The 71543-nt window shown below is 52.1% G+C and overlaps 1 protein-coding gene and 1 non-coding gene across 9 annotated transcripts; both read right to left on the reverse strand.

The window, feature by feature from the left end:
- Nucleotides 1–11899: 11899 nt before the first annotated feature.
- Trnam-cau (transfer RNA methionine (anticodon CAU)) lies at nucleotides 11900–11972 on the reverse strand. The gene has a single exon. It is a non-coding gene; the product is annotated as a tRNA-Met (tRNA).
- Nucleotides 11973–31354: 19382 nt separating this feature from the next.
- On the reverse strand, nucleotides 31355–60383 carry LOC114104875 (zinc finger protein 623). 8 transcript variants are annotated; one of them, XM_027951152.3, is made up of 5 exons: nucleotides 40409–40477; nucleotides 37089–37153; nucleotides 36090–36249; nucleotides 35399–35512; nucleotides 31355–34000 (listed from the first exon to the last, which is right to left on the reverse strand). In XM_027951152.3, the coding sequence occupies exons 2-5, from the start codon at nucleotides 37140–37142 to the stop codon at nucleotides 33144–33146; spliced, it is 1185 nt and encodes a 394-aa protein (XP_027806953.3). In that variant the 5' UTR covers nucleotides 37143–37153; nucleotides 40409–40477; the 3' UTR covers nucleotides 31355–33143. The 8 variants fall into 8 exon arrangements, with proteins under 8 accessions (XP_027806953.3, XP_071458171.1, XP_027806962.3 ...); XM_071602070.1 differs by lacking the exon at nucleotides 40409–40477 and adding an exon at nucleotides 38905–39305 and having other exon boundaries at nucleotides 37089–38748; XM_027951161.3 differs by lacking the exon at nucleotides 37089–37153 and having other exon boundaries at nucleotides 40409–40655.
- Between the last annotated feature and the right edge of the window lie 11160 nt (nucleotides 60384–71543).

Here is a 71543-nt window from a genome sequence, read left to right on the forward strand (position 1 = left end):
GGCATAACAGAGGGCATAACAGAGGGGGCATAACAGAGAGGGCATAAACAGAAGGGGCATAACAGAGGGGGCATAACAGAGAGGGCATACAGAGGGGGCATAACAGAGGGCATAACAGAGGGCATAACAGAGGGCATAACAGAGGGCATAACAGAGGGGCATAACAGAGGGGCATAACAGAGGGCATAACAGAGGGCATAACAGAGGGCATAACAGAGGGGCATAACAGAGGGCATAACAGAGGGCATAACAGAGGGCATAACAGAGGGGGCATAACAGAGGGGCATAACAGAGGGCATAACAGAGGGCATAACAGAGGGGCATAACAGAGGGGCATAACAGAGGGGGCATAACAGAGGCATAACAGAGGGCATAACAGAGGGGGCATAACAGAGGGGGCATAACAGAGGGGCATAACAGAGGGGCATAACAGAGGGCATAACAGAGGGGCATAACAGAGGGGGCATAACAGAGGGGCATAACAGAGGGGCATAACAGAGGGCATAACAGAGGGCATAACAGAGGGCATAACAGAGGGCATAACAGAGGGCATAACAGAGGGGCATAACAGAGGGCATAACAGAGAGGCATAACAGAGGGGCATAACAGAGGGGCATAACAGAGGGGCATAACAGAGGGGCATAACAGAGGGGCATAACAGAGGGGCATAACAGAGGGCATAACAGAGGGCATAACAGAGGGCATAACAGAGGGGGCATAACAGAGGGGCATAACAGAGGGCATAACAGAGGGGGCATAACAGAGGGGCATAACAGAGGGGGCATAACAGAGGGGCATAACAGAGGGGGCATAACAGAGGGGGCATAACAGAGGGGCATAACAGAGGGCATAACAGAGGGGGCATAACAGAGGGCATAACAGAGGGGGCATAACAGAGGGCATAACAGAGGGCATAACAGAGGGGCATAACAGAGGGGCATAACAGAGGGGGCATAACAGAGGGGGCATAACAGAGGGCATAACAGAGGGCATAACAGAGGGGCATAACAGAGGGGGCATAACAGAGGGGGCATAACAGAGGGGCATAACAGAGGGCATAACAGAGGGCATAACAGAGGGCATAACAGAGGGGCATAACAGAGGGGCATAACAGAGGGCATAACAGAGGGCATAACAGAGGGCATAACAGAGGGGCATAACAGAGGGGGCATAACAGAGGGCATAACAGAGGGCATAACAGAGGGCATAACAGAGGGGCATAACAGAGGGGCATAACAGAGGGGGCATAACAGAGGGCATAACAGAGGGGCATAACAGAGGGGCATAACAGAGGGCATAACAGAGGGCATAACAGAGGGGCATAACAGAGGGCATAACAGAGGGGCATAACAGAGGGCATAACAGAGGGGCATAACAGAGGGCATAACAGAGGGCATAACAGAGGGCATAACAGAGGGCATAACAGAGGGCATAACAGAGGGGCATAACAGAGGGGCATAACAGAGGGCATAACAGAGGGCATAACAGAGGGCATAACAGAGGGCATAACAGAGGGGGCATAACAGAGGGCATAACAGAGGGCATAACAGAGGGCATAACAGAGGGGCATAACAGAGGGGCATAACAGAGGGGCATAACAGAGGGCATAACAGAGGGCATAACAGAGGGCATAACAGAGGGGGCATAACAGAGGGCATAACAGAGGGCATAACAGAGGGGCATAACAGAGGGCATAACAGAGGGCATAACAGAGGGGCATAACAGAGGGGCATAACAGAGGGGCATAACAGAGGGGCATAACAGAGGGCATAACAGAGGGGCATAACAGAGGGCATAACAGAGGGGCATAACAGAGGGCATAACAGAGGGCATAACAGAGGGCATAACAGAGGGGCATAACAGAGGGCATAACAGAGGGGGCATAACAGAGGGGCATAACAGAGGGCATAACAGAGGGGCATAACAGAGGGCATAACAGAGGGCATAACAGAGGGCATAACAGAGGGGGCATAACAGAGGGCATAACAGAGGGCATACAGAGGGCATAACAGAGGGGCATAACAGAGGGCATAACAGAGGGGCATAACAGAGGGGCATAACAGAGGGGCATAACAGAGGGCATAACAGAGGGCATAACAGAGGGGCATAACAGAGGGCATAACAGAGGGGCATAACAGAGGGCATAACAGAGGGCATAACAGAGGGGCATAACAGAGGGCATAACAGAGGGCATAACAGAGGGGCATAACAGAGGGCATAACAGAGGGGCATAACAGAGGGGCATAACAGAGGGCATAACAGAGGGCATAACAGAGGGGCATAACAGAGGGCATAACAGAGGGGGCATAACAGAGGGCATAACAGAGGGCATAACAGAGGGGGCATAACAGAGAGGGCATAACAGAGGGCATAACAGAGGGCATAACAGAGGGCATAACAGAGGGCATAACAGAGGGGGCATAACAGAGAGGGCATAACAGAGGGCATAACAGAGGGCATAACAGAGGGCATAACAGAGGGGCATAACAGAGGGCATAACAGAGGGCATAACAGAGGGGGCATAACAGAGGGATGGGGATAACAGAGGGCATAACAGAGGGGGCATAACAGAGGGCATAACAGAGGGCATAACAGAGGGGCATAACAGAGAGGGCATAACAGAGGGCATAACAGAGGGGCATAACAGAGGGGGCATAACAGAGGGGCATAACAGAGGGCATAACAGAGGGGCATAACAGAGGGCATAACAGAGGGGCATAACAGAGGGGCATAACAGAGGGGCATAACAGAGGGCATAACAGAGGGGGCATAACAGAGGGGCATAACAGAGGGCATAACAGAGGGGGCATAACAGAGGGGGCATAACAGAGGGCATAACAGAGGGCATAACAGAGGGCATAACAGAAGGGCATAACAGAGGGGGCATAACAGAGGGCATAACAGAGGGCATAACAGAGGGGCATAACAGAGAGGGCATAACAGAGGGCATAACAGAGGGCATAACAGAGGGGGCATAACAGAGAGGGCATAACAGAGGGCATAACAGAGGGGGCATAACAGAGAGGGGCATAACAGAGGGGCATAACAGAGGGCATAACAGAGGGGCATAACAGAGAGGGCATAACAGAGGGGCATAACAGAGGGGCATAACAGAGAGGGCATAACAGAGGGGGCATAACAGAGGGGGCATAACAGAGGGCATAACAGAGGGCATAACAGAGGGGCATAACAGAGGGCATAACAGAGGGCATAACAGAGGGGGCATAACAGAGGGCATAACAGAGGGCATAACAGAGGGCATAACAGAGGGCATAACAGAGGGGGCATAACAGAGGGCATAACAGAGGGCATAACAGAGGGCATAACAGAGGGCATAACAGAGGGGGCATAACAGAGGGCATAACAGAGGGGGCATAACAGAGAGGGCATAACAGAGGGGCATAACAGAGGGCATAACAGAGGGGCATAACAGAGGGGGCATAACAGAGGGCATAACAGAGGGCATAACAGAGGGCATAACAGAGGGCATAACAGAGGGGGCATAACAGAGGGCATAACAGAGGGCATAACAGAGGGGCATAACAGAGAGGGCATAACAGAGGGCATAACAGAGGGGCATAACAGAGGGGCATAACAGAGGGCATAACAGAGGGCATAACAGAGGGCATAACAGAGGGGCATAACAGAGGGGGCATAACAGAGGGCATAACAGAGGGCATAACAGAGGGGCATAACAGAGGGGGCATAACAGAGGGCATAACAGAGGGCATAACAGAGGGGGCATAACAGAGGGCATAACAGAGGGCATAACAGAGGGGGCATAACAGAGAGGGCATAACAGAGGGGCATAACAGAGGGGCATAACAGAGGGCATAACAGAGGGCATAACAGAGGGGGCATAACAGAGGGCATAACAGAGGGCATAACAGAGGGCATAACAGAGGGCATAACAGAGGGGGCATAACAGAGGGCATAACAGAGGGCATAACAGAGGGCATAACAGAGGGCATAACAGAGGGGGCATAACAGAGGGGCATAACAGAGGGCATAACAGAGGGCATAACAGAGGGCATAACAGAGGGGGCATAACAGAGGGCATAACAGAGGGCATAACAGAGAGGGCATAACAGAGGGCATAACAGAGGGGCATAACAGAGGGCATAACAGAGGGGCATAACAGAGGGGCATAACAGAGGGGCATAACAGAGGGGCATAACAGAGGGGCATAACAGAGGGGGCATAACAGAGAGGGCATAACAGAGGGCATAACAGAGGGGGCATAACAGAGGGGCATAACAGAGGGGGCATAACAGAGAGGGCATAACAGAGGGGGCATAACAGAGGGGCATAACAGAGGGGGCATAACAGAGGGCATAACAGAGGGCATAACAGAGGGGGCATAACAGAGGGGGCATAACAGAGGGGGCATAACAGAGAGGGCATAACAGAGGGCATAACAGAGGGGCATAACAGAGGGCATAACAGAGGGGGCATAACAGAGGGGGCATAACAGAGGGGGCATAACAGAGGGGGCATAACAGAGGGCATAACAGAGGGCATAACAGAGGGCATAACAGAGGGGGCATAACAGAGGGCATAACAGAGAGGGCATAACAGAGGGGGCATAACAGAGGGGGCATAACAGAGAGGGCATAACAGAGGGGGCATAACAGAGGGGGCATAACAGGAGGGCATAACAGAGGGCATAACAGAGGGGCATAACAGAGGGGGCATAACAGAGGGGGCATAACAGAGAGGGCATAACAGAGGGCATAACAGAGGGCATAACAGAGGGGGCATAACAGAGGGGCATAACAGAGGGGCATAACAGAGGGGGCATAACAGAGGGGGCATAACAGAGGGCATAACAGAGGGCATAACAGAGGGGGCATAACAGAGAGGGCATAACAGAGGGGCATAACAGAGGGGGCATAACAGAGGGGGCATAACAGAGGGGCATAACAGAGGGCATAACAGAGGGGCATAACAGAGAGGGCATAACAGAGGGCATAACAGAGGGGGCATAACAGAGGGCATAACAGAGGGGGCATAACAGAGAGGGCATAACAGAGAGGGCATAACAGAGGGGGCATAACAGAGAGGGCATAACAGAGAGGGCATAACAGAGGGGCATAACAGAGAGGGCATAACAGAGGGGGCATAACAGAGGGGGCATAACAGAGGGCATAACAGAGGGGGCATAACAGAGGGCATAACAGAGGGGGCATAACAGAGAGGGCATAACAGAGAGGGCATAACAGAGGGGCATAACAGAGAGGGCATAACAGAGGGGGCATAACAGAGGGGGCATAACAGAGGGCATAACAGAGGGGGCATAACAGAGGGCATAACAGAGGGGCATAACAGAGAGGGCATAACAGAGGGCATAACAGAGGGGGCATAACAGAGGGCATAACAGAGGGGCATAACAGAGAGGGCATAACAGAGAGGGCATAACAGAGGGGGCATAACAGAGAGGGCATAACAGAGAGGGCATAACAGAGGGGGCATAACAGAGAGGGCATAACAGAGGGGGCATAACAGAGGGGGCATAACAGAGGGCATAACAGAGGGGCATAACAGAGGGCATAACAGAGGGGGCATAACAGAGAGGGCATAACAGAGGGCATAACAGAGGGGGCATAACAGAGGGCATAACAGAGGGCATAACAGAGGGGGCATAACAGAGGGGGCATAACAGAGGGCATAACAGAGGGGGCATAACAGAGAGGGCATAACAGAGGGCATAACAGAGGGGGCATAACAGAGGGCATAACAGAGGGCATAACAGAGGGGCATAACAGAGGGGGCATAACAGAGGGCATAACAGAGAGGGCATAACAGAGGGGGCATAACAGAGGGCATAACAGAGGGCATAACAGAGGGGCATAACAGAGGGGGCATAACAGAGGGCATAACAGAGAGGGCATAACAGAGGGCATAACAGAGGGCATAACAGAGGGGGCATAACAGAGGGGGCATAACAGAGGGGGCATAACAGAGGGGGCATAACAGAGGGCATAACAGAGGGCATAACAGAGGGGGCATAACAGAGGGGGCATAACAGAGGGCATAACAGAGGGGGCATAACAGAGGGCATAACAGAGGGGGCATAACAGAGGGCATAACAGAGGGGGCATAACAGAGGGCATAACAGAGGGGGCATAACAGAGGGGGCATAACAGAGGGCATAACAGAGGGCATAACAGAGGGGGCATAACAGAGGGCATAACAGAGGGGGCATAACAGAGGGCATAACAGAGGGGGCATAACAGAGGGCATAACAGAGGGCATAACAGAGGGCATAACAGAGGGCATAACAGAGGGCATAACAGAGAGGGCATAACAGAGGGGGCATAACAGAGGGCATAACAGAGGGCATAACAGAGGGCATAACAGAGGGCATAACAGAGGGGGCATAACAGAGGGCATAACAGAGGGCATAACAGAGGGCATAACAGAGGGGGCATAACAGAGGGCATAACAGAGGGGGCATAACAGAGGGCATAACAGAGGGCATAACAGAGGGCATAACAGAGGGGGCATAACAGAGGCATAACAGAGGGCATAACAGAGGGCATAACAGAGGGCATAACAGAGGGCATAACAGAGGGGGCATAACAGAGGGGCATAACAGAGGGCATAACAGAGGGCATAACAGAGGGCATAACAGAGGGGGCATAACAGAGGGCATAACAGAGGGCATAACAGAGGGCATAACAGAGGGCATAACAGAGGGCATAACAGAGGGGGCATAACAGAGGGCATAACAGAGGGGGCATAACAGAGGGGGCATAACAGAGAGGGCATAACAGAGAGGGCATAACAGAGGGCATAACAGAGGGCATAACAGAGGGCATAACAGAGGGGGCATAACAGAGGGCATAACAGAGGGCATAACAGAGGGGGCATAACAGAGGGGGCATAACAGAGGGCATAACAGAGGGCATAACAGAGGGGGCATAACAGAGAGGGCATAACAGAGGGCATAACAGAGGGCATAACAGAGGGGGCATAACAGAGGGCATAACAGAGGGGGCATAACAGAGGGCATAACAGAGGGCATAACAGAGGGGGCATAACAGAGAGGGCATAACAGAGGGCATAACAGAGGGCATAACAGAGGGCATAACAGAGAGGGCATAACAGAGGGGGCATAACAGAGGCATAACAGAGGGCATAACAGAGGGGGCATAACAGAGAGGGCATAACAGAGGGGGCATAACAGAGGGCATAACAGAGGGCATAACAGAGGGGGCATAACAGAGAGGGCATAACAGAGGGCATAACAGAGGGCATAACAGAGGGGGCATAACAGAGGGCATAACAGAGGGGGCATAACAGAGAGGGCATAACAGAGGGCATAACAGAGGGCATAACAGAGGGGGCATAACAGAGGGCATAACAGAGGGCATAACAGAGGGCATAACAGAGGGGGCATAACAGAGGGGGCATAACAGAGGGCATAACAGAGGGGGCATAACAGAGGGCATAACAGAGGGCATAACAGAGGGCATAACAGAGAGGGCATAACAGAGGGCATAACAGAGGGGGCATAACAGAGGGGGCATAACAGAGGGCATAACAGAGGGCATAACAGAGGGCATAACAGAGGGCATAACAGAGGGGGCATAACAGAGGGGGCATAACAGAGAGGGCATAACAGAGGGGGCATAACAGAGGGGGCATAACAGAGAGGGCATAACAGAGGGCATAACAGAGGGGGCATAACAGAGGGGGCATAACAGAGGGCATAACAGAGGGCATAACAGAGGGCATAACAGAGAGGGCATAACAGAGGGGGCATAACAGAGGGCATAACAGAGGGCATAACAGAGGGGGCATAACAGAGAGGGCATAACAGAGGGCATAACAGAGGGCATAACAGAGGGGGCATAACAGAGAGGGCATAACAGAGGGCATAACAGAGGGGCATAACAGAGAGGGCATAACAGAGGGGGCATAACAGAGGGCATAACAGAGGGGGCATAACAGAGAGGGCATAACAGAGGGCATAACAGAGGGGGCATAACAGAGAGGGCATAACAGAGGGGGCATAACAGAGGGGGCATAACAGAGGGCATAACAGAGGGCATAACAGAGGGCATAACAGAGGGCATAACAGAGGGCATAACAGAGGGGGCATAACAGAGGGCATAACAGAGGGCATAACAGAGGGGGCATAACAGAGGGCATAACAGAGGGGGCATAACAGAGGGCATAACAGAGGGCATAACAGAGGGCATAACAGAGGGCATAACAGAGGGGGCATAACAGAGGGCATAACAGAGGGGGCATAACAGAGAGGGCATAACAGAGGGGGCATAACAGAGGGCATAACAGAGGGGGCATAACAGAGGGGGCATAACAGAGGGCATAACAGAGGGCATAACAGAGGGCATAACAGAGGGCATAACAGAGGGGGCATAACAGAGGGCATAACAGAGGGCATAACAGAGGGGGCATAACAGAGAGGGCATAACAGAGGGCATAACAGAGGGGGCATAACAGAGGGGGCATAACAGAGGGCATAACAGAGGGCATAACAGAGGGCATAACAGAGGGGGCATAACAGGGGGGGCATAACAGAGGGCATAACAGAGGGCATAACAGAGGGGGCATAACAGAGGGGGCATAACAGAGGGCATAACAGAGGGCATAACAGAGGGGGCATAACAGAGAGGGCATAACAGAGGGCATAACAGAGGGGGCATAACAGAGAGGGCATAACAGAGGGCATAACAGAGGGGGCATAACAGAGGGCATAACAGAGGGCATAACAGAGGGGGCATAACAGAGGGCATAACAGAGGGCATAACAGAGGGCATAACAGAGGGCATAACAGAGGGGGCATAACAGAGGGCATAACAGAGGGCATAACAGAGGGCATAACAGAGGGCATAACAGAGGGGGCATAACAGAGGGCATAACAGAGGGCATAACAGAGGGCATAACAGAGGGCATAACAGAGGGGGCATAACAGAGGGCATAACAGAGGGCATAACAGAGAGGGCATAACAGAGGGCATAACAGAGGGGGCATAACAGAGGGCATAACAGAGGGGGCATAACAGAGGGGGCATAACAGAGGGCATAACAGAGGGGGCATAACAGAGGGGGCATAACAGAGGGGGCATAACAGAGAGGGCATAACAGAGGGCATAACAGAGGGGGCATAACAGAGGGGGCATAACAGAGGGGGCATAACAGAGAGGGCATAACAGAGGGGGCATAACAGAGGGGGCATAACAGAGGGGGCATAACAGAGGGCATAACAGAGGGCATAACAGAGGGGGCATAACAGAGGGGGCATAACAGAGGGGGCATAACAGAGAGGGCATAACAGAGGGCATAACAGAGGGGGCATAACAGAGGGCATAACAGAGGGGGCATAACAGAGGGGGCATAACAGAGGGGGCATAACAGAGGGGGCATAACAGAGGGCATAACAGAGGGCATAACAGAGGGCATAACAGAGGGGGCATAACAGAGGGCATAACAGAGAGGGCATAACAGAGGGGGCATAACAGAGGGGGCATAACAGAGAGGGCATAACAGAGGGGGCATAACAGAGGGGGCATAACAGAGAGGGCATAACAGAGGGCATAACAGAGGGGGCATAACAGAGGGGGCATAACAGAGGGGGCATAACAGAGAGGGCATAACAGAGGGCATAACAGAGGGCATAACAGAGGGGGCATAACAGAGAGGGCATAACAGAGGGGGCATAACAGAGGGGGCATAACAGAGGGGGCATAACAGAGGGCATAACAGAGGGCATAACAGAGGGGGCATAACAGAGAGGGCATAACAGAGGGGGCATAACAGAGGGGGCATAACAGAGGGGGCATAACAGAGGGCATAACAGAGGGCATAACAGAGGGGGCATAACAGAGAGGGCATAACAGAGGGCATAACAGAGGGGGCATAACAGAGGGCATAACAGAGGGGGCATAACAGAGAGGGCATAACAGAGAGGGCATAACAGAGGGGGCATAACAGAGAGGGCATAACAGAGAGGGCATAACAGAGGGGGCATAACAGAGAGGGCATAACAGAGGGGCATAACAGAGGGGGCATAACAGAGGGCATAACAGAGGGGGCATAACAGAGGGCATAACAGAGGGGGCATAACAGAGAGGGCATAACAGAGAGGGCATAACAGAGGGGGCATAACAGAGAGGGCATAACAGAGGGGGCATAACAGAGGGGGCATAACAGAGGGCATAACAGAGGGGGCATAACAGAGGGCATAACAGAGGGGGCATAACAGAGAGGGCATAACAGAGGGCATAACAGAGGGGGCATAACAGAGGGCATAACAGAGGGGGCATAACAGAGAGGGCATAACAGAGAGGGCATAACAGAGGGGGCATAACAGAGAGGGCATAACAGAGAGGGCATAACAGAGGGGGCATAACAGAGAGGGCATAACAGAGGGGGCATAACAGAGGGGGCATAACAGAGGGCATAACAGAGGGGGCATAACAGAGGGCATAACAGAGGGGGCATAACAGAGAGGGCATAACAGAGGGCATAACAGAGGGGGCATAACAGAGGGCATAACAGAGGGCATAACAGAGGGGGCATAACAGAGGGGGCATAACAGAGGGCATAACAGAGGGGGCATAACAGAGAGGGCATAACAGAGGGCATAACAGAGGGGGCATAACAGAGGGCATAACAGAGGGCATAACAGAGGGGGCATAACAGAGGGGGCATAACAGAGGGCATAACAGAGAGGGCATAACAGAGGGGGCATAACAGAGGGCATAACAGAGGGCATAACAGAGGGGGCATAACAGAGGGGGCATAACAGAGGGCATAACAGAGAGGGCATAACAGAGGGCATAACAGAGGGCATAACAGAGGGGGCATAACAGAGGGGGCATAACAGAGGGGGCATAACAGAGGGGGCATAACAGAGGGCATAACAGAGGGCATAACAGAGGGGGCATAACAGAGGGGGCATAACAGAGGGCATAACAGAGGGGGCATAACAGAGGGCATAACAGAGGGGGCATAACAGAGGGCATAACAGAGGGGGCATAACAGAGGGGGCATAACAGAGGGCATAACAGAGGGCATAACAGAGGGCATAACAGAGGGCATAACAGAGGGGGCATAACAGAGGGGGCATAACAGAGGGCATAACAGAGGGGGCATAACAGAGGGCATAACAGAGGGCATAACAGAGGGGGCATAACAGAGGGGGCATAACAGAGGGCATAACAGAGGGGGCATAACAGAGGGGGCATAACAGAGGGGGCATAACAGAGGGCATAACAGAGGGCATAACAGAGGGGGCATAACAGAGGGGGCATAACAGAGGGCATAACAGAGGGGGCATAACAGAGGGCATAACAGAGGGGGCATAACAGAGGGCATAACAGAGGGGGCATAACAGAGGGGGCATAACAGAGGGCATAACAGAGGGCATAACAGAGGGCATAACAGAGGGCATAACAGAGGGCATAACAGAGGGCATAACAGAGGGCATAACAGAGGGCATAACAGAGGGGGCATAACAGAGAGGGTAGAAAGACCGGTGGTGGCCAGCGAGGGTCAGGGAGGGTGAGAGGCCGAGCCCTGACTGTTCCATGTGACACTGTGCAGGTGGTGGCCCCCCTAGACCATGACATGGAGAGCAGCCTAGAACTTCAGTTGCAGTTGGTGATGGGTCCTCGCTGCCCACTAGTGTAACAAGTGAACTGCCCCCAGGCAGGACGCCCCTAGTGCTGGGAACTGGGCTTCCTGATCCGTTTCCCAGTAAACCTAGACTTCTGAAAACACACAGTGTACTACAAGTCGTGAAGTATTTAAGGTAAAAACATTGAATTATTAAGAAGCAAATGCAAATTCTCTAATTTTGAGGAGGGGGAAGCATGTTTTAGCAGAAAACCTAAAGGCATAAGAGATTGTTTATTTATTTACTTTTTTGGTGGTCCTGGGGATTGAACCCAGGACGTTGTGCATATGAAGCAAACACTCTACCAACTGAGTTATATCCCCAGCCCATAAGAGATTTTTTTTCTGGGAAGACAGAAAAGTTAATGTGAAAATTTTTATACTATAAATTAGAAAACATGACCAATCTTGGAGGAAAAAAAAAAAAATATATATATATATATATATATATATATATTAATTACCAGGATTTAACCCAGGGGTGCTTATCACTAAGCCACATCCACAGCCCTTTTTATTTTATTATTTAATTTTATTTTTTTTTAAGAGAGAGGGGGAATTTTTTAATATTTATTTTTTACTTTTCAGTGGCCACAACATCTTCATTTTATTTCTTTTTTTGTGGTGCTGAGGATTGAACCCAGCGCCCTGCGCATGCCAGGCAAGCGTGCTACCACTTGAGCCACATCCCCAGCACAACCTTTTAATTTTTTATTTTAACATAGGGTCTTGCTAAGTTCCTTAGGGCCTTGCTAAGTTGCTGAAGCTGGCTTTGAACTTGCTATCCTCCTGCCTCAGCCTCCTGAGCCACTGGGATTACAGGTGTGCCCACTGTACCTGGTGGCAAAAATATTTACAACAATAAAATAGACAAAGCATGACTTTCCTGTACTGGTGCTGGGGTTCAGTGGTAGAGCATTTGCCTAGCATGTGTGAGGCACTGGGTTCAATCCTCAGCACTGCATATAAGTAATACATAAAATAAAGGTTCATCAACAACTAAAAAAGATTATAAAAAAAAATTTTAAAAGGGTACCTTTCGGGGCTGGGGCTTAGCAGTAGTGCACTTGCCTGGCATGTGTGAGGTCCTGGGTTTGATTCTCAGCACCACAAATAAATAAATAAAATAAAGGTCCATCAACAACTAAAAGCTTAAAAAAAAATGTTTTTAAAGGATAACTCCTTATAATGGGAGGAAAAAAAGACCAAACAACTTGCCAGAAAAGGCAGGTAGACCCGTGAGTGCAGAAGACATAGGAATGTGGCCGCACAGCCAAGAAGTCCAGTGCTGCTCAGGAAGGAGGAGGGCAGGGCAGGGCATGGCAGGGCAGAGCAAGCCTGCCCTTGACTCTGCTGAGCCTGACCTGAGGTGGTGTCCACATCTGCAGGCCGACAGCTTCTCCTGAGCCTGCTGCAGCAGTTCCCGGGGCCTCTGACGCCAGTGTCTGGTGGAGCTGTGTGTTCAAGCCTGACCTGTTGCCTCCGAGTGCTTGTGTCTGCAGGGGGCTGTTGCAGATGTGTTAGAGCAGGCCAGGCCAGCGGGATGGGTGTCCTTTGCCGCTCCGACCTGGTGGGCAGCTGAACTTAAGGTTGCTCATGTGAATTTCCTGGGACACCAAATAAAACACAGACACACACTTTTCCTTTAAATCAAGCTTCAGGACGGCTCCTCCACTCTCGACCTCAAGCTCCCCAAATGGGAGAGCGAGGAAAGTCACAAGAGGCTGGCAAGAGAGAGAGGGCACGTTCGGAAGTGAGCTTTTATTGGGGGGACCCTCATTCTTAGAAAGTCCCATCCAAAAAAGGTCAGGAGGGGCAGGGTCACAAGGACAGGTGAGTGTAATTCGACCCAAGGGGCTGCAGGACGGCACACCTACACCTGAAGGCACATCCTCTACCTCCAAGATGGGGGCACGTCCAGGTCATGGACAGAGCCATGTCCTCCCACGGGGAGGAGAATGCCAGTCTTTCAGCGAGACAGCCTCCCGCAGTCCTTGTTACAGAACTCTGGTTCCTGGGTCCAGAGTTGAAGAAACCAACACTGCACCAGAGCGAATCTCAACACTTCAGACCCCATGGAGGGTGGGAGGTCCCTCTCAAGCCAGAAGGAGACAGCACGTGGAGGGCCAGGATCCCAGACTGGCCCAAGCAAAGAAGAAAGGGGACTGGCTCATGTGGCACCTGAGGGTGGGCAGGAGCGCTGTCTCTTGATGCCATTGCATGTGGAGGTGGGGCCGGTCCAGCCTGTGCTGTCCATCAGAGCCTGGCGTGTCTCTGCCATCTGGGCATGTGCTCTACTGTGGTGCAGGGCAGCTGTGCCTCTTGCCCCGCCTGTTCCTCACCCTGGCATCGCCCGTATTATCTGGCTGGGCCTCTCGTGGCATTACTTTCAGAACAGTACAGGCCCTGCCTGTCTGGTGGTTGGCGCTCCCACTGACCACGAGTCTGGGAAGGCTGAGCTCGTCGCCCCGTCCCCTGGCGTGCTGCCCCACTCCCACAGCCTCAGAGATCAGTGCACTTTTCTCTCCTGGTGTTCCATGGGGTTGTCAACCCTGTGCCGCTGAGAGCTGTCCTGAGAGGTGTTCTTCCCTCCGTCCCGAGGGAGCTGTGTGGGGACGGAGAGTTAGGGTTAGGGTACACCTGCAGATGAGGAGCTCAGGGTGCCAGAGGGACACGCCGTGCTGCTGACCTCCTGACTTCAGGCCTCAGCCCCCAGAGCTGGGAGAGAACCCAGGCGATTTGAAGCCACCTGGTCGTGACCCTGTGCTGCAGCAGCTGCAGGAGGAAGCTGCAGCAGGAGTGCTCGGGGCAGGAACAGCGTGTCTACCGCAGCTGGATTTTGGACACCAAAAACCTGGAATCCCAGGAAGTGTGCTGCAGCGCGTTCCACGACTAAACACTCAAGTCACTCCAGGGAACCGGGCTGCGCGATGATCACACAGACAGAGCTACCTTTTTTCTTTGGGTTCTATGACAGCTCCTCTGACCTTAGGGGTCCAGAAAGAGAGAGGGCGCACGTGCTGAACCCTTTTACTGGGGAGAAGCCATTCAAATGAGGCCAGGGGTAGGATGACAAGGGAACTGGTGAGTGTGGCTCAACCCCTCCGGGTGCCGCCTGCTCCTGGGGCCACGCCGTGTTGTGGAGGTAGTGCCATAACGGGTTGTGGCATGACGGGGCCAGACTACGGGGTCTTTCCCATCCCCTGGTGCATCAGGACATAGGGTGCCTGCATTTGGAGTTATGATAATGGGGACAGAAGAGTACGGAGACTGAAGGACAAGCCCACGTAGGGTCTCCGGGAGGAGGGCACATGCAGGAGAAGGAACACGGGGTCTGATGGATGTCATTGACTCAGGCATTGACTCATGTGGACACTCGGCTCAGGGAAGAGTAGAGCCTGGAGGGAGGTGGGGGGAGCAGGCATCCCTGGGTGCCGGCAGCCAGGGGGAGGCCTCTCTCCATGTCTCTGGTTCCTCCTCCAAGTCTTTGGGAAGCAGTGGGTATTTCTTTGAGGATCAGATCAGGGGCCATGGCCATTTTAAATCAGCATTCCCAGGAGCTTGAGTTGGGCGTCTGGTGTTTCCCACTGACTGGAGGTGTCCACCTCCTTGGAGATGGCCTTCTCTTACCTCAGGGTGGACATTCTAGTCTCAGGTTGATTTGACGGTCTACTGCCCATTCCTGGAATCAGCTCAAAAACAAGAGGCTCATGGAAGTAGAGTGAAAGCCATCTGCAGGAATAGAAAGGGGACCAGAACAAAGCAGGATGGGAGCACTGGTGGCCAGAGCCTGCCCCACCTCGGGCACTGGCACACCTTCGGGCGGAGGGAGAGGCCTGACCTTTAGCTATTTCTCAAGGACATATTTTACTTAGTAGAAGGCTGTTCCAGAACAACTCAGCCCAGTGCATGGGACGAGCCCCCAAGGTGTGTAAGGGAGAGAAAGAGGCAGACAGAGCCAGGTTCACAGAGCGAGGTTGACCGGGGACTCACGGACAGAAGCAGCCAGACCTCTGGATCTCCGTGCTTTGGGTCAGAAGGAGGGGTGTGTGTCGGGCAGGACAAAGGTGGCTGTGAGCGGGGATGGGCCTGGTCTGTCTCCAGCTGGTGTGGAGGATGCCGGGCAGTGCCTGGTGCCAGGGTCGTGGTAGAGCTCCACGTGCCACCTGTGATTTGGGTTGTTTGTATGTGCTGGGAAACGGGTGGAGGGACAGACCGGGGTGGCCTGGCAGTTGCTGAGTCCCTGGGATGCTGGACACAGGACTTGACTTGGTGACAGTAGGAGGGAAAAGGAGTCAGGTGAGAGAACAAACAGGCTTCTCTGAGGGCCTCTCCTGAGAGAAGGGGCTGGGCACCGGGCTGGAGAGTCAGGCGGCTCCCAGCGGGGGAGTTGGGCCTACGCAAGAGCGCAGCTGTTTGGGGCTAGGAGTGTGCAATGTCTTCAGGGGCGGCTCACGGGTGTGTGCCCCTGGGCAGGTCCAGTGGGCCATCCTGGATCCAGAGCCAGAGTTCCCCACCACAGCCATCTCCTCCATAAACATGACCCTGCGTCGAGGACCAAGTGCTGCAGCTGTTGAGGGACACATGGCTGGGAGCGCGAGTCACGGGAGTGGCAAGGCCAGCGCCTGGGAGTCTGCTGCGGGGTGGCTGCTCACACCTTGTGGTCTCTGAGGGGGTCTGAGAGGGGTGAGGTGCTCGCTGCACCCGCGCTGGAGCCCGCGCCCGAGTAAGTGTCAAGTGCTGGGTCAGGTGGAGGGGGCAGGAGAAGAAGGCTCAGGCTGCCTGTCTCTAGTTCCATTCATTCACCTGCAAATGCATGATTTCATTCTTCTTTAAAGCTGTGTTATATTCCATTATGAATACGTACCACTTTTTCTTTATCCATTCATCTGTTGTAGGGTATCTAGGATGGTTCCATAGTTTAGCTATTGTGAATTGAGCTGCTATAATTAAGTTTATATTTTGAAACAATCTTTATATATTTTAATTCAGACAGAACTGTCGTGTTCTTCACGACTAAAACACTCAGGGTCACTCCAGGGGAACTGGGCTGCACAAAATAACCACACAAGAGACAGAGACACCTTTTTCTTTGGGTCCTGTGACGGCTCCTCTGACCTTAAGGGTCCACAGAAAGAGAGCAAGCGCGAGCCAAACCCTTTTATTGGGGAGAAGCCATTAAAAGAAGCAAGGGGTCAGGTGTCAGGGGGCTGAGTCTAGCTTCCTGATGTCTGCTGTCAGCAGGTTGACTGACATCTAGGGAGGCCACACCCAAAGGCAGAGCAAGAAGAGGCACACAGAGGGCATTTCCATGGAACATTCTATCCGAAACAGGGCAAAGGGGTAGGATCACAAAGGAACAGGTGAGCATAGCTCAATCCACGGGGCAACATGCCTACGTCTGAAGACACATTCTGCTACTTCAAGGATTGGGGCAATATCCAGGTCACTACAAAAGTGACCGACAGACCCTCTCCGATCTCAGGAAGGAGTAGGTGAATTCATTCAGACTGGCTGCCCACCCAGAACTATTCTTTTCTCAATAAAATACTTTCTGCCTTTTTATAATTAAGAATAAAAACACAGCTTAACTTCTTTGCATGTATAATTGCACATTAATTAATCCCTCCTGCTGGGAGCCATTAGCCAAGTAGGTATGACAATTTCCTTGCCAGCGTACCCCATGTTGCTTAGTGGAAGGGCTCGTGGAAATAGGACATTTTGCAGTGACATTGCATGTAGGTGACCTTGCTCAAGGACCAGGGCGGATCCGGGTTTAGGGTGTTCCTGGTTTAGGATAATCGGGTTTAGGGCGTTCCAGGTTTAGGTTCCAGGTTTAAGGTTTAAGATTATTCCTGCTGGGAATAGGGCGTATCCTGCTGCCTGAGTTCCCCTTGAGTTCTCACGGGATTCAGACAGTATTTTTTGGGAGACAGAAGCCCAGTGGGTGTGAATTTGGGCAGAGAACTTGGATTTCCCCAGAACGTGATTGTAGACGGCTGGTGTGAGTTCGGGAATAAAGAGTTGCTGTTTGAATCTACAAGCTGTGTGGTGGCTCGTGATTTTGTGCCCAGCCAGACTGCGGCACCCTCCAATTATCAATAACCTAGTTACGAAATTGGAGTTTGAGATGAACTCTGGCCCATGGGGTTTGTGCAGGCTGCAGGCCTCGCCAGTTTCCTTCTGGGTTCTTGTCTCATCGATTTGAAAAATGAAATCCATGGGCAATAATGAAAGGGAAATGTGAAGAAGTGGGGTTGATTGAAGTGAGAGGAGATAGAGCTCCGCAGGGTGGGAGGGGTCTTCTAGGGAGCTGACACGTGATCCACCCCTGCCAAACCCCAGTTCTTGCAGTCAAGTCAGAAAGGTTTCAGACCTGTCCCTCAGAGTTCCAGGCATGAGTTTATTGAAGGGATAGGAAAGGGGAAAGGGGACACCCCCAAGGGAGAGAGTGGGTCCCCTCAGAGAGGAGAGGACGGCATGCCTCTCCTGCATGCCAGTTTTACTGGGGTCCCAGGAAGTGTCCAGAGAGTCCTGCCCAGATCCATCTCTTGATGGTTCACTGAGAGAAGGATGACAACTTTCAGATCCCCACTGCCATGGCAACTCTAGGTCACTTTGTCCCATGCTGACAGTTCTAATTAGATTATTTTTAAAAATATTTTTTAATTGTAGCTGGACACAATACCTGTATTTATTTATCTTTATGTGGTGCTGAGTATCAAACCCAGGGCTCTACCACTGAGCCATAACTCCAGTCCTCTAATTGGGTTCTTTTAACCATAAATTCTTAGAGATTTTATGGTTAGGAGGAATTATCCTTTTCTCCCTGAGTTTCAGGATTTGGTCTGTAAAAAGTTCTCAAAGTTCTCCCCCTTCAGGTAACTTAGGTACCTCTTAACATTACTTTGGGCCTGCATTTCTCCAGCCGATAACAGGTAGTTTGCTGAGGAATGTGACATATCCTGTCCACGTAGGCCAGACAGGGCTGCAGGTAAATTGCTTCTTGGAAAAGAAAGCACATGGGGGTCAGCACATGGGGGTCAGCTCAGTGGGGGTCAGCACATGGGGGTCAGCACATGGTGGTCAGCACAGTGGGGGTCAGCACAGTGGGGGTCAGCACAGTGGGCCCAGTGCATGGAATTACCCCCAACATTGCATTTCCACCACTCACTTCTGTCTGTCCCCTATCAGCTACACCTGTTAACTAACCACTCCAACCCTCAGTAACCTAGTTACAGGTGTTAACTAGCCCATCTGACTTTCAGTAACATTGTTTTTCAGTGAAGACCCAGGAAGAAAACAATCTTGAGCTGTTTTTCAGTATACCAATGATTTATGCAAACATATTTAATAGACCAGAATGTTATTTTCTGTAGATTTTAATAAGCCAAAAGTACATGAATATATGTTTAGCAACTGATGTTTAGTATTTTATTATTTAAATGTTACTCAAATGTTTTATCTCTATCATATAGCTTTTAGACTTTATATAAATAAAAGAGCAGTCTTATAAGCATTTATCTTATTTACACTTACCTAATTTATTTTAACAGTTATTTTTATTATTTTATTTTATTTTTATTTTTAAAATATTTATTCTCAAGTCTTAGGTGGACACAATATCTTTATTTTACATTTTTGTGGAGCTGAGGATCGAACCTAGTGCTCATGCATGCTAGGCAAGCGCTCTACCTCTGAGCCATAACCCCAGCCCTATTTTTTATTTTTTTAAAATACTTTTTAGATATTGATGGACCTTTATTTTATTATTTATATGCAGTGCTGAGAATCTAACCCAGTACTTCACACATGCTAGGCAAACACTCTACCACTGAGCCACAACCCTGGCCCAGTTATTTTTAGAATATGCATGAAAATCAAGATCTCAGACAAACATAGTCATCATTTTAAGTTCTTTCTGTCAAAACCCCATGCTGCACCTGAATCACAGCAATACACAGTGCATCTCAAACCCCTGGCAGAGACAAGCTGCTCCTGGCTGGCCGGCCACCTGGGCAAAACTGTGGTCAGGATGCTGAGGACGCCTTAGCATCATGGATCCGCAAACTGAAACCAACTTACTTGTAGATTCACTTGGGTTGTGTGAACTTAAAGTGACCTAGGTCAGTTCAACACTTGTGATTTATGTGAGCGCTCACCTGTTCAAGTTCAAACAGAACTTTGGAGGGTCTCATCAGATAGACACGTGGTGCCTGCCCATGTGGCACATGGAAACACACACACTGGATCATATGAGCTTCATGTCAAAATCCAGAGCCTAAGTCAGAGCAATGTACTGGTGTGACCACGGGGTCAGTAAGCTGCTGATCCAGATCAGAGATGCCTGCTTTCATCTTTGACCAGATTCTTCAGGTGAGGGAGGAGCTTTCAGAAGCCATTCCCCTTACTCTTCTTTTGATCCAGTCCCACTGAGTTGGAGAGTGATCTTGGAGCACCTGCTTCTCAGTCAGGATGGTTGGACTGAATAATTGTTTTTTGAGTAAAGACAATAAGAAACTGACAGACACTCCAATTAGACAAAACAAAGCAGAGAAATGTACTAAGTTAAGCCTGTCGACCAAACGTGAACCCACAGAAAGGCATGAGCTCAAAGGCAGAGGTTCCTTCTTTTTTTAATTAATTAATTTTTCAAAAATATTTTTTAGTTGTAGATGGACACAGTATCTGTATTTGTTTATTTATTTTATATGGTGCTGAGGATCGAGCCAGGGCCTCACCGCCTGGGGAAGCGCTCTGCACGCGCCCCCCACCCAGGCCCAAGGCAGAGTTCTTGACAGAAATGCACATCACTCTAGAGAGGGACGCACAGAGAGCACACGTCCAGCTGCAGTGGGCAGACCAGGCCCCAGTGTGAGGGCCAGGGGCCAGCGGGGAACTCAGAGGCCTCCAGCGACACCTGCCGTGGGCTTGTGCCCCACAGATGACCACCGACCACACTCTGGCCCCTCCTTAAGAGAGGGGTGAAGGCGAGAGCCCTGGAATCTGCCAACTGGCTGCCCAGAGTGAGAGCAAAGGGACAGGGCACTCTGGGCAGACCCTCGCCCGGGGTGAGAGGAAGAGCGCTCTCAGGCCACCACAGACATGGCAGCTGAGGAGGGACACCGTGGGGAGCCACTCCAAATGCAGACACCCTTAAGTCCTGATGCACCAGGGGATCTGAAAGGTCACCGCAGTCTGGTACAGTAGTGTCATGACTTGTGACTTGGGCTTCTTCCTCACTTGGATAACAAGGTGTGGCCCTAGGAGCAGGAGGCACCCAGAGGGGGTGAGCCACACTCACCTGTTCCTTCGTAACCCTACCCTTTGCCCTTTTGGGGATAGAATGTTCCATATAAGAATAAAGAATTCCCGCGGCTCTCTCTCTTTCCAAGGACCTGAAGGTCGCAGATTTGTGAGCCCAGCATTAGGTCGCCAGTGGGGACAGATGGCAGTAGGACATGTGGACCACGCCCAGCTCCAGGAGATCCTCAAAAACACTGCTCCCCATTTCCCATTAGAAGCTCTCAGCTCAGAACCAGTGAGGGAGGGGTCAGGCTTGACCAAGAGCTGAGAACGGCGGGGAGCCTGACCCTCTCCCGGGAAGCAGAGGAGAGAGTGGAAGGAGAGGGAATGGACTCTTGAGGGGACTGAGGCTGGCAGCTTCTCCAGGCTCAGTCCTGCTTTCCCTGGGCCACTCCAGGGCCGTCAGCCCTGGGTGGGGCTCCCATAAATTTCCCTAGAAAAGACAAGGGAGGGCGGGCAGGGAGGCAGAGACTGGCCGAAAGCCTCCACAGGTGCCCCGTAGTGGCCACATGAGAACCACGTCACAGGTATTCGCCTGGAACAGCAGAACGGGCTTGGTCCCCTGCTGGAACCAAGTCTCTCACAGCCACCAGGTACCAGGGAGACGAGAGAATGGGAGGAAGGGGGCGACCCTGAGCCAGAGGGGCTGCCGAGCTCCCCCAGATTTGTGCAGGTTTCAGGAACAGGAATCACATTTGTAGACCCGATGGTCAGCCAGGTCAGGAGGAGGACATCCCGACATGGAGAGGCATGACAGGGCAGCATGGTCTCCTGTGAGTGAGCAGACAGCAGCTGTAGGTCTTCGGGGCCCCAGGGTGTAAGGGTGGCCTTAGGCCTTAGCCTAAGTGACTCTGTTTTAAAAACCCGCAGTCTCCCCGGGCACAAGCCTACAGGGCCCTCCAAAGTCATCAAGCATAGCCTGGCACACAGGTCACTTTCACCACCCTTGTAAGAGTCAGAGTGAAGTCATTTGGTACAAACATGTCACTCGCCTTACCCCTGATGAGAGTCAAGAGTGTAAAGATCAAGGCGGAAGCCAAACCATATGGCTTGGCTCTAAAATGTAAGATGGTAACAGCTGACAGGGTCCCAAAGGGCCAGCAGAAGCTCCAAAAACTAGTATAAATAATAGAGCAAAAGGACAGACACTCAGCCAGCTGACACTGATGCCCACATGCCGGAGAGCCTGGTGAGGACCTGGGCTGACGTCCCAGCTCTTCTCATCTGCCTGGTCCTCTGTGTTGTCCTCTACCGCAGCCTCCTGACCCTGGTGAGAACATCGACGTCTCCTTACAACCATCTCCTTAGCCAGCCGTCAGCTCCACCCCAGGAGCAGACTCCACTGGGTCCTGACCTGATCACTGCGGTCTGGGTGACTGCGCATCTGCTGGACTGAAGGCCTGAGACCGGAGACTCCAGACCTGGCACTGGGCTTGGCTGTCATGAGCCTGTCATGATGAGGTGTGTCTGCAGGGCTTAGAGTTGACGTAGGGCTGTCTGCTTGGCACTGATCATGTCTACTGCAGAGCCCAGCATTAAGATTGCCATTTCTTTTTTTTTTTTAAAGAATTTTAATATTTATTTTTTAGTTTTCGGCGGACACAACATCTTTGTTTGTATGTGGTGCTGAGGATCGAACCCGGGCAGCACGCATGCCAGGCGAGCGCGCTACCGCTTGAGCCACATCCCCAGCCCCGCCATTTCTTGATTAAGAACCTATAGAGTGAATTGTATTAAGTGATTGGACTAGGGCAGAAGCACGTGGACATTCTTTATTTCTCCCCTCGTCTACATAAGTCGCACCTTTGCCCCCCGGGACACATGGCCAGCAGCAGGACGGGAGCACCAGCCAGCCAGAGGCTACTTCCACCTCCAAACTGGCAGGAAAGGAGCAAACAGAGAGAAAGCAGTGAGAGCCATGACGGAAGGACAAAGGGAGAGGACAGACTGTTCCCCAGGCAGGACCACAGCCAGGACAGCCCAGTCCAGCAACGAGAACCCACACTCGGAGACAAAGGCTCAGGTGGCTTCCCTCCATCACCAGGCAGGTCCATGACAACTGTGTCTGTTAGGTAGGAGTTCAGGGACACCAAGATGGAGGGACAGGATGTAAGGAAGATGCTGCTGGAGGGCAAGACAGGAGCCCAGTACCATGGCCTCTCAGCCAGGGAGGACTTATCACCATGGCAACTTCCTCAGAGGGTCAACATTTTAACATGACCAGTGGGGGTGGAGTGGGCGGCATTCTAATCAGGTAACCAGTGGGGGGAACTGGACACTATTCTAACCAGGTGTCGGAAGGTAATATGTGGTGGTCCATTTTCAAAATACAGTCCTAATTGGATCCAGTCATAGGCATTTCATTTATGGCCCTTCCCATTTGCCTGCCCCAATTTGAAACTTAGCTGATGGCATGGACTGTACCCCCAGCTCCTCCAACCAGGGTGAAAGGCAGGCTGCGCCGGGGCTGGAAGCAGCCTGCCGCCCGCCCGGGCACTTGCTAGCCAGGTTCCTGCAGCACCTTGGTACTTCTAACAGGTCACCAATGGGAGGAAGTGGGGTAAGGTCTTCAGTCGGGTCCACACGGGGAGAAAAGCCCACATCTCGGCATACATGACACAGATTTCCAGACATGGGGCCTTGAGCTCTCTTCCCCTCGACCCACTTTGCTTCACCTTATGTGGTGCTACATCACCCTCACTTTCAATAAATCTGCACTTTGCCTGTTCCTTGGTGTGTCTTGCTCAGTTCTTTGTTTGGAACACCAAGGATCTGGACTCTAACTGGTGCCCCCACAAGAACACCTTGGCAAGCCACCCAGGAGGTAAGCCCCTCTTCAGGGACACCCCCTGTTGTACCCACCTAAATCCACGCTCCTTTCTATCAGGCTCTCCCACAGCACCACGTGCAGACTGAGGACTGCAGTTCCCAGGGCGATCAGAAGGATGGAGGCCCTGGGAGTCCCCTGGACTCAGGGGCGGCCCAGCCTCCTGCTGTGTGCTTGACCTGGCTTGCTGGGGGTTTGGTTTCATTGTTTTTTTGTTTTTTTTTTTAATCTCCTCCATGAGCCTGGGTGCCCTCCCTTCACTTCTCAACCACTTTCCTTGCTCATAATGTACTGTCAGAACTCCTGGTTCTTTGCCACACTCTCAGACGCACATTCAGGCAATTTGAAGCCACCAGGGAGCCCTGCTTGAAGACTCCCGTGACAATCCTGACCCAGAAGTGAGCAGTAGTTAGTCTGTGCCAGACACAAGACAAAGCTCACCAACGCAGGCAGGCACGCTGTGCAGTCATCCAACTACTCCAGCCCTGCACTCCTCCCAAAGGACTTGCTGAGTCAGAGCCTGGCTTGGCGCTGGGGTGCCGGTCGCCTCCACTCCCTCCCCAGCCTTCTCCCGCCTCCTGTGCACTCCTGCTCCTTCTGGCAAGCGCGTCTTCCTGCGTGGGCGTCATGTCCTCAAAACACCTATTACCTTTTCTTTAAATGTTGATCTGAAATTACCAATGAGGGATGGGGCTACTGATTGTGGGTGTTACAGATCAATCACTTGTGGTTGATCTTCATTGAAAGAACACAGGCAAGAAAATCTGTGCCCCCCACACCTTTCTCTGGGCTTAATAAGACCACAACAGGCAGGAGAGGAACAACTGGGGCGCCATTCAGTGACACTGCGCACATAGGACTGTGTGGGTTCCTTGGTCCTAAGAGCAGGGAGACTAAACTCTGCTGGTAAGAGAATGATGATTTTTAAACAGGGAAAGAAAAGTTACCAAGATGCTAGGAGCAGAAGACGACCTCAGGGAGTCACAGGGTCAGAGCAGAGGGCGTCTATACTCAAAAGGGAAAGAAGAAATTGTGTCCCAAAATTGTTAGACAGGAAGCTCATGGTTCTGGTCATAGGGACTCAAAGGAAATGTGTGCGCACCTAACACAAGGCCAGACTCTCATCTGATTACAAGTTTTTTGAGGGATTTCTATGGGAACAAGTGGGAAACACCAAAACCCAAGGTCCCTAATTCCGAAGAGAGTTGCCTTGGGTGGGATTGAGAGGCCTAGTTACAGGACCTAAGAACTCTCCTCTCTTCCAGAATAGCCGACGTGGGAGGGCCCACCTCCATTCCACAGCCCTTGCCACCTGGATGAACCCTGACGATCTGATAAAACAACTTCTCTTCACTGTAATAATGCTTGGCCCCAGTACAGCTAGGGGATCTGAAGAGGTGGCCCCTGAGCCGAAGCCCAACTGTAATACCATCCTGCAACAGGAGATAAAGCAAGTGGTTAAAAGTCCCCTATGTCCAGGGCTGGGGATGTGGCTCAAGCGGTAGCGCGCTCGCCTGGCATGCGTGCGGCCCGGGTTCGATCCTCAGCACCACATACAAAACAGAGATGTTGTGTCCGCCGATAACTAAAAAAAAATAAATATTAAAAAAAATTAAAAAAAAAAAAAAAAAAGTCCCCTATGTCCAGACCTTCATGGCCCTTTACCAAATCCCACTCCTACGTGATGACAAGATCCCACAAGGAACCCTAAGAAAACTGCCCCAAATCCCCATATCCTGGACCCATTGTTAAGCTGCCCGCTATGGCAACTCCTCCGTATGACCCGTCCAGGGAGGAACCACGGACCGCCTCCTTCCCCAAAGCTTCTGAGCCATCAGCACCCCAGAAGTGGGACTCATCCTGGTCCCTCATGTTACCTCAGGGAGGTGGCTGGGGCAGAGGACATGGTGAGGGGGCAAGGCCCCTGGATGTGAGGGCCATCCATCAGCACAAGGGAAGACGGGGAAGGCGCCCAGCAGACCCAGGCGGGCTTGCTGGTTCCAGACCCTGGCCAGGGCTTGTGGTTTGTGCTGGAGACGCAGTGCATCTTGACAGTAGGCTGCGCCCACGGGAGAGGGAGAGAGTCCCTGAGGCAGCGGTAGGGAAGCTGAGCTCTTTGCCTGAACTCCAGAGGAGAACCACCCCAGACAGAGGCAGTCCCAACAGAGGACCCCCTGGGGATCATAACACCCTGCAGGAATGACAAGGAGAGCCCAGGAGACAGGCGCGCTCTTGGCAGGGATGAAAAAGGGCATACAAAACCCAATAAATGGTGACAGATTAAAAGTTCCCTGTGTCCAAACCTTCATGGCCCTTTACCAAAAGGAAAAGATGGAAACGTGCAGCATTCCATGACGGCTAGAAGAGGCCTTCCGCGTGTGTACCAGTACAGCCCTCCTCTAGAGCGGGCCTCGCCCATGGGGAAGACATCTCATTAGCCAGTCAGCTCCAGACAGCAGGAGAAAATGACAGAAACCCCAGAGGGGGCCTCCACCAAGCAAAACCAGGACTAGACTCTGCCTTCATGGTCTTCAACAACGGGGATGTGGAGGAAAGTAGAAAGGATCGGAGTAAAGACAGACCAAAATTGGCAATGCCCTTGAGACCCGTAAATCATCCCGAGGAAATGTAAGAGGACCTCAGGAGAAGACTTCCTGCTTCCAGTGCAAAAACACCAGGCACTGGGCAAGAGCCTGCCAAAGGCCACCGTCAGATCCCTTCACATGGGAAGGGACCATTTGCCAGAGGACCCTGGTGCTGGGGAATTGACTGCCCCTGTTCTAAAAGAGGGGCTGTCAGTCGAGACTGACTGAGGATGTCCCAGGTGCCCGGAAGCCCCCTGTGACATCACCACCTCTCCTGAGGAGCCTCGGGGAACCTTGGATATTATGGGTGAAAAAAAATCTAATTCCTGGTTGAAACGGGAGCTACTTGCTCTGCCCTAACTGCTTTTGGGGGAAGCCTTCTTCTAGGTCCGCTTTTGTGGTAGGCCTTGAAGGGAGAAACAAAAAAGGACACTTTACCTTTCCCATACCTTGCCAGTTTGATGATTTGCTTTTCACTCATGTATTTCTAATAATACCCTGCTCTCCTCTCCCACTACTAGGACAAGAAATAATGGCAAAACTGAGGGCATTGCTTCACAGAGGGTACAACCCCCAAACACTCCTGGTGGCCATTTGTGATCCTGTAGATTGATTCTCAAGTATATCCTTGCAGCTTGGTTTGCTCCAAGGCCAGAGAAAGCTGTTTATACTCACCTAGCACATATGATCCAGAAGGATCCTGAGCATTACCCAAATAGAAGCAATATCCTTTAAAAGAAGAAGCAAAAAGGGATTATGACCTACTATAGATGAGCTAGTTAATATGGACTTCTTAAATCTTGCCAGTCTCCCCTATAATAAGTCAGTTTGCCTGTTCTACAACCTGGCAGGGAACACTGGCCAGTGCAAGACCTGAGACCGGTCCCGGTGCACCCTGTAGGTGCAGACCCTTGTACCTTGCTCTTCAAATACCAGAGACCCTACTTGGTTTACGGTGCTGGGTCTCAAGGGTGCATTTCCAATCCCTCTGCCTCTGTCATCCCAGTATCTCTGTTTTTTGAACGGGAAAACCCTGTCCTTCCCCAGGGGGGTTAGGGACAGCCCTCATGTCTTTGCTTGGGCCCTAGTAAAGTACTTGAGGGACCTCAAGCTCAAGTGGGGATGGATTATGTGGATGACCTGCTAATATGTAGTCCAACCAAGGAGGTCTCCAAGCAAAACACCATACACTCAATTGCTTAGCAGAAAGAGGATACCAGGTACCTAAAAAGAAGGTCCAGATCTCCCAAAAGAGGGTGTAATATTTGGGATATATGTTAATTGTAGGGACCAAACAAATCTCCCTGGACAGGATAAGGGCCATTTGTGAGTTGAGTCCACTGGCCAATAAGCAACAGCTCCACTCCTTTGGGGGAATGGCAGGTGTTATGGTTTGGATGTGAGGTGTTCCCCAAAAGCTTATGTGTGAGACCATGCAAGAGGGTGTAGAGGAGAAATGACTGGGTTGTGAGAGCCTTAGCCCCGTCCGTGACTTAGTCACCTCCTGGGAATCAACAGTGGAAGCTGGAGTGGGTGGGTGTGGCTGGTCACAGGAGGCCTGGCTGGGGTGGGTATTGGTGTCGAGTGGATCTTTCTGCCTCCTGATCATCACGTGGGCTGCCTCTCTCCACCACACTCTCCTGCCATGTTGCCCTGCCTCACCTTGAGCCCCAAGGAATGGAGCCGGCCTTCTATGGACCGAGACCTCTGAAAACATGAGCCCCCAAATAAACTCTCCCTCCTCTGCAACTGCTGCTCAGGTCTTGTAGGCACAGTGGCACGAAAAGCTGAGGCAGCAGGTTTCTGTAGAAGCTGGACCCCAGCTTTGGCCTTACTCTACAACCCCTCTGTGAAAGCACAGGAGGCTAGCCCCGGAGCCTCCAGAGTGAAGAGGAAGAGGGGCTTTGGGGCACTAGAGCAGGCCCTCAGCCAGGCCCCGGCTCAGGAGCAGCTGACCTCAGCACACCCTTCACCCCTTACGTGGCAGAAGGGGAACAGCCACAGGGGTCCTGACCCAGACCTGGAGGAACTACAGGGTGGCCAGAATGCATGCGAGTGGTTGTGCTACAGCCCTCCTGGTAACAGAGGCCACTAAGATGACTTTGAGGTCCTCACCCCACACCAGGTCAAAGCCACCTTGGAAACGAAAGGGCATGTACGGATGATGAGACTCACAAAGTACCAAGCGGTTCTCTTGGATGACCCTGAATTTGGTATCAGACATGATGCTCTCAGTGAGCCTCCCCGATGCCCTCTGCCCTCCAGCTGAACACTCACGTGAGGAAGTGACCTTCCAGGCCCGTCGGTTGCCCAGACCTATCGGCACAACGCTGCCTAACGTGGAGGAGGAACGGTTCACGACAGAGTAGTTGTGTCTCCAAGGGTCAGAGGAAGGCTGGGTCTGCAGTATTTAACCTAGAAAAAACGACAGCTCAACCTTGCCCCTGGGGACCTCAGCTCAGAAGGCTGAGCTAACTGCTCTAACTAGAGCACTAGCGAAACGGGGAGGGCAGGTGCTCAGTCTAGACACAGACTTCAAGTGCGCTGGGTGGAGCACGGGGGGCGGGGGGGGAGGCATCTCTTCTTACCACCCCCTGCGTCAGGGACACCTCTGGGCCTGACTGTGGGACCTGGTAATCTCCATGCTGCCACTCATGGCAGATTCCACCAGGACAAGCCCCTCAGAACACTCTCCTAAATCCTAGTGGAGAGGTTGGCTTGCTAACCCGTGCTTGGCCTGAGCTGCAGTGCTATCCCATGCACTGCAACTGACATAAGCATCCCAACTCACAGGTGTGCACCTGGGAAGGGGGCATGGAGAGAGGGAAGGGCTCAACAAGCTATGGTCTGGAGGGGGCTCTGGCCTCCATGTCCCGAGTTGCCACATGATTGTCTGGATCCCAGGTTTCCATGCCAGCTCTGTTCTGACCAGGGGTTGGCATGGTGATAAAGATGCTTCTGCAAGTTCAAATCCAATATGGCTCCACCCTAGGCTCACCTGGGGAGCTGGCTTTTAATGCTGTTTTCAGAATCTATACATTTCAAATCCCCCATAGCATTTCACTTGATGGGCCCACTATTTAGGTCCCAGATACAAACACTGCAAAGCAAACTGTTGGGGCTAGACTTGCACTAAGAAGCAGCTGTCCACCCTTGCAGGGTTCCCATGGATCTGAGAACCTCCAGGACTGGCATGATAAGAGCGTGGGGAGCCACTCTGAATGACTCGCGCCTTCCACTCTGAAGGAGAGGATGTGACCATCACTACATTTCGTAGTGATCTGGGTGCTGTCCTGGTTCAGGAAGTTGAGGGCGTCTTCAGATGTAGGCGATGCCCCTTGGGTTGAATTACACTCACCTGTCCCTTGTAACCTTGCCCCTCTGGTCTTTTTTGGATGGAACTTTCTAAGAATGAGGGTCCCCCCACTAAAAGCTCACTTCTGAATGTGCTCGCTCTCTCTTGCCAGTCTCGTGACTTTCTCTTGCTCTCCCATTTGGGGAGCTTGAGGCTGAGAACAACTGAGCTTGTTTAAAGGTCAAGTGTGTGTGTTTTATTTGGTGTCCCTGAAAATTCACACGAGCGTGTGGGTCAGGGGCAGCAACAGAGGGCTCCATGGCCCCTAGAACCGCAGAGTTGATGATTCACTGCAAAAACAGTGAGCCCAGACATCAACCTACCTGCATCCAGTCCAGGGAACACTGGAAGCCACAGCCTTGGGGTGCAGGGAGAGCCAGCCCACCTGAGTCAAGGCCACCAGGGAATGCCACATGGCCCTGGTGACCCCCGAGCTCCGGGTGCACCTCAGGTGGGCACACGTGTAGAACATGGCAGGCAGATCGGTGAGCCAGTACAGACCAGGGATGGGTGGATGCCTGGCATGGTGATCATAGGCATGGCTCTTCCACCTGTTGGCCCCACTGGGACGTGACTCCAGGCCACAAAGTGGCCTCACACATTCCCCATTTCCATTAAGCAAAGAGAAAAGGCATGTGGGGCTGGGGGACGTGGGCTGCTGGCCAGCGACACCTGCCTGGAGACATCGCCCACCCAGGAAGGCTCAGCCTGCGGGAAGTGGGCTAAGGTGGAGACACAGGCCACCCTACCTGTTCGCCACTTCCTGGCCACCAGTCTCCACCCAAGACTGTCTGCTCAAGCAACTGGAAACTCCAGGAACATCGCAGGGCAGCAACCTTAAGTCAGTGGGGAATACAGTGTCCTGTTCAGAAGAAATGCCAGAAGCGCACAGCACCAGAGCCTGCCAGGTGGGGCAGGGCGGCAGACTGGTCATGCCACAGCTGTCCACAAGTGCTAGTGGCCTCAGGGAGCACAGCTCTCTGCCAACCCTGAATGCTCAAGCTTAACCCTTCACAGCTGCACCACACAGGCTTCAGCATCTGGCAGTGACCTGGACACGGCCAGCTGGCTCCCCAGGACATTGAAACTCAAGGATCAGGGTCAGTCTCAGCATCCACTGCCTGCCCACTGACACCTCTCTCCACTCGTGAACAGCCTTCACTTCACTCACCATCCCAAGGCCTTCCAGACTCAGGAGCGTGGACCCAGGGCACCCGCCCAGCAGCCCTCAGGGAGGAAAAGCCGTATTTACCGTGTCCCCACATCCCAAGGGGTGGGCTCTGACCCCTGCTGCAGGATGACCTGTGCCTCCCACCAGGTTTGCATGTTGGGGCTCTAAGCCACAGCTTGGTGTTGGGAGGTGGGGGTCGGGGGGGAGGCCCCTCAGCGGGGTCAGTGCCTACTGAGAGGAGACAGCTGGACCTCTGGCTCCTTCTCCACACATGCACGCGCTCTGCACGGAGGGGCCCGCCAGGCAGGGCTGTCTGGCCCCATGCTCTGTGGTCTGCAGTGCTTCCTCCTGGCCCGCAGCAGAGACGGGAGCCACAGTTCATGGCTGCTCAGAGCAAGCTTCAGTATGCATTGATGACCTCGAGTTTTCAAACACCTCCTAGCTTCAACTCAACCACCAATGTTTTGCCAGGCTTTTCTCCCTTTTTATTAGAACTTAAAGGCAAATCCCTAACATCATGTCATTTCTCCCACAAATGTCAGAATTCACCTCAAAACCATGTCATCACAGCAAATTCCTTAATGCCACCAATGCCCAGCCTGTTCACATGATTGTCTCAAAAATGGCTTCTTACAGTTGATTTGCTCCCAGCACCGCAGCCCCATGTCTCTGGGCCTCTGGGTGCTTGGAAAAGGTGCTGTCTGACAGCGTCCCTCAGGGCTCTGGCGCCACGCTTCTTCTTGGTGGCTGAGCTGGTCCTCTTCACCCTGCTTCCTGTGACCTCATTTCCAAGTCTAGGTGCATGTTATCTGGGAATTACTTTTTGGTACCAGGGATTAGGCACAAGAACTCCACCATTAAGGTGCACCCCCAACTTTTTAATTTTTTCAGACAAGATCTCACTAAGTTGCTGAGACTGGCCCTGAACTTGTGATCCTCCTGCCTCAGCCTCCCGAGTTGCTGGGGTTATAGGCGTGCACCACTGCGCCTGTCCATTAATTGCAGAACTCTCATCGGATATCAGGATAACCTGATACAGCAGTGACAGTGCGGGTCCCTGCTCAGCTCTCACAGTATGGAGTTGCCCTGGAAGCTCTGCCTGGCAGGCTGTTTCTGCCTGGGCAAGCAGAGGCACCCCAAGCTGAGAACCAAGAAGACAACCTGCAGCAAGCCTGGCCACCACATTCTGCTCTCAGACCCAGCCACACTCGCCAGCTCCAGGGGCGTGACCAGCTCTGAGCACCAACCAACGGGGAGGGCATGGGCAGAGGAAGCTCCTGTTGCCCAGTAGGCAGGCAGGCGGGCAGCCGCTATACAGCCAGCTTCTGGGCACCACCCAGCACCAGGCATGTGCACAGAGCTGCCCAGCAGCCAAGGCCCATGACACAGGGCAGTGCAGTGGAGTCATTAAGCAGCCTGAAAGCCAAGGGCCAGAGCTGAGCAGCCCAGTCCCAGGTTGGCAGCATCTCTGTAACTCGTGGTCCCACATGTGGATGCAGAGCTGGGCAGACACGTCCAGTTGTCACCCATATACCATGGCCTTCCTGGGCACCTTCTATGAACTCAATGAACAGAAACGAGACACGATGCCATTGTGCCAAAGAGCTGACGCCCAGGTCAGTCTCAGAACAAGAAGCTGCAAGGACAAGAGCTGAGGGTGCAGCTTTGACCCACACAGACAGCCCACCCGTCCTGTGCTGCCACGGAGCAGGCGCAGTCCCACATGTGCCGTGCCAACCAGACCCTGGCTTTGAATTCAGGTCTGGCCTTTTAACTGGCTCCTAATGACACAAAGGTGCTCGTTTGTAAGTTCCCACATAGTGAGGTCGCAAAAGAGGCTTTGCTTCTCTGAAAAATGTAACACTATCTTGCAGAGATGGAAGAAAGACGGATGAGCAAAGAGGGAGAGAAAGAGCCAGGACAAAAGGTTAAAGTGCACACGAGTGACAGCGGGGACAGGGGTCAAGTTCATGGGGTGAGACAGCCATGGGCACATCTCCAGGGCGGGTACACGGGGTGTGTGTGTGTGTGTGTGTGTTTATGCTTGCGTGTACGCACTGCTCAGTTTCCATGGCATACTCTGGATCCCCTTCTTCTGATGGTGTTTTCCTGGTGGTACTTCTCAGGAGCTCTGTGGAGCTCCAAGCTCCACCCAGTTATTCTGAAAGACCATAAGGTTTCCTTCTAGGCTCAAGAGTGACAGAGGGCACAGCTCGTCCCCAGCAAAGGTGGAGCCCCGGGGCCAGGGCCTCTACACCTGGCCCCCCCGGTGAGTCCTCTGATGCCGCGTGAAGAAGCCCAGGTGGCGGAAGCCCTTCCCACAGCGCTCACACTCATAGGACCTCTTGGCCAGGTGCAGCTTCTGGTGGATGCTGAAGCCCTTGGGCCACCGGAAGGCCTTCCCACACTCGGCACAGGTGTAGGGCTTCTCCCCGCTGTGAATGCGCTGGTGGTGACTAAGGTTCTCCTTGGTCCGGAAAGCCTTGCCGCAGTTGGTGCAGAAGAAAGGCCTCTCCCCAGTGTGCACAAGCTGGTGCCGGAGGAGGTTGGACTTCTGCTTGAAGGCCTTCCCGCAGTCACCACACACGTAGGGCCGGTGCTCTGTGTGGACTTTGCGATGCTGCACCAGACGGTCCTTCAAGCTAAAGGCCTGTCCACACAGCTCGCAGCTGAAGGGCTTCTCACTCGTGTGGTTCCTCTGGTGGCGCAGGAGGTTGGAACACCAGCGGAAGGTCTGGCCACACTGGAAGCACTCAAAGGACCTGGTTCCTGTGTGCACCGTCTGGTGAGCAGCCAGCCGGCTGTGGCAGCTCAGCGCCTTCCCACATGTGCCACAGATGAATGCAGGTTCCTCCGTGCGGCTCCTGTGCTGCTCCCCAAGACCTGGCCACTGCCTGCAGGACTTTCCACACGCCTGGCCGTGGAGAGTCGTGGGCTTACCTGCCTTCCTCCCTGGAGCAGTCCCGGGAAGCTGCACCTCACCCACAGCTGGGAGGAAGCTCTTCCCCCAGCTAGCCCCTTTCTGGACTCTTCTCCGCAGGTGGATCTTCTCGTGAACCCAGGCCAGCTGATCACAGAGTCTTTTGTGGTCAACAGTCTTCCTTGACCCTACAGAGGAACACCAACAAATTTACAGGATTGGTGGCTCCAGGGGCAGGCAAGTCACGCAGTGGCCATCCTGAAAGTGTGAAGAAAAGCTACCAAATGTCATCTCTACTCATCTCAAGCAAAACAAGGAGGCACTCCTAAAAAGTCACTCCCTACAGCATAAGCTATAAAGAAACATGCTAAAAACACATAGGTGAGCCGAGCTTGGTGGCACATGCCTGTCATCCCAGCAGCTCGAGAGGCTGAGACAGGAGGATGGCAAGTTCAAAACCAGCTTCGGCAACGCAACGGCGAGGTGCTAAGCAACTCAGTAAGACTCTGTCTCTAAATACACATTAGGGGGGCTGGGGATGTGGCTTAGTGCTTAAGTGCACCTGAGTCAAATCCCTGGTACCCCCCCCCCCGCAAAAAAAAAAAACCACAGAGGAGACTGTGGCTGGGGCTCAGTGGTAGAGCGCTTGCCTGGCATGTGTGAGGCAGTGGGTTTGATTTCCAGCACCACATACAAATAAATAAATAAAGATCCACTGACAACAAAAAAGAAAAAGAAAACAAAAAACAGAACCCACATAGGTCAGCTAGAACTACTAGCACTGGACTACACAGAGTGAACTCAGAGCTCGCTCTAACTCCGTGGTAGTCATCCAGGACCACTGAGGAGAGGGGGACCTGCGAGAAGGTTTGACCATCTCAGTAATGCACACTGGCTGGTGTCCCCACGCGAGGAGGGACTCAGGACAGTGTCACCCCGCTGAGGTACAGGTAGGGCCTAGGCAGGGGCCGGGGAACTCCATATATTCAGGACCCCACATCCTCCCCAGCCAGGGGCTCCAACATGTCCAGACGCCTTCCAGCCTGTCTCAGGCGCACACAGCCCTGGATCTGAGCTAAGGCACTGACCCCGGGGCTGGGTAGGGCTCGGTGGCACAGGGCTTACCCAGCACATGGGAGAGGCCCTGGTCCATCCCCAGCACCACAAAAGGGAGAAACAATGTACCCTGGTGACCACTGCCAAGGCCACCACCTCCATTAAGGGAGGGAGGCAGCACCGTTGACCAGCGGTACAAATGAGCCAGAATAAAGAGCCCACCTAAGGCCACTCAGGAGAGTCTGACCTGCATCAGGCACACAGGCCTCAGAACCCCCCCACACTGCGTTGTCACAGAACAGTGCCTGGGACTGGCACAGGCTCTCCACACACCTCCCTCCCCCAAATTACCTCACCAGCTGAGCCCAGGACCCTTGTAAATGCCATCCCAGTAGGACCAGTGGCAGGAGTGCAGCTGCCACCTGTGTCCCACTCAGAAGCAGCTCTGTGCCCCTCTCCCTGGGAGGGGAAGGTGATGGGAGCTCTGAGGACAGAGGAAGAGGCCAACCAGTCCAGAGTGCTGCGCTCACCTGGGTGGGAGTCCCGCTGTGCTTCCCGAAACTCAGCTCTCTCCCAGTCTTCAACCCATGGCTCACCCCACTGCTCCAGGTGAGAGACAAGATCTGGTCTGGGGCCGCAAAGTCCTTCTCAAAAGAGAGAAAAGGTTTTATTTGTGCAGAGGACAAAGTGAGGGTCAGGGCTCAGGCCAGCTTTAGGTCAGTATAAGGTGAACTCAGCAGCCAGGACAGCCCTGAAGGACCCCCTGGAGAATCTTCCCTGAAGCAGAGATGAAAGAAGAGACATCCCCATTCCCACTGTCCCACACAGGGTCCTGGAGACTTGAGCCAAGAAGACATGCGAGGCTGGGCACGGTGGTGCACACCTGTAATCCCAGCAGCTCAGGAGGCTGAGGCAGGAGGATCACAAGTTCAAAGCCAGCCTTAGCAACACGAGGCGCTAAGCAACTCAGTCCCTGTCTCTAATAAAATACAAAATAGGGCTGGGGATGTGGCTCAGTGGTCAAGTGCCCCTGAGTTCAATCCCCGGCACCCCCCGCCCCCAAAAAAAGAGAAGACAAGCTGCCTCCAGAGAAGTCAAGAGAGCCCCCAGACCAGATGGTCAGAGGGTGGGCCGGGCCCTTCTGTCTGCTCAGGCTGAGAACTCCCTACCCCAAGCCCTCAGCTAGAACCTATCAGGCTCTCGAGGCCCACACAGCCTCACCCAAAGCAACCAAGCTCCTGAAGTTGTCCAGCATCACATCCTGGTAGAGGGCCCTCTGGCTGGGGCCAAGACACTCCCACTCTTCCCTTGAGAAGTACACTGCCACATCCTCAAAGGTCACCGGCACCTGACACATGCACGGCTCCAGGACTAGCTGCTCCTGAAAAAGAGTGAGAGACACAGCACCAAGTCCCACGTCTGCAGGAAGGGGTGAGAGTAGGTGACAGTGTTCAAGAGGAACAACCCCAGAGGTCCACAGCCGAATCTGGGAAGGCACCTGTGTGGGCAGGTGTCTGCACCCAACTCTTAGGCTAGACCCCTGACTCCCAGGTGGCTGCACTTGGAGATGGGGCCTCCGAAGAAGCAATTAAGGTTAATGAGATCAAAGGGTGGGGTCCTAAACAACAGGACTGGGGTCCTTATTAGAAAGTCAGAAAGCCAGGCTGGGGGGCGCATGCCTGTAATCTTGGCAATTCGAGAGACTGAGAGGCAGGAGAATCACAAGTTCAAGGCCAGCCTCAGCAACTTATTGAGGCCCTAAGCAACTTAGCAATACCCTGTCTGAAAAAAGGAAAGAGCTGGGAATGTGGCTCAGTGCTTAAGCAGGTTCAATCCCAGGACGAGGGGAAAAAGGGAAGAGCTCCATGGCTCCTTCCCACAGGAGGCCCTTCACAAAGGCAGCCTCTACATCCAGGAAGAAGCCCTGGCCAGGACTGCACGTGCCAGCACTGACGCTGGACTCTGCAGGATAGAGAAGCAGATGGCTATAGCGTTAAGCTGCCCGCCTGGTAGTTTGCTTGCAACTGTGATGGACTAGGCACGTAAAAGAACCAAGCCCATTTTCCAAGTTGGCTATGACTTCTACCAGGCTCTTACCTAAGTGAACTGGGCTCTTTCCTTTTCCCAGCCCCAAGAAAGAGAACCAGCAGAAAGGTAAGCCTGGCAGGTACCCTCCCTGCCTCGGCCGCACCTGGGGGCCTGCAGCCAACAACAGCTCACCTGGGGCACATCCACGGGAACTGCAGTGGTCACGCTCTGAGGAAACACAGGCATAATGGAGCAGTCTGGGGAGACAGAGTGGGGTGAGCAGGAGAGGCTGGCACAGAGCCCCACCTAACTCCAAAGCCAACCCCCACTTGCAAGCCCAGGGAGCCCAGGAAAAGCCAGTGGTGCCTATGCCCTGGCATTGAGGTGCCAGGGAGAGCAGGTGCTATGGCCTCTGGCAAGCAGCAGAACTCTGGAACACCAGGAAGCAGGCAGGCCTGTCTCCAGACCAGGTAGAGACCAGCTGGTATGGCTGAAAGTCACCAGCCTGACTGCGGGCGTGGCACTGGAGAGTGACACAGAGCCCCAACCAAGGCAGCTAGTTCCTGGACAGCAGGCCAGGCCACTCCACAGGGCGGGCACACAAACTGTCCTCGGGTGCTTTCCCATGAAGGGGCCACATCCCAGCCACCTTCTCCCAACTCAGAATATGGGCTGGCCCGGGGAGTCCCCACTCGCCCTCACTGAGGTGCCCGTCAGGCCAGGCGTTCCCCACTATGAGCCGCATTTGCTGCTGTGGCCTCTGGCCTGCCAAGAACACCTTCCCCGGGATCCAGACGCCTCCTGCTGCACGGGCCTCGCCTCTCCTGTGGAGCCCAGCCTCAGACACCATGGGAGAAGACATCCCCAGTGGTAGGAAGAAAGAACACACCTCCTTCCCCTGCAAGTGAGAAGGGGCCTTGCTACAGACCCTCCGTCAGGAGTGCCCTGAGAGCCATCATGAGCCTGTCACACCAAGTCCAGCAACTCAGATAAAGACCAGAACTGAGCAAGCCAAGTGGAAGCCCAGCCTGCTGAGCGAGTGCCACCAGGACGGACACTCCCCAAGGAAGAGCAGCCTGCAGGCCGGGCGTGTTTTTCTAGGAGGACCAACAAACAACTTCCAGTTTCTCTTAATGAGGCAGCACGACCTCAAACCCAAACCGTCAGAGGAAAACTGCAGCCCATCTCTCATCAACAGACATGGCCATCTCCAGATATCAGAGGCCAAACCCAAGACTGAGAGCATGCACCCCAAAGACACAGTCACTGTGTCTGAGCTGGAGACCTGGGATCAGGCAGGAGCTGTCCTTGCGCTCACCTCTGCACACCTCACCGCACAGACTCTCCCCATTTCCCCTCTGGCACTATCAAGTGCACCCAAGCTCTGAACAGCTGTCAGTCACATGGAGCTGCTCAACGATTTAGTGTTTTCCAACTTGAGATTTGTAAGGACCCAGCTTGTTGTGACCACAGCCCATTTTGGCTGTAAGAGCCTGTGCGCCCACCAGGTGACCAGGGCACTACAGAGCAGAGTTATTAAGACAGGCTGTGTGTGTTGTGGTGGTCATCGATGTCCAGACTGCTTTTTTTTTTTTTAAATATGTTCTTTTTAGTCATTGGTGAACTTTATTATATTTGCTTATTTATATGCGGAGCTGAGAATCGAACCCAATGCCTCACATGCCAGGCAAGCTCTGCCATTGAGCCACACACAACCCTGGCCCCCAGATGGCTGCTGCTTTTTTGTTGTTGTTGTTATGCTGGGGATTGAACCCAGGGCCTTGTGCATGCGAGGCGAGCACTCTACCAACTGAGCTCTGTCCCCAGCCTCCCAGACTGCTTCTTAACTGACCTTTTTTTTTTTTTTTTTTTTAATATTTATTTTTCAGTTCTCGGCAGACACAACATCTTTGTTTGTATGTGGTGCTGAGGATCGAACCCGGGCCGCACGCATGGCAGGCGAGCGCGCTACCGCTTGAGCCACATCCCCAGCCCCTTCTTAACTGACCTTTGACATGTTAACGGTTTCTGAGAAAGGCCAGGTCTGCTCTGGCTGGCCAGGGCCCACCTGTGTCCAGCTGAGCACATGAACCTTCTGCCCTGCAGCTGCTTTGCCTGGTAAGGGACTGGCTTGCTACCTTCTGCGGCCTGGATCTGCCAGCCTTCTCTGGTCTCAGCCACTCCCACCTTCTGCAGACACCTCTCACACATGGGGTGCCAGGTTTTCCCCTGATAAGATCACCTCTTCCTTTTAAAAGCTGGTTGCAGCTTTAGTTACAATGACTTTCCTAGCTTTTCCTTTGTCATTTGGAAATGAACCAATATCATTAACCATGTTAGAAACACAAAGGAGATGGGCTGGGGTTGTGGCTCAGTGGTAGAGCACTCGCCTAGCATGTGTGAGAACTGGGTTTGATTGTCAGCACCACATATGAATAAATAAAATAAAGGTCCATTGATAACTAAAAAAAAAATTTTAAAAACACAAAGGAGAAAACACAGTATGAAGTTCTATAATTATCTCAAAAGATATACTGATATGATTTAAATAAATGTCTTTTCCAAAACTCATGCTACAATCTGTATCCATTCAAGTAGCCACAGGGGACCTGGGAGGTCACCAGGTGGACTGATATCACTGTCAGGGCAAGCCACAGACTGATCAGAACTATAACCCCTCTAAGTCATCAATAAAAAGAAAAGCTTAAAACAAGCAAAATGTCTGAATGGACACTTTAGAATAAAGTCAGAATGGTCCAGGAAAAGGTACATGGAGCACAGGGTTTTCTATAATTGAAGCCAGAATGAGACAGGCAGTCAGTGTAGATCTGTCAACAGAGTCAGGACAGATCAAGGAGGCCAACTTTGAGTGAGTCTGGGAAGTTGGAGACTGCCCCTGAGGGATCTTATCTAGAACCTGCCCCTGCTCCAACCTGTTGCCAAGATACCCGGTCCCAGGAACTGCCCCTCCCTACAGGGAGCCGCGAGGTGGTCAACGTGTCCTGAGCAGCTCCAAGCTGCCCTTCCCCCTTCAGCCCACCTGTGTCCCACCTTTGGCCCTCCCACCGAGCGCTCTGGGTCTGGTCAGGTGCGCAGGAAGAAGAAAGATAGGGGAAGAGGGCAGGAGAACAAAGGAAGCCTAGGACATATAAAAAGGGCACAACACCTCGCTTCTGGGGATACCAGGATGCCAGCTATGGGCCTTCTCCCTCCCGGGAGAAGACGGTTTCCCCTTTTTAAATAAACCCTGCTTTGTGCTCGCCTCGCGTGCTTCTCCAGTGTTCTACTTCAACATGTGGGGAGCAGGACTCCTCAGCGGCGACGGGCGGTCTCTTACTGACAGTGACTCACAAACTGTGTGACGGAAAGTGACAGCTCCCCTCCTCTGAGCACCACTGTGGCAAAAGCCTGGATCTCCAATGGGAGCAAGAGAGTGCAACCTGCAGAGCACGCAGCAGGTGGTCAGCAGCCCCAGGAAAGCAGGCGGGGGACTGCAGCGCCCGGCAGCTCACCTGCGGGCCTCCGCAGCCGGGCCTCCGCAGCCGGGCCTCGCGCGCCGGCCCTCCGGGGCTGTGCAGCGGGGCCGGCTTCGGCGCGTCTGAAGGGGAAGGGGGTTCCGAGCGCGGATCGGTAAGACCGGCCCGCGTCAGGCAGGCCTGGAGCGCGAGGGACGGTGAGCAACCTAAAACCGCAGCCCCCAAGCGGCGCGGGGAAGTGCCGCACCGGGTCCCGCGACACACGGACTTCAACTTCCCAACGGAAGTGCGCTGCCCCTGGAGCAGCTTCCGGCCCTTCTAGGAACCGAATCTCGGTGTAACGCTGGAGGACTAGGCCCCGCCCCGGGGGCACCATCCCAGCGCGCGCCCCGCCCCCAGAACGGGAGCACGCCCGCCGGACAGGCCCCGCCCCCAGAGCGGGAGCACGCCCGCCGGACAGGCCCCGCCCCCAGAGCGGGAGCACGCCCGCCGGACAGGCCCCGCCCTCCAGCGGCCCTGGCCGGTCGCGCGCTCTTCTAGAACAGGTCCTTCCAGTTCAGAGCACGCCTGGCATTGGGGCGTCCGTTCCCTGGATAGTGAGGTCCCCGGCCACGTGCACCTGTCCGCGGAGCCCTTCCACCCGCCTTCTGGATTGGCTGTGGCTCTCTCCTGAGCCTGCTGGGGGATATTTTTTCCTTTCACCGCAAAATATACCTTCGTAACCTTTCTTAATGTGAAGTGGTAGTGTTCAGTACCTTCACGCCGTAGTGTGTTGAGTCTCAAAACTTCTCCTGCAAAACAGAAGGCCTGGGCCGCGCAGTGCTCATTCCTGTGATCTCAGTGACTCCGGAGGCAGAGGCAGGAGGGTCACAAGTTTGAGGCCCACCAGGACAACGTAGCAAGGCCCTGTCTCCACATAAAAAGGGCTGGGGGTGTAGCTCACTGGTAGAGCGCCTCTGAGTTCAATCCCCATTAACCTACAAGAGATGTACCCTGTGAATGCAAGAATGGGGTCTTCAGAGGCCCCACGCAGAAGAACGCAAGAACACCACAGCCAGGACTGGTCAGAAGCCATACAGGCGGGAACCAAGGGAATGTCATCACAGTGGGAAGCGTGGTTTGCATTTTTGTTTTGGTATTAGGGATTTTAACTCAGGGGCAATTCACCACTGAGATACAACCCCAGCCCTTTTTATTTTTATTTTGAGACAGGGTGTCACTAAGGACCTTGATAAGTTGCTGAGGCTGAACTTGAACTTATACTTGTGATTCCTGTGTCAGCCACCAAGTCACTGGGATTACCGGCATGTGCAACCGTGCTGGACTGCGAAGTGTTTTGACAAATTTCAGACCTTATGCAGCACAAGAGAATTCACGCAGGAGACTTCCACCTGTGAAATGAATACGGGAAGGCCATAATTCTATCTCAGTCATTACTACATAGATGCAAATCTTTATTGGAAAGAAACCACAAGAATGTGCTGACTGGGTTGCTGCACCAGGATTCCAGGTTCCCCATGCCAGAGGACAGGCTCTGACGTGGCCTCCTTTGCAGACCACACCTCGGTGAGCGTGGAGTTCACACGGGAGAGGAGCTGTACATGAGTGCTGCAGGCAGAGCCCTGGCCACCCTCCCACAGGAGGATTGGGGGGTGGAGGCCCCTGTGGCAGTGCCTGTGCACCCGGCTGTGGGTGGCAGCCATCGGAGAGCATGTGGTAGCTCACACCGAAGTTTAGTTCCTCTGACAGTTCAAGGAAGAGCAAATTCACACTGAATAAATAGGAAGGCAGGGCTGGGGTTGTGGCTCAGTGGTAGAGTGTTCGCCTAGGATGCATGAGGCACTGGGTTCGATCCTCAACACGACATAAAAATAAAAAATAAAGATATTGTGTCTAGGGGCTGGGGATATAGCTCAGTTGATACAGTGCTTGCCTTGCTTGCACAAGGCCCTGGGTTCAATCCCCAGCACCACCACCACACACACACACACACACACACACACACACACAAAGATATTGTGTCTACCTAAAAAAAAAAAAAAACAGGAAGGATTCACACCTTGTTGGGCCCAAAATTGTCTTAGATAGTAAATTTATAAAAACAGACAGTTGTCAACTAAAACCTTCTACACTGATGCTGCCTGTGGGCACAAGAAAATGAAATAAGAAGCCTGGCATAATGAGCACACCTGTAATCCCAGCAGCTCAGGAGGCAGAGGAAGGAGGATTGCAAGTTCAAGGTCAGCCTCAGCAACTTGGCAAGACCCTAAGTAATTTAGTGAGACCCTGTGTCAAAAAAATAAAATAAAATAAAAAGGGTTAGGGATATGGCTTAGTGGTAAAGCACCCCCTGGGTTCAATCCCTAGTTAGTTCAAAAGAAAAAAAAAAGTAAGATAGTAAAAGAAGAAAATAAGAAGTTGAATCAAGTAGAAGAGCTAGCTGTTTAATGAGAAGTGTGTGCATCTGTAGAGATGTCCCAGCCCACATTGGTGCCACCTCCTTGTCTGCATGTCAGGGTTACCACTAAACATCTGAGGCTGGGCGTGATTGGTGGGATATCAGCTCACCTAGCATCTGGCCTGGCTTCAATCCCCAGTACCAAAGTGAACAAATGAAAGAACTAGTTGAACTTTACAAAGTTTTTATTACCTTCCAGTTGAAAGTTGGAGGTGAGGATGTGTATGTATGTAAGCATGTATATGTGAGCATGTGTCTATGTATGTAGGCATGTATATGTACATGTGTACATATGGATGTATATACATCACAGTTTAACTGAGAAATGCATGCTAAAGAATAGTCAACGGGGGGGCTGGGGATGTGGCTCAAGTGGTAGCGCGCTCGCCTGGCATGCGTGCGGCCCGGGTTCGATCCTCAGCACCACATACAAACAAAGATGTTGTGTCCACCGAAAAATAAATAAATAAATATTAAAAAAAAAAAAAGAATAGTCAACGGAAGAGGTTTTTTTTTTATTAAAATGCCCAATTATATTGCACAACTAACAAATTACTAAAATATAAATTGTTCAAACAGGAAATGTCTCCCTGGGCTGGTGCCCCTGTGGGTGCTGATGCAGGACAGGTACTCTGCAGGCCAGGCACGTCCTGGGAATGTGATGATAAGCTCATGTGGCGCTGCCTACAGGTGTGCAGGAGGCAGCTGCGAGCCTCTCAGGGCAGAACTTGAGGGTGTGCTGGAAGATATATCAAATGCTGTGACTGGCAGAGGCTCCACAGGTGACATTTACACTCCAGACAATAAGCCGGCCCATTGGTGCACACCTGTAGTCTCAGCTACTCAGGATGCTGAGGCAGGAGAAGTACTTGAGGCTCTTACAGGAGTTAGAAGTCAGTGTGTGGAACACAGCAAGACCCCATCTTGATAAAGTAAAAAATTAAAAATAAACTGTAGAAGATATAAGAAAACACTTTTCATGTTGTTAGACAATGGCTTTTAATTGTTATGCTTAGAATGGTATTTAAACAGAATGACTGGAGATGCAGGAGGCTCTGAACTGAGTTCAAAAGCGCAGCACCACTCTGTGACCTGAGGGAAAACGTGGAATTAGGAAGCCTTAGCTGCACACCACTACTGAAACTGCATCCTGACATCCCTGCAGCTGGGGCCAGGACACTGGGGTCCTCTCAAGTCTCGTCTCAGTGAAGTGTTCCAGCAGAAGCAGACAAGGGCTGGCCACTGCCTCACACAGAAAACAGGTGCCTGTGGGAAAGACCACTATTCTTTCCAAGACCCAGGTTGCTACAAACTCATGGTTCTGTGTGCAGGTCCCATCAGGAGACAGAAATGTGAAGAAGGAAGGTCTAACATAGCAATTATTGGCCCTAATGTAATTGTCCTTGGAGGTCAAGAGAACCACAAAGACCCAGGGCTGAGAATTGTGAGGAGGGCCACGTGAGGACCTGCGGGATCAGGCTCCGACACCAGAATAGGTGGTTCCAAGTTGTGCTACTCAGTAGATGCAGAGACGCTTCCTTCCCAGAATGGCCCAGGTAGAGCTGGTCAGCAGTTGATGAGCAATAGCCCCAGGTGCAGGTGGGCCACGGAAGGTGGGCAGGGAACCCTGCCAGTGTTATGGTGGGAACTGATCAATATAATCAATAAGTCATAGATATAGGTTATAGGTATAAGGCAAGATAGAATAAATAATCAATAAGCAATGGACATAAAGACTACAGGAATAAGGTAAGATAACATAGATAAGTGATAATAAGATAAGTTCATCAGGAATAAGCCTACATAATAGTAGAAGAATCCTGTAACTGTAAAACATAGGATTTAAGCCATAGGATGTGTCAGTGTGTCAGCATAGTTATAAATAAATATGATCAAATTGATCAACATAAGAATTTGATCTTGTAGCCTTGCATAGGATAAAGGACATAGGGTTTATAGGTATTAAAACAACAGATGAAAATGTGTGTAGTTTTAAGCAGGCATCAAATAAGTCACTAGTACTGAGTGTGTAAAGCAATTGCTCTGGTAGAGACTCATTAGTCACTTGCAACAATTCCCGCCTTGTTGGGATTACAGGAATAAGGTCACACTGTAGTCATTTAAGTAAAATGATGTGACTATAGAAACTCCATGTTAGTTTGTCACTGTCCCTGTGAAGAGAGAACTGCATGACCCATTTCTAGGAAACAGAAACTAAAGCTGTTTTCTTATTTTGAAAACTTGTTTTTCTGCACTTTGTACCCACACCCTGAGCCCTACTCGGGATGCAGCAGTGGGCATGGGAGTTACACCCTGGGTGTGAGTGCCCTTGTGGGTCTACGTGACTTTGGAGTAGATTCTTGTCCCGCTGACCCCGACCCAGGTTCAGGGGGTGACTGTCTAGCACCTGCTTGAGCCTGGGACTGTGGTCATCTGAAGCGCAGAGCTGTGCATTTGTAGCTTCTGTTTATCGCTCGCTTGCTGACTGGAGTCCTGCCCAGAGCCCACGGTCCCATTATTAATATTTTCATGTCTGTGACTGGCTAGCTTCGATGACGACAAGCACGTCACTGAGTTGGGGTTTTGTGCTTTCTCCTTGGATGGACAGGAAGCTGCTGTCCTCCCACAGAGCGAGTCTCTGCGGTGGGTGGCAGTCCCTGGCCAGGTAAATAAAGCTCTCTTTTGATTTGAAATTCGGACTCAGTGTGTTTTCTGGAACGGCTCCCGTAAGGCCAGGACAGGCCAGCAGGAATCGCCTGCCGGTGTGCTAGCAGCTGAGGCTGGGCCCCAGGCGTCCACGTGAGCCTGAGTGACTGTGCCTGCGGAGGCACAGTCGCTGTGTTGGCAAGAGCAGGGAGCAGGCAGAAGGAAGCAGAGAACGGGGAGAAGTGGCTTCCCCGCAGTGGCTCTCCTGCGTGCCTGCCGGCAACATTTAGCAGTGTCCAGACCCGAGAGAAACACCCCCAGTGCAGCCCTTTTCACGGAGTGGGCAGTGAAGATTGCACCGGAGCTGAAAGATGGGTGGACGCGAGATCCCAACCTCCGTCTGGCAGCACCGTGCCCAGCACTCGTCCTCATTCTGATGCGCCAAGCGGCTCTCCAACACTCCTGAAACAGGACACCCCATCTTTCCTCACTCAGGAGAGAATGTGGGTCTCTTATTTACACAGAATACAGATGACACTTGTGCGTGAATGAAACTGAATACAGACTTTGGGAAACCTGCCTGTGCGAGCTGAACTGTACCCTCACCGACCCATGCTGAAGTCTTGACCCCGCTGGCTCAGCTCGTGACTGTATTCAGAGATTAAGAATTTGCAGAGGTGACAGTTAAAATGGGTGTTAGGATGGGCCCCCATCCAGTTTGGCTTATGACCCTTAAGTACGGGAACCTGGCTGCAGAGAGAAATGCCCGTGTAGACACAGAAGGTGCAAGCCCTGGAGAAAACAAGACTTCTGGTGATTTCACCTCAGATTTCTGGCTTCCAGGACTGTGAGATGTTGGGGACTGCAAATCAAGTCAAGATGGCGCCTGGCAGTTTGCCAGGAGGAGTGCTTTGTGAGGCAACGCCACAGAGCCATTAAGTTGGTGGGGATTCCCGATTGGCCGTAACTGGATGATGCTAATTGAGTCAAGCTGTGTGATCAGTTAGGTATATATACCTCTGCTGTTTTGCAGTAAGGCGGCTCCTGCTACCTTGGGTTCCCGCTGAGTTTCCCCCGCAATAAAGCAGTTCCCGTTTCAACCTTCAAGTCGCTTGTCACCTCCCGGTTATTGTGTCCAGCCAGACTGCGGCAGTGAGAAAATGCCTGTAGCTGGCGGCATTATTTACGGCAGTATGAGCTGCTGCAAGGCCTGGGCTGCGGTGTGGCTGTGGAGTCCTGGAAGCAGGCACAGCCTGGAGGCGGTGGGCCCTCCCTGGAGGAAGGTCTGCTTCCACCCAGCCACAGGAGAGAAGCCAACCCCAGGCAGTCAGGGACTGAAAGGAAGTGAGGACAGTGTCCTCCCTCTGGGGCTGGAGAAGGGTGAGCAGGTGCTCGGGTAGTGTGAGGCGGGCCATCACAGCCGGAGTGGACCAAGGTTTTGCTGGAGGCACATGGCCAGGGCCCACTGCAGGTCTGAGTAGCTGCAAGCAAGCACTGATTGCTGCCCCAGGTCCAACAGAGGCCACAGCTCAGACTGGGAGTGGATTCTGGAGACAGTAAAGGTGACGTGGAGGGTGGTAGCACAGGGGTGTTCCCGGAGGTGTCGGCCCTGGCCCTCAGCGAAGTCCACAGACCTGTACTGCAGCCCTCCTGTGAGCAGTGAAGGCCACCAGGACTTACCATATGAAGGGGAGTCCCTCTTCTTCCACGAGGGCTGCCTTGGGAAGGAATAGCCTACTGTGATCTGGAAGGACAGCTGGACTGCCGGCCAAGGGTGCCTGGGAGAGGTGGCTTGGTCTCCTCTGTATTTGGACCTCCTCCCACTACAGCATCCTGCCCTGTGCTCCCTGGAATCTGCCTGGACTAGGTGACCACTGCTCTTGCTGACAGGGCCACTCTTCTGCTTAGAGCCACCTGGCGGCTTTCAAGGCCTTCATCTACAGCTAAGCAGCCTGTGACCACAGCCTCCCGCAATCAGCCCCCGGAGCTGTGCCCGCAGGGCTCCTGCATCCGCTGCTGCCTACCGTGTAAGATGGAGTTCCAACTTGCTGTTGGCATGTTCAGCTCATAAAAGTACAGGATGCCCAACCAACCGTGGAAATGGGGAGAATCACCTTATTGTTTCCTTTAAGTCTGTGCCATGTGGCATTTTCTGTGGTGACCCTCACTCCACCCACATCCCCTCCCCACCTCCTGCTCCACTAGGCACCCTGTGCGGCAGAGACCACCAATACCCTTGTGGAGCCTCCCACGCTCACGCTGCAGGTCCCCAGGGAGCCACGGTTCTGTGGGGCTCAGGACCTGGTGTGGCTGTGACTTGGTTCCAAGGGGATGACAGCAGGAGTGTCGTGTCCTCCAGGCCACACGCCCGTCTTCCCACAGGCTGAGAAAGGCAGTGAGTGGTGCAGACTTGCCCAGGACAACCTCCCCCCACCCCGCCCTGTGAGAAATGGACTCATGAAAGCCCCTGAGCCTCAGGGTCACTCTTCTGTTTGTTGTTTTATGACAGGGTCTTTCTACATTGTCCAGGCTGGCCTCAAACTCCTGGATTCTGCCCACTAATGGGGTTAGCAGTTTCTGCCACTGGCAGTGAGCAGGAAGCTGAGGAGAGAGACCTGGTGGACTGGTGGTCGCCGTCTGCGTAGCACAGACTTGCAGGAAAACTGAAGGGGTTTTTGTTTTTTTAACCTGAAATTCAAATTTTTTTTCTTTTTAATGTGGTGCTGAGGATCGAACCCAGTGCCTCACATATGCTAGGCAAGTGCTCTGCCACTGAGCCACCACCCCAGCCCCTGAAATTCAAATTTAATTGGGTTCCATTTGACGGGCGCTCTACCCACCTGAGCCTCCTGAGTAGCTGGGATCACTGGTGTACACCACGTCAGCTGAGAGGGAATCTTGTTCTTCCTTTTTTTCTGCAACAGCGGTTGAACCCAGAGGTTCTTGACCACTGAGCCACACCCCCACTCCTTTTTTGAGATAGTGTATCACTAAGTTTCCTAGGATTTTGCTAAATCCTGAGGCTGGCCTTGAACTTGCAATCCTCCTGTCCCCACCTCCCAAGGATTACATGGTGCATCACCACACCCAGTGGCTGAGAGGAAGACTTTGAGAGAGAAAAAGGTCATCAAGAAAACAATTCTGCCAGATGCATAATCCCAGAGACTCTGGAGGCTTTTCTGACAGAAATATCAGAAATTTAAGGCCTGTCTCGGAACTTATTGAGACCATGTCTCAAAATAAAAACTTAAAAGGGTTAGGAATGTGGCTCAGTGGTAGAGCACCCGGATGGACAAATGGACACAATCCTGAAGTGGGAGGAAATGAAAAGAAGGAAATCATGATTCCAAAAGTTTACACACCCAAAACCAGAGCTGACAAAACGGAATTATAACTCATGAATCCAACTCTGAGTACATTACTGGGGGAAGTGCCGAGTAAAGCAAATGGTTAGCGGGGAAGAAAACCAGAAAGGACGAAGGAAACTTGAATTAGACTAGCAAACAGCTTGACCTGATCAACATTCACAAACACCAACAGGCAAACAACGGCAGAAGGCATACGCCCTCAAAGGCAAACCATGTTCCTTGCCACAATAGAAGCCTCAAACTTAAAAGAACTGAGCTGGGCACCGTGGTGCACACCTGTAATCCCAGTGACTTGGGAGGCTGAGGCAGGAGGATCAAAGTAAGAGGACAGCCTCAGCAACTCAGCGAGACACTGTCTCAAAAATCACAAAGTGCTGGAGACACAGCTCAGTGGCAGAGTGCTCCTGGGCTCGGTCTGCAGTATGGGAGGGACAAAATGGAAGAACTTTGGTATGCAGAGTTCAAGAGCCACAAAAGTTAGGGTTGTTAAAATGCTGATTATCCCCACACTGATCTACACAACACAGGATTTGACAAATTGACACTGAATTTTGTAGGAAAATGCAAAGCACCTAGAACAGTCAAAACAATCTTGGAAAAAAATAAAAATGAACAACTTCCAATACCTGTCATAAAACTACGTGAATCAAGTACCACATTGAGATAAAGCAGCAGCCACTCGCACATGACACTAAAGCTTTCCAAAGACAGAGAAGCTCACTATATGGGAAAGAAGTCTCCCAACACACAGTGCAGACACAGCAGCTGCCCACGTGGCTGAGAGCATGACCACACACTGAGAATGGAAATGAGCTCCAGGAGGGTCGTGGGCCTAACTGCAAAAGCCAAAATGGTCAAAGTTCCACATTCAGCCACATAAGAAAACAGCAATGGCCTTAAGCAGGCAAACATTTTTTGTTTGTTTTTCAGCCTAGAAATTAAACCTGGGGTGCTGTATTACTGAGCTATACCCCAGCCTTTTTTTTCCCGAGGCTGGCCTTGAATTTGAGATTCTCCTGCCTCAGCTCCAGAGTTACTGGGATTACAGGTGTGGGTCACTACACCCAGCAGCAAATATTTCTTAAAACTTAAAAATCATTAATTAGCTAGAAAAGATTCTGATAGGGCTGGGCTCACAGCTCAGTGGTGGAGCGCTGGCCTGGCATGTGTGAGACACTGGGTTTGCTTCTCAGCACTGCATATACATACATAAATAGAAGACTCCAATAAATTAGGTTTAATAAAAAAAAGTTTTTTAAAATCTGTCCAAGTATAGTGGAGGACACCTGTAATCCCAGCTACTTAGGAGTTTGAGGTAGGAGGAGCACAAGTTCAAGGCCAGCCTCAGCAACGTAGGGAGACCCTGTCTCAAAACAAAATATAGAAAGGCCTGGCGCCACTCAGGGGTGGAGCTCCGAGTTCAATCCCTAGCACAAAAAGCAAGAAAGACAACCCACCTTAAAATTGAGCAAAAAACACGGACAGACACATCACAAAAGATGATGCAGACAGGCACTGGGCACCGTTCAGCAGGCAAATCAACCCCAACCCCAGGCGAGATGGTGACAGCACCCCGTGTTGGCAGGAAGAGAAGACGGGCCACCAGGAGACTGTTGGGATTTCCCATCAAAAACACTTTCATGGCAATGGACTGTTTATGTACACCCCATATTTATGTTGAAATCCCAACCCCCCAAGTGGTGGTATGAGGAGGTGAGGCCTTTGAGATTATCAGATGTCCAGGGCAGTCTTCCCAAATGAACTGTGAAAGGCCAGAGAAAACTCCTTGTTCTTCCTGCCGTGGGGGTTACAGGACACCCATCTATGGAGGAGGACCCTCACCAAATCTGCCTGCACTTGACCTTGTACTTCCCAGCCTCCAGAGCCACAAGAGATGAATTCCTATTGTTCATAAGCCCTCCCAGCTCAGGGTGTTTTGTTACAGCGCCTGAATGAACAATTATCTTAAAACTTGCCAATAGAAGCTGTAGGTATTCACCCAAAAGAAAACCCCATGTGCAAATAAATACATTTACACAAATGTTCATAGCAGTTTTATTCTCCCTCCACCTGCCCTGGTACTGGGGATGATCCCCAGACCTTGAGCATGCTAGGCAAGCACTCCACCACTGAGCTACATTCCCAGCAATTTTATTGTTAAGACCCCAAAGTGGAAACTCAAATTTCCAATAGATGGACGAATAAACAAATGACAAATTTTCCATGCAGTGAAACACCAGTTGACAAAGAGGACCACTAAAACACAACCTGTTGAGCCTAAGGGACAAGAGTATGTACTAGGAACATTAGTGAACACACTTCCGTTTCCACACGTCACCGGCTGCACTCATGTAGGTGGGGCTCTAGGACAAGCAACACTAACCTTCACTGACACAGTGGTTACTGGGGCTGGGATGGAGCTGGCTGGCAAGGGCAAGTGGAAACTTTTGGATAAAAGGTGTCTTTTTAATTGTGGGGGTGGTTACACAGGTGTGGGGATTTCCTTGTCCTGGTTAAAGTGGCCAGTAATGCCCCTTTCTTGACTGTCTGCAACATCAAGTGATGGCATTTTCCAGGAAGTGGACTCTGTGTACAGTCTGTTTAGAATGGCCCGCCCCTTCAAGGCTTCCAGGGCCACTAGAATGTGTTAAGAACTCAAAATGTGTCCTTATGGGCGAGAGTTGTTCTGTACCACCTCAGAGCCAGCTGCTGTTCACCATGGACTGAACTTCCCGGTTCTGACAGCCCAACCACATGGCAATCCTGTCTGCCTGTCCCCTGGGATTCCCTCCCCCAGGTCATTTCTCCTCCTCTAACTGACAAGCACCCACTGCCCTCTCTGGAGCAGCTAAAATATCCCTCCTCTGTGAAGCCTTCCAGATCCATGTGACAATAACAGTCTCCTTCTTACCTAAGGTCCTACAGGACCCAGAACGCTCTTCTATTTCGACACACCAGTCATACACCAGATCTGTCCTCCCCACTGCACTCAGTGGCTTTGGGATGGATAGTGCCTTACTCGATTTTCCATTATCTAGGATTATTCTCTTTAGACCTCAATATATTTTTTTCAAATGTCACAAATGACAATGTGAACAAGGAAATGACAGAAGACAAATTAATCTTGGAGCTGCTAGGACACAAGAGAAGACACCTCCAGCACAACAGATCACACTGGTGCCAGATGAACGAAGAATATGCTAACATTAAAAGTAGCAATAAAAGTCAATGGCTATTACACCCAGATCTGGGGGTGCTTTTTATTGCCATGTGCCAGACACTGGGGACACATAAAGGAACTGAGTGTGAGGGGAAAGAATTCATAATTCTGGTACATCAAAGAAGTACAGTAGCAGAGGGAGCACTGAGCCAGAGAAGCATGGAGCCTGCCTGGCTAAGCACCAGGGAAACTCGGCTTAACGTGACGCCCGAGGAGCCTCGCACCGTGATCAGGAATCAGCAGGGCAGGAATCAGCAGGGCAAGGAAGACCCTTCAAAGAACAGAAGCAGAAACAACCTGGAGAACATGGGAAATAGCATGTTTCACCTGCCTGGCCAGAAGCTGAGTGGTCAAGGAGCAGAGACCTTAGGACGGGGCAGGGCTTGGTTCTGTGAGTCTCCCTCTTCAGTCTTTCTGATAGGTAACACTCTCTTGAGTAACAGGATTAGACCCTCAGCTCTACACTTAAACGATTTAGCTCAAGTGTGGGTTATGATTGTGAGGAAAATCTCTACCTTTTCTTGAGACGACCTTCCCACCCCTAGCCCACCCCAGCTCAGGGCCAGCCACCAGGTTCTTCAGTTCTCCTGCCCTGGTGGCAGTCCACTCCAAAACCAGGCTGTCTAGATCAAGGAAACTCTACACATCCAAATCTCACAAGTCACACGAATGCGAAGTCCACCCATTACCAAACACCACTCCCAGAGCCAGAGTGATCTTCTATACACTATCTGCACAATCCCCCTGTCCTGTGGCTCTCTTAGCCAAATGCATGGGGGCCTCATCCAGAGAAAGGCCCTCCTGGTGCACAAAGTCTGGGGGCGGGGCACAGCCCTTCCCATGCTGACTATACTCGTAGAGCTTCTCCTCCGTATGCATCTTCTGGTGCTGAAGGAAGTTTGACCTCTGGATGAAGCCCTTCCCACAGAAGCTGCACACATAGGGCTTCTCTCCAGTGTGGACAATCTGGTGCAGCAGCAGCTTGGAGCTCTGGATGAAGGCTTTCCCACAGTCTTTGCATTCAAAAGGTCTGTCCCCAGTGTGGATCTTCTGATGTTCTGTGAGGTGGGCTTTCTGCAGAAAAGCCTTCCCACACTCTTTACATTCATATACCCGCTCACCAGTGTGGATTTTCTGGTGTCGGATAAGGTATGAACTCAGAAAGAAGGCCTTCCCACACTCGTTACACTCATAGAGTTTCTCCCCAGTGTGGATTCTCTGATGCTGAGTGAAGTTGGATGTCTGGCTGAAACGCTTCCCACACTCATTGCACACATACGGCCGTTCTCCAGTATGAATCCTCTGGTGCTGAATAAGCTTTGAACTCCGAATAAAGGCTTTCCCACACTCACTGCACTCAAAGGGCCTCTCTCCAGTGTGAATCCTCTGATGCTCAACGAGGTCCGAGCGATGGCGGAAGGCCTTCCCACAGTCTCTGCACTCGTACTGCCTCACTTCAGTGTGCACCTGGTAGTGCCGAATGAGGCTCGAGCTCCTGATGAAGGACTTCCCACACTCGTTGCACTCATAGGGCCTCTCTCCTGTGTGTATTCTCTGATGGCGAATGAGTAAGGAGCTCTGACTGAAGCCTTTCCCACACTCTTTGCACTCAAAGGGCCTCTCTCTGGTGTGAACCCTCTGGTGCCGGAGCAAGTCGGAGCTGTGACAGAAGGCTTTCCCACACTGAGCACACTTGAAAGGTTTTTCTCCCACGTGCACTCGCTGATGCTCAATTAGGTCTGCATAGTGGATGAAGTCTTTCCCACACACATTGCACACACAGAGTCGGTCTCCAGTGTGGACCCTCTGATGCTCAGGGAGCTGTGGGGTCTGCCCAGAGCCTTTCCCATAGTGATCCCATGTGTAAGACTTCTCCCCAGTATGAGAAATCTGATGTCTAATTAGGTCTGAATTAAAAGGGAAGCTTTTGCCACAAATATTGCAAGGATGTGCCTCCCCTTCTATGAGCTCCCTCTGAAGTATAAGAATGTTTGAGTTCAGAACAGTGTCTCTTCCTGACTTAACGCACACCTGGGCTGTCTCTCCTGTTTGGATTTTCCAGTGGGTCACTGTCACCTGCCTGAAGTCCCCCTCCTGAGAGGGAGGACTCTCCAGGCTCTGTCCTTCTGGGTTTCTCAATAGCTGCCCTAATCTGGCTTCCTGGACTTCCCCAGATTCAGGGGCAGGGGGCTCCATCACTGTCAGTTTGTCTGACATCATCTTATGTGAATTTTCATCCTCAGGGATTCAAGTTTCAAAGTCAACCTTCTTGTTACCAGCTCCTATGCAGAATCTGAAACAACAGAAAAAGATCATCTTTCCCTTGGTTAACAGGAAGGTGCTGAAGCAGGTGCAAGCCTCAGCTCAGACCCTGCAAGTGGGAGAGGAAGAGTTTCCTCTGCCCACACTCCCAACCCTCCTCCACTATGTGTGCTCATCTCACCCAGCAGCCACCTCCATGTAGAAAGGCTTCTTTGTAGGTCCACCTCTGACACGTCCAACTCCAGGACAGGGGGTTCTGTGGTGAGGACCCCTGGTGACCCTTGGTGTGCTCTGGGTGGGTCGCAGAGGGTAGGAATATGGCTGGAACTCTAGTCAAAAGTCAAGACGTATATTCCTGAACTATTAAATGTATCAACCCGGCCTTCTCTTCACTGTCTCTCTTTCCTTCCCGTGCGGCTTTCTGTCCTCACCCAGTAAGGACCCAAGGCTCACGGTACTGCAGCCATGTGACACTCCCTCCCGTAGTCACTACACTAGCAACAGCTACCGCGTCCTCACCTGCGGTGATGTGAAGCCAGGAGTCCAGTCAGGACTAGTATTTTCCAGTCCTGTACTTTCTGTGATTTTACCACCTAGGTCTGTAGCACTAGATCCATGGCAGCTTGAAACGGCTCCTGCTTCTTGCCCTGGTCTGCCCGACCCTTCTCATCACTTCACACAGCTGCCCGTTCATCCTGAGACTCGCATCCACACTCCAACCAACCTCATATCAAACGTATTCAAAATGTAAAATGGTGTATGGAACATATGCAGACATTTTTCTTGCATTATTCCCTCAAAAAATATAGAATAACTATTTGCATGTGTTAAGTATAAATAACATGAAGTCATTTAAAGTATTTGGAGGTTATGCATAGGCTACAGCAAATACGATATTACACACAGGAACTAAGTGTTTCCGCCCGTTTTGGCATCTCCAGAACCTAGGGATGCCTGTACAGTCAGCCTCTTCATATAATCCCAATTCCCCTGCCCTTTCACACCTACCAGCTGGTGTGGGACCCGGCTCTGGTCACATTTAGCTTGCCTGCTGACCTGTGGGTGTCCTCGTACTGCCTGGGGACCGAGAGCTGCCAGAATGCTCTACACTCCCTTGTGCTTCCTCTAAAATCATGTCCATCACTCCCTTCTGTCCTGTAGATGATAACCTGGCTTCTCCTCTTCAATAAGAAAAGATGAGCAGTGGCACAGAATGTCCACTTCCCCCCCTACCTCTTGCTCTGTGAAGTTGTCCTTGACCCAACTGCAGTTCCCCCAGTCATAATTCACTTCCTCTCTGCAATCTAATCCCATGATCCCTCCAGCCCACCATTCCCACCAGGATACAGCAACACAGTGTTTCCACCCACCTAAAAACCTTTGTCATGTGCCTATACTCCTACCCACTGGGAAGACTGAAGCAGGAGGATCACTTGAGCCCAGGAGTCTGGGACCAGCCTGGGCAGCACAGTGAGACACTGTGGTGGCACGGTTGTGCACGCCTGTAATCCCAGTGGCTCAGGAGGCTGAGGCAGGAGGATCATGAGTTCAAAGCCAGCCTCTGCAACTGTGAGGTACTAAACCACTCAGTGAGAACCTGTCTCTAAATAAAATATTAAAAAGGGCTGGGGATATGGCTCAGCGGTAAGTGCTCCTGAGTTCAATCCCCGATACCAAAAAAGAATAAAAACAGGTGGGATATGGTGGTACACAGCTATAATCCCAGACACTTAGAAGGTTGAGAAAAGAGGGTCTCAAGTTTGAGGCCAACCCAGGCCACTCAGTGAGATCCTGTTGCAAAATAAAAAGTAAAAAAGTCTGGGATGTAGCTCAGTGGTAAAGCACATAAGGGTTCAATCCATAGTACCACATAAACAACCACCAAAAAATACCCCCAACTTCCTATCTCTATTCTCCTCCAGCTCCACCCACGCTCTCCCCTGCAGCAACACAGGTCACCGTGCTCATTTCTTCTTGTTTTCTTCTTACTGAACTCACTCCAGCACTCTCATCCTCGCAGCCCACCATGTCAGCTCAGTGGGCCCAGCCATGGATGCTCACGCAACTCAATCCCTGTCCATACCTGCCAGCCACTGACTTGCCCCTCTGGAGGTCACCCTGTCAATGGGCTTCTTGGACAACCTCTCCCGACTATCCCTTTCTTACCATAACTCCCTCCTGGTGCCCTCTGACGATCTGCAACCCTCCCATACACTAAGCTCAGTGCTCAGATCTCCTCTCCATCTCCACTCAAGTGAGGGGCGGGCACAGCCTCTGAGGAGACAGACCCATCCACTGAAGACGACCCGCACTTCTACCTACAGCCTGGCTCTCTCCCCGCTCCTGCACCTGACAGCTCCCAACCTGATGCCTGCACTTGGATGCGCTCAGCTTCTCAAACTAATGGGTCAAACTTCAGAACAGAGGTTGCTCTTCCAATGTGCCCGTTCTGTAGCGAGGCCACATTACTTCATCTGTTCAGACCAGACTGCAATACGGACTCCCTGCTCTTCCACTGACATCCCAAGTCCAACCCATCAGCAGACCTGCAGGCCAGGCCTTCACACTGCTGAAGGCACCTGACAGTGTCTCAAATGTCAAATGCCATCCTCCATCACCACTTCTCACCACACAAGTGCAACAGCCTCCTAACTCCATATTTCTTCTTTTCTATCTTCTATACAGTAGCAGAAGGAGTCTTTAAAAGCACGAATCACTGTCAATCTCCTACTCAAAAACTTTCAGGGCTCTTCTACCCCCACTATGTCAGAGCCAGCATTCTGCCCCAAGTAGGTAGACGAGTCTGCAAAACAGAACTGGGACAGCGACCAGGCCTTCAGCCCACCTCTTCCACCCTTCCTGAGCCAGCGGTTCCCAGGGCATGTGTTCTGCTCTGCTCCTCCATGCCACGAGTTTTAAACAGGGAAGTCTGGCAACAGATCTAACTGGCATTCAGTCTCTAAGGTGACTTTTTGTGCTTTGTGTGCCTCACTCTTGTGCCTCAACTGCTTCAGGACCCAGGAAAGGAAGGTTCTATGCATTGTGCCCTCATGCTCTGGCCACGCAGTGCTGAGCACTGGACTGGCATCACCTCATGCAACCCTCAGAGGGCACCATTTACTCCACTATTCACAGAAGAAACAGAATAAGAAAAAAGTCACCCAAGGTACCAAGCCAACAAGGGCAGCTAAGGCTAGAATCCAAGGTACCAAGCCAACAAGGGCAGCTAAGGCTTGAATCCCAGTCTGTCTGCCTCCACACCCATTTCCTCATGGAGACTGTTTTCTTTCCTAAGTGTGATGTCACTTTTACAGATATTTTGCTGAGATATCAGCTAGGATTTGTATTATGACCTCATCAATTAGCAAAACCCTGTCTCAAAATATTAAATAAGAAGGGGCACTGGGTGCAGTTAAGTGGTAGAGCATCCCTCGGTTCAATCCCCAGTACCAGGAAAATGAGGGAATGAATTAGGAGTAGGAATGTGGTTTCTTGGCTGTTCTAATCAGTAATACATTGATTTTTTTTCCCCCCGTGTACTTGGGATTGAACCCAGGGACTCTACCACTGAGCTACATCCCCAACCCTTTTCACTTATTTATTTATTTTGAGGGGTACCAGGGATTGAACTCAGGGGCACTTGACCACTGAGCCATATCCCCAGCCCTATTTTATATTTTATTTAGAGACAGGGTCTGACTGAGTTTGAGTTGCTTGGCACCTTGCTTTTGCTGAGGCTGGTTTTGAACTTGAGATCCTCTTGCCTCAGCCTCCTGAGCCACTGAGATTACAGTCCTGCACCACCACACCAGGCTTTTTTTTTTTTTTTTTTTCCAGTACTGGGGATTGAACACAGGGACACTTGACCACTGAGCCACATCCCCAGCCCTATCCAACTCTATTTTGTATTTTATTTACAGACAGGGTCTTACTAAATTGCTTAGAACCTCACCATTGCTGAGGCTGGCTCGTAATCCTCCTGCCTCAGCCTCCAGAGCCACTGGGATTACATCCAGTGTATACCACCATGCCCAGTTTTTTGTTTATTTATTTTTAATTTTGAGACAGGGTCTGTGCTGAGTCTGGCCTCAAGTTTATGATCCTCCTGCCTCTGAGTCACTGGAATTATAGGCAGGCTGCCATTACACCTGACCTAACTGCTAGTTTAAAGTGACAACACATCTGGCAACAATCTTCTGTGTGTCTACAAGAACACAGTTTAAAACCATGTGCCTGACATAGGTTTTCATATATATTTTTTTAACTTCATAGGAAGTTCTTAAATAGAATATACCTTGCTTTAAACAAACATATATTTCAAAATCAACAATCTTAAGTTTCTACTTAGCTCCTTTTTCTTCTGTGAATATAAGTAAAATTAAATCAATACTTTTTTCCTTTAAAGAAACTTGAGTGAAATAAATAATAGTAAAACTATGCCAGGTTTCTGAAACAACATGACCTTTTTCTGTTACAAAACATGGAATCTACTGGAAGAAGCATCACAGGAATGGTATAAATGCACAGTGATGCTGTGTATCAGCAGCAGTGACTGTGACTCTGGGGTATACTGGGGTGTTCCTTATGGCACTAGAAGCTCAGCCTTCACATCTGCACTGGTAAAGGGGCATTCCAGCTTTGGTTCTCAGTAATTTACCGCTTGAGGCCCACAGAAAAAGAGCAGGATGGTTTGCTAAGCTTCGGCCCTGGCAGTGCACATGCTGCAGCAGTGGAGGCCCCAAGTGTGTGCCAGTGGGCAGGCAAGGTGCACTTATTTTGCATGTTCTCTGCAGAACCTTCCAAGGGATTCAAGGAACTGACTTGTTCAAGGTCAAAGAGAAGCAAACCAGTTGCTAGCTGCTCTCTCTGGCTCCTCTTCTCCCTCTTCACTGTAAGGCCACTGTTTTCTGCTCCTAGCAGCTGCTCTCAGGGTTCTCCCAAGGAAAACAGAAAAAAAGTCTCCCTTTCCTGACAAACCCAGTGTTCTTTCACCAGCACTGTCCACCAGCCCAAGCAGCACCCACAGCTTCCTGAACTGTTTCAATGACACCACACTGTTCTGTGTCTTTCCCTGAGCTCCGGGTCTTCCATCTTCAGCTGGGCTAATAAGTGTCCTACTGATTTCCCAGCTCTTGCCCTCTCTCCTTATCACCTGCTGGCTGTTCCAGAAACAGCAATCCATCCCAGAACTCCAGGAGAGGCCAGCACAGGTGATGACTTGTGAAATCCCTCCCAGCACCTTCCATAAGATGAATGCCCTGGTTATGACAACTGTGAAAGAAATGATGTAATGTCACCGGAATGACAGGGACAAAGGCCTCCTCTCTGTGAATAGGGAGAGCACGGTATTGCCTCAAGACTCATTTTTCAGATCCTAGGTAGACATAAGACATTAATACTCTGGGGAACCGCAGGCACACACTCGGGCCCTGAGGACCCTTGGATCATGGTGCAGCCAGTGTGTAAAGAGGATAAAACGTGCCTGGCATCAGCAGAGACACCACTGGGGCTCACAGACTTCTAAGAGAAAAGGAAGTTTCCAGGAAAATGGAGACAGCATAGCCAACCACCTGTCCCCATGTGGGGTTTCTTGCAGCTGACTCAGACCAAGCTTCCACCTCCGCCTCTAACCCCAGCAGCACAGAGGTGCCGGCGATGCATCTCCAGCGGAGGCCGCAGGGAGGGAGACAGGGTCAGAGGCACAAAGCAGCGACGCTCGCACCTGCACCCGCAAACGCCTGGGCAGCCCATCTCGGAGCGGCCTAGAGGCCGGGTGACACCTCGGCGAGCCTCGCGGAGCGCGGGGAACGCGCCTGGCATTACGCAGGAAGCTCGGGGGGGACAAGACGGCCGGCTTGGGCGCCGCCGCCGCCGCCGCGGCCCCGGGAGACCGGCCCGCCATGGCTGGGCCGGACCCCGCCCGGCCGCGAGCCCGCAACACGCCACTCACCCGGCGCCCGGCGGCGAGAGGACGGCGCGCGCCCGACGCCGTAGCCAGGCCGCCCAGCCCTCGACCCCGCAAGCCGCCGACAAAGCCCGCACGACGGCCCGCAAGCCGCCACCGGAAGTCATCCGAGATCCCGCCCTGAGGACTTCCGGGAACGCTCTAGGCGCTCCAGGAGCCGACTCCCTCTCGGTGGTGTGGACTTCCGGCCAGTGGGCCGGGGTTGGGGGGGTCGGGATCTGGGCCGCGGCGCAGCGCGGGCCGGCGGGTGGGAGGCTGGCAGGTCCGCGAACCTCTCCGGCGGCGAGGCTGGCCTCCGGGAAATCCCGGGTGGTGGGGGTCTCTCAGACTTTGGTCATCGCCCCCTGAAAATGTTGGGGAGCGGCGAGCTGCAGCGAGAGGCTCACCCCAAGCCCCAGCGAGGGCCGAGGGTTCCGCTGTCCGGCGCTGAGAACCGCCCGGGTCTTGGCGCGCAGGGCATCCGAGGGCCGCCGGCCCTGGAGGAGACCAGCCTGAGACCCAGGACGAGCCTAGGCAGAACCCAACATGTAGTTCCAGCCAAGAGGCCCCTGAGCCCTCTTTTCTAGAGCACTTTTCTAAGAAGCACTTGCGGTTATGAATGGGATCTTTTACAGCCAGCGAGGTCTCCATTCCTTTGAATTAGGTTCGATCCTCAGCAATAAAGACAAATAAATAAAGGTATTGTGTCTACAACTAAAAAATATAAAATAAAAAAATTAAAAGGAGGGCTGGGATTGTGACTCAGTGATAGAGCGCTCTCCTAGCACGCACGAGGAGTGGGTTCGATCCTCAGCACCATATAAAAATAAAAAACGAATTGTGTCCACCTAAAACTAAAAATTAATTAATTAACTAATTAATTAATTAAAAGGAGTAGGGTTTTGGTCAGTGGTAGAGCATTGCTTAGCACTTATGAAGCCCTGGGTCTGATCTCCAGCTTGGCAGAACAAAACAAAAACCTGGAACAGGCAGCCAGTAAGAAGGCAGGGAGCGAAGCCCTGGGTTGCTGCTGCCCTCCCCACCCTTGTGGCTGATTCAGGTTGTGGAAGACATTGAGGAGCCCAGCTCTGGACCAGTAAGCTCCACATAGGAATGAGCGCCCCTTAGCCTTGAGCGATGAGAAGGTGGACATGTGGCAAGCCAGCCATGGGCTGTGTGTGTGTGTGGACTCTGAGCACTGAGCCCACAGGGTGGACAGACCCGATGTTGCCCCTCTGTTTGGCTGGGCCTTGCTCTGCCATGATCCCCACACAGCTCATGAGATGGGCATGGCCTTCCTGGATGTCAGTCGACCTGCTGACAGGAGACATCAGGAAGCTAGACTCAACCCCCTGAAACCTGACCCCTTGCCTCATTTGAATAATAAAAGGGTCAGCATGTGCTGGCTCTCTTTTTCCATGGACCCCTCAGGTCAGAGGAGCCGTCACAGGACCCAAAGAAAAAGGTCTCTCTGTCTCTTGTGTGGTTATTTCGTGCAGCCCAGTTCCCCTGGAGTGACCCTGAGTGTTAAGTTGTGGAACACGTCAGGTGTTTTAGAAATCATCCCTCACTCCCCAACAGCCCCATAGGAGAAGCTGTTGATTAGAGCCCTCAATTTCAAGGAACAAAAACCCCAAACCAGCCAGGCACAGTGGTGCATGCCTGTAATCCCAGTGGCTTGGGAGGCTGAGGCAGGAGTTCAAAGCCAGCCTCAGCAAAAGTGAGGCACTAACCAACTCACTGAGACCCTGTCTCTAAATAAAATACAAAATAGGTCTGGGGATGTGGCTCAGTGGTTGAGTGCCCCTGAGTTCAATTCCTGGTACCAAGAGAAGACAACTCCTGAACAAGTCATGAGAAGTTGGAGGTGGGGATGCTCCTGGTTCTGCAGGGCCTCGGGGTCCAGTGATGTCATCAGCAGTGGGGTGATGGCATTCAGCCCTGGTCTATCCCCGACATCCAGCTCACTGGCCGCACGTGCTGTGTCCCACTGGTTGACCATTACCCGATCACACTGTCCTCTGTGGCCTTCCTAGGGAGCCTCTGCTTGTGCTGAAGGTGGCAGCTCTGGGCCCAGATCTAGTCCTGCCACTTCCTCATCAGACGGCTGGTTGGGCATAATACTGAGCCCTCGTGCCTCAGTTTCCTTAGCAATAGCATCCCAGGGCTCCTGGGGCCTGCCTCGCTGTCTGCTTCACCACCACAGTGTCTCCAGGGCAGGAGGGAGGTCTCCTGGGCCAGGCTGCCTGATTTCCCCAAGTCATTTCCTGAATAAGCTTCCTGCTTGTGTCAAACTAGAAGGGTGGATGTGTCCACCGTTAGGTCTTCCAAGTTGGGGGCCATGACCAAAAGACAGAAATGAATGTTGAGCAGGAAGATCTTGGATGTCCAGCCAGTGGGGTCTGGACTTGGGCAGCCTACCCAGTGGAGCACTGAACTAACCCCTGGGTCTTTCGGGTCCTTCTAGTGACTGTGGGCACATAGCAGTGGCCAATGTCAGATGCCCATAAGTCAAGGAGCCTAGGGACAGGCAGAAGGCCAGCATCCACACTGCCTGGAAGGCACCCCACCCCCACCCCCCGCATGTGGCTCAGTGCCTGAGGGTGTGGTGGCTGCTATTGCTTTGCAGAGCAGCACTTCACAGTTAGGCCTTCCCCAGAACGCAAGTGCTCATTTGTCATACAGCACTCAGAGCTGTTTTCTCGCATGCTACTGAAGTCTCTGCTCCAAACTCTTCCACCCATAATGTGCTGACACTTGCCAGCCTCCTTTCCAAGTGGCACAGGAAAGGGGACCCGGGAGGTCTGGCAGGCTGTAAGCTATGGTCTCCAATACTGGAGCTTCTGGCCACCTGCGCTATTTACATTAAATCCATCAAGTAAATTCAAATTCAGCTCCTGGCTTACACCAGCCACTTGATGTTGATGCTTGGATACTGTTTTAGCCACACAGATTCTGAATGTTTTCTTCTGGAGATGGATGGCACCCATCTCCAGACCCCCACAAGCTTCATCAACATGCCAGACCCCTGCCCTCACTAGGGCTTACCTGCAGCAGCTTCCACTGCATTTTCAAGATCTAATTAGCTTGATGTTATTGGTACAGTCACTCTAGACCTCTCTGTAGACCTATCGTGACAGGACACCCAGCCTGAGGTCGACCGTGCGTGTGTGCTCTGCATAAGAAATGCTCACTGCTTTCAGTCCACCTTTTCCTTTTTCTGTGGGTACTGAAGATTGAGCCCAGGGTGCTCTGCCACTGAACCAGATCCCCAGACCTTTTTAAAACTTTGAGACAGGCCCTTGCTAAGTGCCAAGGCCTCATCTCTGTTCTGGGCCCTGATTGTTAAGGGAATACTGGATTCACAGTGTGATGGGGATGAAGAAAAGACAAACAGAAACACAGAGGAGGAGAAGCTGGGGCCAGGTGGTGGCCAAGCCCTGGTGGAGCTTGACTGCCTCCAGAGCTTAGCAAGTTTATTATGTAGGTTTCATCATCAAAAGGTTGATTGTGGGACAGTTTCAGCAAAGCAGGCAATCGGAAGGACACAGGACTGGTGAAACATTAGGGTCATCTTGTTTTGCTCAGAATCCTCTATCTCTGCAAGAAGGTGCTGAATTGAAGGCCTCAATGGATGGAGCTGCATGTAGCATTACCATAGCAACTGGCACATCTTTACCTGCACCTTTGCACAGGCAGCTCCCAGTGCAAAAGCACCACAAGAGTCAGACAGGCCATGCTTTCGATGACCACTCTCCCCAGCGAAGTTGTTGAAGATCTCACTAAGTTGCTGAAGCTGGCCTCAAACCTGTGCTCCTCCTGCCTCAGACCCTAAATTGCTGGGATTACAGGCATGTGCTACTGGACCCATCTTGGTCTTCCTTGGTGGGAATTGAAAAGCATGTCGTCTCCAAACTGACAGCCCCCTCCCAAGGGCTGGAAGTGCTGGAAGTCTGTCCTGTGGAGGCACTGAGTCCAGTCAGCAGCAGTGGTCGAGCTGAAGCCTGGCTGAGCTTCACGTGGTTTGTTGTCCCCAGGCATCTGCCGCTGATGTCTGGGGACACTTGGCTGCACTGAATGGGACCATGGCGGGCCCCCGTCCTGCATCCTTCACGTCTCCTGTGTGTCTGACCTCTGCTGTCCCATGTGGGCTCAGCATAGCTTCTGTGGTAGCTTAAGACAGGTCTGGGGACCGTTTCAGAGCTGTCACCTGGCCCTTGCCACCACGATGGCTCTTACTGCACAGGTCAGCAGGTCAATGAGAAGGTTCTCCCAGCTGCTCAGTGCAGCTGCACTTCCTAGGCCCCTGGGGTTGGGAGGAGGATGGGAACGGTGACATGGTTCCCCCCCCACACTTCTGTGACCACCAAGCTACATCTCAGCTTGTTTCCTGGCTTCCGTGACCTCACTCCAGCAGCATTTGGAGGCCCCCGGTGTCAGCTTCAGCTCTCAGGTCAGACGCTGGGTCCAGCAGCCCCAGAGGCTGCTGCTCCTCTTCCCCAGTGACCAGCCCTTTGAGAAAGGCCAGGAATGTTGGTTGAACTAACCCTCAGGGTGCTGTCCCTCTTGAGGGGTCCAGTCTCCCCTTTAGGGGAGGGCCTAGAGGTCTAAGATGTCCCCACACGCTGACCTTCTCCATTCCTACCAGTGGAGCAGCAGCGTGGCCAGATGCCCATGTCTGCCTAAGGAGTGCCGAGGCTGACCACCCATCACCATGGGTCCACAGTTGGGATCTCCGAGCTGTCCCCCCAAGCTGTCCCACTGAGCTGTGCCGTCATAGAAGCTGCCTCTGGTGGCTAAGCACCCATGTTGTCCCATAGCTTTGCTGTTCAAAACCCCCGTCATCTCCTCTGACAGCAGGAAGGCCCACGCCATGACAGTGTTCCCACCTCCACCCAGGCTCCTCAGGGCCTCTGGGAGGTGCATGCCCTGGAACCATGTGACCTCACATTGTGGTACTCTCCAACAATCCATCCCTCCCTCCTGGAACTCCGCCCCCTTCCTCAGTATTCCACACCTCATTGACCACTGCTGCACCCAGACTTCACAATGCCAGCTCAGTGCAGCACTGGGGGCAGTACCTGGGGTCCAGGCCTCAGCTGGTTCTCCTGCCCAACCTCCCTCCTTTTGGGCACCTCCCACTGAACATTCCCTGGGCCTGGCCCCAGGTCCCCAGTTCTTTCTGGAGCAGACATCAGGCCCTGCCATCTTCAGTGCCCCTTTTGGCTGAGAAGGGCCTGCTTTCCCAGTCAGGCTGAGCTTTGGTACCAGTCTGCAGGCTGTCGGGGAAGTGCAGGGGTGAGGGGGGCTGCTCTGCCACACGGAGAATCTGGGACAGTGAGGGGGTTCAGGGTTTCCGCACCAGGCACTGAGTCCTGCTCCTTCCCTGTCAGGGTCCTGACCTGAGCTGAGGTGACTTCCAGCCTGTTTCCCAGACACCTTGCCTTACCAGCTGACTCACAGGTAGCCTGAGACACCTGGTCACGCTCCTGCTGACAAGGGATGTCCATGGCAGGAGCTCACAGTCCTTTGTTTTTTGTTGTCGTTGTTTTTTGTTTTTTGGGGTTTTTTTGGTGGGCGGGTGGTATACCAGGGATTGAACTCAGGAACACTCGACCACTGAGCCACATCCCCAGGCATATGTTGTATTTTATTAGAGACAGGGTCTCGCTGATTTGCTTAGCACCTCGCCATTGCTGAGGCTGGCTTTGAACTGTGATCTTCCTGCTTCAGCCTCCCTAGCCGCCGGGGTTACAGGCCTGGCCACCTCGCCCACCTAGGAGCTCACAGTTCTAATGCAGTTGTGGAGGCCTCTCCTGGGGACAGCTGGCTGTCCTGTCTCTCCATCAGTGATGTCCAGGACGTTTACAAAGCCCAGCAAACCCATGGCCTTGAAGACTTGTCCTACAGAGACTGAGCATAGTAGGTGCAGATGGCGAATTCTGAAGGTGGCACTTTCAGAAGGAGAGAACAGGAAAGCAAGTCAGTATGAGGGGTGCTATAGGGAGTGGCAGGGCCTTGCTGAGGGGCCTCCTTCGTCCAGGAGGAGGGTGTTCACAAAGAAAGGGAGGCCGAGGTGCTTACCTTCCACTCCTGACCTGGGGCTGACAGTACAGGCCTCTGGAGAAGGCTCAGGGACAGGGCCGAAGGGCTTTCCTGTGCCCCCAGGGATGCTGGCAGCAGGAGTGTTTTATGCAGCTTTTTCACTGCTGTGATCAAAAGACCTGACAAGAACAATCAGAGGAGAAGATTTTATTTGGGGGCTCACAGTTTCAGAGGTCTGAGTCCACAGATGGCTGACCTCATTGCGAACATCAGGGCAGAAGGGAGTGGTAGAGGAGAGCAGCTCAGAACATGGCACCAGGAAGCAGAGAGAGCTCCCCGCACCACGGACACATTATGAACTCCAAAGGCACACCCAGTGACCCACCTCTCCCAGCCACACCTACCCGCCTGCAGTCACCACCTGTCAGGAGCTCAAGGCGCTGATCATGTAAACCTCTCTGAACCCAGTCGTAACAGTGTCTGACTTATGCTTGGAACACAGCCTTGCTGCTGGGCCACTGCGACTGACTTTTAAAATGGACGTGTTTCTCTCTTCCTCTCCCTGCTCCTCCCTAGTCTCTCCCCTCCCTAACCTCGGCAAAAGTGAGGCACTAACTTTTGCCTCACTTTCTTCCCCATCCCAGCAGATTTGTCTGTCCCCGAGTACACCCCCACCATAGGAATGAAGTCTGGATCACCAGACTTGGGGATGGCACCAGAAGATCTCAGAAATGACTGACTCCCAAATTAACAAGTGAATTTCAACTCCAGCAGACAGCACAGGGAATGCAGCCTTAGTCACCTCTTTAAAAGCTCCTGGTTCCCTTCACGGGCAGAACCACAGCCTTTGGGACAGGAGTCCCCTGTGTTTCTCCTTTGCTAGCAGAGCAATAAAGCTTTTTTTTCCTTTTTCTCAAAACTATGTTCTCATTATTGGATTGGCATCAAGGACGTGGATTGAGCTTCTGGGTTCGATCCCCAACACACACACACACACACCCAAAAAGCTTTGCGCAAAACAATTTCCTTCTACTCTGAGACCTCATGACCCCAGTCTTTAGTGTTCACAGTCCTGTTGCCACATTGTCATTCTGCTCTTCTGAGCTCCCACCAGAATCATCATTAATTGACAACAATCTAAAGCTTTCCAGCTTGCATTGCCAAACGTTTCAAAATTCCTCCCACAAATTCCAAAAAGCTCCAAAAGCTTTGAACCACATAGTCAGGTTAGTCACAGCAATGGACCCACTTTTTGGTACTGAGAAACCAGCCTCTACCTCAGAGCAAAGCCTGTCCAAGGAAGGGGGCATGACCTTTGTCCTTGCAAAGACCCACAGAGCACTCCTAGGCACATTCCCACCCTGCTGAGTTGTTTATCTACAAATAACAGGAGAGATCTGCTGTGCCAGGTGTCCCTGACTCAGTCAGGCTAGGTGGGGACCCATAGCAGCCCCCTAGCAGCCACCAATCAGCATGAAACAGGGAAATACCTGGGATGCCAGATGACCCCCCAGTAGTTTATGGTGGTTGATAACATATTGGGAAAACATGTAATTCAGCACGTACTCCCCCGTGGCCTAAACCAATCAGTTCAAACAAGTCCCCCCTCTTCTACTGACCAATCACCCCTCCCCAACTTGTTCCCGCCAGTGAATGTGCTAATCGTGTTTTAGAGTTGTTATTTGAGGGGCTGGGGATGTGGCTCAAGTGGTAGCGCGCTCGCCTGGCATGCGTGCGGCCCGGGTTCGATCCTCAGCACCACATACAAACAAAGATGTTGTGTCCACCGAAAAATAAATAAATAAAAAAAAAAAAGAACCTGCCCCTGCTTCAACCTGTTGCCAAGATAACCTGTCCCAGGATTGCCCCTCCCTACAGAGAGCTATAAGGTTGTTAATGAGTTGTTATTTGATTTCCCCACGGTGTGTGATGATTTGCTAAGAGATGCTATGATGTATGTGGGGTCCCTGCCTTCCCCAAAGAGTGTATAAAACTGCTGCAAACCCTGGGCTCGGGGCCCCTCAGCGTCACCAGTTGCTGTGTGCGCGTGGAGGACTGAGCTAGCTCTCAATAAACACCTCTTTGCTGCTTATGTGGATCTTGGTCTCTGGTGGTCTCTGAATTTGAGCATAACAGTACCTGAAAAGAAAGCAGGGAACTGGGAGCCGGGCCTGAGAGAAATGGAAGACGGAGACCAGGCAGAGATACACACGAGGGTTTATCTGTCAGAGCTGACAAATAAAGGCCATCTCTCCATGGATGGAGAGAGGCAAGACAGACTTGGGGTTTGGGACTTTTGGGGGGCAGGCTCAGGGATTAGAGCTGGGTGGGTCCTAATGCTGATGGTTAAGGGTGGGGTTGGTATGAGGGAGCAGTGAGTCTTTCTCAGAAAGTCCTTGGGCAGGAAAGTAAAATTTTTCTTAAAATGACCACTGTCACTTAAGATGGCCATCCAGGTGCTAAACAGGACCTTACATTCCCCCCTTTTTGTTGGTTATTGGGTTCCTTAAGAGACAGGGGTGTAGATCAATGTTCTGTAGCTTCTTTCTGATGGAAAGGGGTGGTGTCTGGACACGGGTGTCGTTGAGGCGGTGGTGATGGTCAGGAGGTGCTGGACGATGCTGACTCCAGATGGCCCAATTTTGGTGAGGGGAAGTGGAAGTCCTGTGAAGTCATGTGACAGAAGCTGGTTCACGGTTTGGTTAGAGATCCTTTGAATCTGGTCTTGAATAGATCTAATGGCCCAGGGGGCAAGCATTAGCAGAAGGCCTTCAGCAAGGAGAGAGGTCAGGAAAGGAAGTGCCACTGGAGAAGGGGGTTCTTAGCTGCCACCCTCAGTTCTAGAGGCAGGGGGAAGATTTGAGGCCTGAAGGAGATGGGAGGTAAAGGGGGATTAGTGATTGAAGTTCCCTTGGTCACAAGGAATCCACACTCCTTCCAGAGAGCAGAGTGGGAGAGAAGCATGTGGACGGGGTATTCAGAGTCAGCGTAGACGTTGAGGGAGGCTCCCGGTGCCAATGTGGAGGCTCTGACGAGGGCGACCAGTTCAGCTGCTGATTGGACTGTTACTGGGGAGGGAAGCCGCTTCCGAGGTTAGAGAGACTCCAGCATACCCTGCCCGAGGAACTGCCTCCTGAAGGAAGGAGGAGCCATCTGTGAACCTCGGGAACTTTGCCTGGAGCCGGGGCCTTCCTGTGGGGGGGAGGGGGGAGGGGAAGCTGGGGGGGGGTAGGGGAGGAGGGGGAAGGGCCCTGAGCAGCAGGGAGGAGACTAGCAGGATGTGAAGGTGAGTGCGTGTGGCAACCAGCAGGCTGGCTTCATACTAGAGGTCCTAAGCATAGAAGTTAACTAGTGAGATCAAAATAAACACACATAAACTCAATTTACCTTTTTCTTGACCAGGTCAGAGACGGCACACACACACACACACACACACACACACACCCCACCCCCCCCCCCTCCTGCCTCAAACCACCTGGTGGGGTAGCGAGGTTTACACAAGAGACTAGCAGGAGAGAGGAAGGGCACACCAGAGAGTGGCCTTTTATTGGGGAACAAGAAATTCAGGGGAAAATTCCATCCAATGAAGGTCGAGGGGGACAGCATTCAGCATTCCAAGGTCAGGGGCAGTGATTGGTCTCAGGGTCAATGGTCAGTCACACCCCCACGGGGATGGGCTCTCCCACCTAGAAAGGGTGGGGATTAGTTCTGACACAGCTTGGCCAGAAGGCCTCACACCCAGTCAGGGAGGTGCCCAATCACGTCCACTTCACGCCAGGAATAGCCTGCTTGGTTCCGGACCTGGTCACCACAGTCTGAGTGGGTGTGCATCTGCTGGACATAAAGCCTAAGACTTAGGACTTTTGAACTTATCCTGCAGAGGGAATGTCTGTCGTTAGCCTGTCATGATTAGGTGTGTTTGCAGTGCTTAGACTTAATCTAGAATTGTTTGCTGTGGATTGATTATGTCTATTGCAGTGCCCAGCATTAAGGATTGTCGTTTTCTTGATTAAGAACCTACAGAGTGAAACTGTATGGAGTGATTTGAGTGAATAAAGCATTGAAAGGGGCAGAAGCGCATGGACATTATTTCTCCCCTCGACTGCATACATCACAATTTTGCCCCCTCACAACAAGGACACAGAGATGCGGGTTTAGCAGTGGCAGCCCGTGAGCGTGTGGCAGAGGAGAAAAGTGGGGAGGGGCCCAGGGGACAGTTGCTGCAGAGGCTTCATTAGAAAGAAAATTGTGGTGGGCTGGGGTCGTGGCTCAGTGGTAGAGTGATCACCTTGCACATGCGAGACCCTGGGTTCAATCCTCAGCATCACATTAAAAAATTAATAAATAAATGAAATAAAAGTATTATGTCCAACTACAACTAAAAATAAATATTAAAAAAAGAAAGAAAATTGTGGTGTGGCAGGGGCTCGTCCACTGGGTAGAAGGAGAAGTCCTGGATAGGATCTTCTGCCCCTTTGGAAGCAGGCCTACTAGGAGAGGTGAGAGCTAAGAGGACTTGTGCAGGAAAGCAAGAGTTGCAAAGAGAGGGCTTACAACGTAGAGAGAGAAGGCCTAAATGTGTACCTCTTTCCATTTTTTCAAACGCTTACAGTAGTTGAAAAGATCCCTGATAATATTGGAATCTAGAGTGCCGTTAAGCGGCCTTTTAGAGTTGTTATCCAAATGATATAGAAGGTCAGATCTGATTGCACAAGTGGATAAGTTTTGGGGAGTTTAGGTCCAGGATGAGACCAGGAGGAAGCCTAGGGGACTATGGAGGGAATAGATGAGGAGTCAAGACATAGGAGGTGAGTTTAGAGGGGGGTGTCCCCCAGTCTCTATTATCATCTGGTCGAGAGAAGACCATTACACTCAGGGGGTCGTCACCACCACTGGGTAAGTGTCAGGGCAGGAGCCCGTAGAGGCACTGGGGCGCCCAGCCGGGACTGCGTGGAAGGGGCAGAAGCCGGTAGAGATTAACCCAAGGCCAAGAGGTGGTCTCTCCAGGAACAACTCCCAATCATCCTTGGTGTTTTTTTCTAAAATCCAGGACCCAAATAAAAGACCACCTGTAGCCCTGGTCGACAGTAGGGATCAACTGTAGCTGTGAACGCTATGGCTGGGGTACCCCGACCATACGGTAACCTGGGAGTGCTGGACGATCAACAATCACTTCCCAGGACCCATAGGTCATTTAGGTTGATCGGAGACAGGGGTCTTACCTGGAA

Source organism: Marmota flaviventris, chromosome 15 (assembly GCF_047511675.1).
Source record: "Marmota flaviventris isolate mMarFla1 chromosome 15, mMarFla1.hap1, whole genome shotgun sequence".
NCBI lineage: Eukaryota > Metazoa > Chordata > Mammalia > Rodentia > Sciuridae > Marmota > Marmota flaviventris.

Bases quoted from the DNA above. Each gene is read 5' to 3' on its own strand.
- LOC114104875 (XM_027950967.3), bottom strand. From the start codon at position 54,284: ATGATGTCAGACAAACTGACAGTGATGGAGCCCCCTGCCCCTGAATCT.